The sequence below is a fragment of the Pinus tabuliformis genome, chromosome X (genome assembly GCF_031772625.1).
Source record: "Pinus tabuliformis cultivar Carrire ecotype Pingquan chromosome X, CPIR1, whole genome shotgun sequence".
Lineage (NCBI taxonomy): Eukaryota > Viridiplantae > Streptophyta > Pinopsida > Pinales > Pinaceae > Pinus > Pinus tabuliformis.
In genome coordinates this window covers 601,949,252-602,021,340 of record NC_142308.1, presented here as the reverse complement: position 1 = coordinate 602,021,340, position 72,089 = coordinate 601,949,252, and positions in this window count along the sequence as shown.

Here is a 72,089-nt window from a genome sequence, read left to right as displayed (position 1 = left end):
TATAAAATTATTCTTTATTGTAATAAAGCGATCGGAGATCGCATATCGCAATAAAAAAGGAAACACACACAAAAGCGAAAACCTCATCCAAATTCTCTGATCCGAAAAGGTAAGTGCAATTGGGAAATCAGAGGAATCGAAAGCAAAGCATAATAAAACAGAGCCCCTCAATTCCTTCGATGCGATAAAGCAAATTGCAATCGTCAAATCGACGGTGTCAATAATAAATGAACACATGAATAGGCCTGCTCAAAACCCCCGATGCGATAAAGCAAATCGCAATCGGCAATTGGTGAAAGTCGCATGACAAAGCAATAAAACTCAAGCCAAGTCCCGACTGCGATCTATTAATTAGGCGCGCATCTCAAAGAATAAAAATACATTTCAAAGATTTGCATGCATTATATCACCTTTCGGTAATTGGAGATTTTTATAGCAAGTGTTAAAGCCCTTCCCCTTGACACTCCCGATCGCCGATTTGCAATTTATCGCCGATCGCCGATCAATGAAATCTAAAGCACGCTTGAAATAATCATTCGGCATATGAGCGATGTGATGGGCATTTATGATGTTATTTACCATGATTGATAGGTTAAACGACTATTCAATAATGCAGTTAAGGGTAGATATTTTAATAATATTTTATCTGTGTAATCTTTAACTATATCTCATTTATCACATGCCAATTGACGTGTTTCTATCTCATTATCATATTGGCTTGCAGCAGCACTTCTTTGTATCATGGTTTGCAACTGTTTGTGTAGAATTCCTCCGAAAACCAAAAATCTGGAGAAGTGGGAAAGAAATCAAAGAAGCTTGCAACAGCAGCTCCTTTGGAAGCTGCAATCAATGGTTATGTGATTGATTGGGCAAATATTTTGTCCGATAAACTAGCCACAACAGTTCTAGAGTACAGAACAAATGCACATCAAACTACCAGGACCATTCCCCCATTCTATTACAGTGCATACATTATGGATACTATTTGTTTCAATTTTGAATTTCCATTACTCGGATGGAGATGGACTCCCCAAGACCCTAAACCAATCCATATTTATCATGATCTATTATGGAATTCTCATTACAAAAATCGTCTATATAAAATTTGCAACGGTTTTGTTTTACCTGTTTATTACTCTATTTTTAATAAGCCTGCTCCCAAGATATCCCAGGAAACAGAGACAGACTTGACAGCAGTAGGTAGTTGGTTCGAGGAGGAGAAATTTACTTATATAAGGCTTTTTGGTAGCCTTACTAAACCCCATGTCCTTCCCCTGTATGTGCCCGATAAACTGTTAACTCGGGAATTGGCTTATCAGATAATAGTAGAAGGGACATAAAAAACCCTTAGAAATTCTAAGAAACAGGTATGGCCTATATTCTCTTTATGATGTGGCGTTTTCACTCTTCATGATTACAAGCACGTAGAGAAGGAGACAGAAAATATACAAATGATGAAGATTGCTACAATTCCTAACAAGCAATATGATCCAAGAAAGGTTGCCTATAATGTTCTTGAACAAGCCAAACTTGCTAAACTTGATCATGAAGCAGATGACTTCGATGATCTATTTGCCTCAACTGAATCATTATCCAAGTTAAAGGATTGGCTAGAATCAGATATCAAGATGAAGGGATAGAAACGTTTAATAGGCTTAGAGAACAGAGGTTGGAAACTCTACCTTTAGACCTATTAGCAACAGTCCCTACAGTTCAACCATCCAGTCAAGCTGAACAAACAGTCACTGATAAAACTCCTGATGTGGAAAAGATCTCCGAGAATGAAAAAATGCCAAAACAGGGACAGGAACAGGGAAATGGTAGTGAACTCATGGATACAGACATTCACATTGATCCCAAACTACTCAAAGAATGGCAACAGTTTGACTCAATCATAAGCAATACTGATAGCTTACAGGGATTTAGCACGCCTGAAGTAACAACTACTCAAAAGACAACAACTAATATGATTCCGACTGAAGGAACCAGTAGTCCACCCATGACTCAAAAGGATATAGAGATGATTCTAGAAAACCCATCCGATGAAATTGTTCTACATGTAGAAGAAATACCACCTTTGGATGTCTTCTACAGCCTTAAGAATAGGGTTGTAGTAAAGAGGCAAAGGAAAAAGAGAAAGCTTGATCAATCTTCTCTTTTGCCTGCACAGATAGAAATAACTAATGTGGTATTGAGAGAGGAAGTCAATCCTTCCGAAGACCTTACTAAGCTCTCTCAGTATGCTGGGGCATACTCGGTAGCTACTATGGACAAAGCATCGGAAGTTAGCAATTTGCTTAAAGAAAAAGTTCAGACAACTTTTTCACTGGAGGCACAGGTATTTGAAAAGCAGTAGAGGATAGAGTAGTTAGAATAGCAGTTGGCAGCACAGCAGCAGTCAAACAACCAATTAAACGAGCAATTGCTCAAGGAGAAGTAGAGAATAGATCAAAATGGAGTTCATAAACAAAAGGAACTATCCCAAGCATTGGCCAAGCTGAAGACGATGAATGAACAATTGAGCAAAACAAAATATGAACAAATCACTCAACTGTCACTACAAATAGAAAGGTTCAAAGGCTTTCCTCAAGTAGGAGAGTTCAAATCAGAAGCTCTCTAGATTAATAAGGCACTATCTAATCAATTGAACTTGCTATGTCATAATATCTCTCTTGCTTTACCCTTATGTGAAATTTCTTCATTAATGATTGATAAATCAGTTAATGCAATACAGAAATTGGAGCAAGCCGATGAAACACTAACAAAGTTTCTCTCTTCGCAAGAAACCAAGGAAGGACAAGCTGCAAATCTGCCTCAAATTCTGGAATCACATAAGGAAATTTTGTTCCTAGAATGGCAATCTCAATTGATGAAAGCGGAGAGGGCGACTTCAAGATGCAGATCAGCGATTGGTAATCTGATTGAATTAATTACTGATACTCTTTATTTGTCCAATTTAATTTCAGAATTCACTCCAGGGAAACTGCCATCAGCCAAAGCATTGGAGCAGATATGCAAAAACGAATTGGAAAAGAGGAAGAGATTGATCACGGGCATTCAAATTTTAACATGGGACAACTTTTGGTTCTTCCTTGTTAAACCACATAGTCAAAAGGCAGCGATGAACTGTTTAATCGATGCAATCGGTTACATGATTCCTGAAATTATTGATGCCACATATTCTGCCCAACTACATTCATGTATGAGTCACCCTCCAGAACTGCAACTAATGCTCGCCATATGCCAGCTCAAGCTAAAGGATAGTCAACTGAAACAATGAATCTTACCGACTGCATGCATGTCTATTTCGGGGAGATTTTCATATTTTCATGATTTGGTTACACCAACTCACAGCATTTTTATTTCATAGTTAGTTAGTTTACAAAGTATTTATAGACCTTTTCATGTTTTTGGAAATGGTCCTCAATTCTTTTGTTAAGACTTGGATCGGGAGTTGCACTATTGTGCTTCTGATATATATTTTTTTATGAAGACTAGACCTGAATTCTGAATTTTAATGAAGAGTACTTTGATGAGATATGCACTATTGCTTTTTGTGAGAGTATTTCTAAGTTGAAAGACGAGATCTGAATGCAATTGATATCGGAGGGGATTCAAATTACATATGGTACTATTATCTATGTCTTTGCTTCATTCTTTTATATGAATCAGCGTTTATTCATTTTTGCTATCATTTGATATATGTATGTGTTTTCACAACAGTCCTTTAACTTATCACTATTGAATGTTTAAGGGTTGTTACTTTTTATTCATATTTATATCAATGGTATATAAAGAATAGTGTAATAATATTTTAATTATTACTTTGTTCAACTACTTGAACAAAGTAATTATCATATGAATGAATGTTCTTGTTTATAAGGGGAGTCATCTATATGCCTACTTGTTAATAAGAATTACTAAAAGTTGTACTAAAACAGAGATTTCCCGGGATATATTAGTTGTTTATATTTTTGCATTTTAGAATAAATCATCCACCATTACCATTAGATAATAAACAATCAATCACTTATCTATCCTATTTACAAATCATTGGGAAACTGGTCCCATTATATCCCGTTAGAGCCACCACACCAAATGGAAAAGGAGCTACCTTTAAGGTCCGGACTGGGTGGTTTTCCCCGATGTCGATGCAGTGATTTTCGAGGCATCAACATTTTTGGCAGTAGAAGGAGGGCATGAACTGTGAATGGCAAGCAAATACAAATCTACAATCCATTCTGAGAGTAAATCTCCCTCCACCTCAGCTCCAACTTCTCCTTTGCATGCTGGAACTCCAGTCTTCAAGCGAGAAGTAGAGTAGACTACTACCACCGCTCAACCCCAAAATATCCCAAATAAATTAAGTCTTAAATCTCCTGAAGTATAGTCTCTCATCCATAAACTTCAAGGATTCTCAATATCACCATAGAAATCTGAGGTATCTCAAGGCAGTGTGACTTTGCAATTCATTCCTTCTCACCCCCTCACTAGACTTTAGAGTGAAAAGCTTGGTATTGAACCTACTGAGTTACCTTTGCCTAAAAGGAAAAGGGAAAGGAAAAAAACTGAAGGATATGATAGTGAAACTTTCTCATCATCATCCTCCATTTCATCTTCTCCATTACAAAGTCAACCATCCACTCCTCCACTCTAAATTGTCGTTCAACAGGGAATTAGAACTTCAACATCGGCTTCTCAACTTTCTGGAACCTCAATATCTGCCCCTTCCCAACCATCTGGAACTTCATCGGCATTATCATATATTAGTAGCTTGACAATGGCACAAAACCCACGGAGAAGACCTGGTGCAATCACTATTCCTGCACCTTTGCACCCATTGCCAGCACATCCTGAAAAATGGTTGCCAAAATTTAATCTAGATGCAGGCATACCGGCAGATGAACACATTAACAACTTTATGTGTTAGTTAACTTGAAAGGAGTTACTGAGGAAGATGTTGTTGTTAGGATTTTCCCTTATACCCTACAAGGATCAACTGGGTCTTGGTACTTTTCTTTACCATCAGGATCCATTACCAATTGGAATATTTTTCAAAAACAGTTCTTGACTAAATACAATGATGACAGCTCTATAGCAACATTAATCAATGATCTTTCAAATCTTACGACAGAGTCCAAAGAACCTATAAAAGAATTTAATTCAAGGTTTAATAAACTCTTGAATAAGATCCCGACTGTCTCTAAGCCTAGTGAAAAAGTTATAAATGAATGGTATATAATAGCTTTACCTTCAAACATAGCTATCTTTGTAGATAGAGCTGGAAAACCTACTCTAGCAGAAAATATGAAAGAGGCAATTGCTGTGGAAAAATGTATCACCGCCTTAGAAAAGAAAGCTGCTCTTGAAGACAGAAAATATAAAAAAGTCTCTTTCAAAGATGATTCAAAGAAGAAAATGGCTAAAGATCCATATGATATGGAAGGTCTCCAAAAAGTTCTCAAGACTATGTCAAACGAAATGATAGAAATCAAGAAGTAAGTAGCTGAAACCTCAACAAAAAGGCCATTTAGAAACTTTAAGAAACTTGAATTAAAACCACCAAATGCTATATCCAATACAGACTCAGGCCCTGAAGAAGATGAAGAAGAAAAGATAGTATTATCATATGAAGAAACTGAAGAAGAGGTAACTGTAGAATGTCATGGGATGTGGGTCTTCATTCTACCTAATTCTGATACAAAAAATGAACATGAGGCTTTCCCTGTAACTACCAGGAGTAAAATTACTCCTGAACCTATTCAAGTAAATCAAAAGAAAAGGAACACAGGTACCGCTACAAAAGAGAAAACTCCCATAAAGAAGTCTGCACCCCCACCTTCTCAAAGTCAGCCATCAGCTTCAAATCCACCTTCAACAGCTAAAACATTAGTAGTTACAGACTCTATGGACTACAACATTATTGAAGACATGAAGAAAACAAAGGAAAATATCACTATGTTTGAATTTCGTAAACTCAAACATCAACAAAAGTTTCTGCTTAAGGAGTTAGATGTAGTACCTTCTTCTCCTCTTCCTAATGCTATATTGTCCAAAGCTGCTAATGAAACAGGTAAACCATCTCTTGGTAGAGTAGAAGCTACCGATGTTGTCCTAATCAGAGATAGATCAAACTCCCATACTCCTCCTTTTCTCTTGACCTACGAGATCTAAAATAGAAATCTACACAATTACTCGATTAACTCAGGGGCTTCCTCGAATATAATGCCAGCTTCAGTTTGTTCCAAATTGAACATAGAACCCCAAAAGTCTGTAATGCATATTGTCTAGTTGGATAGAACTAGGGTCCAGGTTTTAGGAGAAATCAACTCAGTTACCATTAGGTTATCAGCTGACCCTAGAGTGGTTCAGTGAATTGATATTTTAATCGCTGATATTCCTGAATTCTATGGTTTGATTTTGAGTAGAGACTGGTCTGAGAAACTTCATGGTTATATTTCCACCGATTGGTCTCATATGCGGCTACCTTATAAAGGAAAGCCAAATCAGATAAATATTGATTGGGAGAAACATATGACTCATACTGTGACTGAATTTGAACAATAAAAACAACCAATAGCATTCAACAAAAACATTTTGGGTAATTACTCATCTGAATCATTCTTTGGAAAATTTACTGCTCAATCATCACCCTTCTCAGTTAATAATTTCACATCTCAAATCAAAAATTTTTCTCAAACAGATACATCAATGTGTGTTAAAATTGCTGAGGAAACTGCAAATAAAACTGTAGATAAATCTTTGTTTTGGTCATTATATTTTGATGGGTCTAAATCTAATGAAAGTGCAGGAACAAGATGTATTTTAGTTAGTCTTGAGGGAGAAAAGACCATATTATCGTGAAGATTAGAATTTGAATGCACAAACAATACGGCTGAATATGAAGCCTTGATTCAAGGACTTTATAAAGTAATTGGTCTTAAAGTTCAATATTTGAAAGTGTTCGGTGACTCTGAAATTGTTATAAGACAAGTCAGAAATACCATAAATTTCCTTTCTAGTCACCTTAAACACTATCAATCCTTGGTACAAGACCTTATATCTCAATTTTTAGCATTCAATATTTCTCCCATCCCTAGATCCCAGAATGCAGTAGCAAATTTACTAGCCAATGTTGCTTCTAAGCTCCTTCAATCCGAAGATTACAGTCCAAATAGATTTTCAGTAGAGTTAATTTTTAGACCATCAATTCCTGATAATGTCACTAACTGGCGAGTTTTCAATCATGATGATGACATTTTAAATTTCTTAACTTCTGATAAGTCCTATGATGATCAAATTATTGGTGAAAGTGAACATGATCTTCAAATGAAAGAAAAGCTTGAAGAAAACTCAATAGCCAAACTAGTGGTCAAACTTGAAGATCTTTATGACTTCAAAGATAGATTTAAACAGGTTACTAATTCAAAGCTTCAAAGTTATACTTTGAAGTTTGAATTGATAAACCTTGGTACTAAGGAGAATCCACAAAACATCAATTTGGGATTAGGACTTTCTTCAGAAGAAAGAATTGCATTCATTAGATTATTGCATAGATATAAAAATGTCTTCGCTTGGAAATATGATGATTTTAAAACGTATGATACATCTATCATACAACACACAATTCCAATGCGTTCTGAGCAAAAACCAGTACAGCAGAAATTAAGAAAGATTCATCCTAACTTAGAGAATCAAATAAAAGCTTAATTAAACAAACTTTTGAAGGCTAAGATAATTTTTCCTGTTATACATTCAAATTGGGTGTCTAACATGGTGCCAGTAAGGAAAAAATGGTGACATTAGAATTTGTATTGATTTCAGAAATATTAATAAAGCAGGTCAAAAGGATAACTTTCCTCTACCAAAAATGGAGCAAACTCTCCATTCAGTAGCTAGTTCTGAACTAATGTCCTTCTTAAATGGTTTTTCAGAGTATAACCAAATTTTGGTGCACCCCGATGATAGACTTAAGACTACTTTCAGAACCAAGTGGGGAACTTATGCCTATCAAAAAACGCCTTTCAGGTTAATCAATGCTGAAGCTACGTTCCAAAGAGCGATGGACATAGCATTCAAAGGTCTAATCAATAAATCAGTAGTTTTCCATTTGGATGACATTATTGTTTTCTCTAAGAAAATATCAAGTCATTTGCATGATTTAAAACAAATCTTTGAACGCTGCAAAAGGTATGGCATTTCACTCAACCCTAAGAAATCCTTTTTCGCTCTTGAGCAAGGTAAACTATTGGGATTCATTGTTTCAAAGAATGGTATTTATATTGATCCAGATAGAATCAAAGAGATTTCTGATATTCCATTTTCACATAATAAAAAAACAATGCAATCATTTTTAGGTCAAATTAACTTTGTAAAAAGATTTGTTCCAGATTTTTCACAAATCATTTTACCATTACAAACCATGATCAAGAAAAATTCAGTGTTTAAATGGGGGCCTATAGAAAGAGAGGCATTTGATTCCATCAAACAATCAATCATAGATGCCCCTGCTTTAAATACTCCTAATTTTTTAAATCATTTCATTTTATATACCCTTGCATCTAATTCATCTTACGCAGCAGTGTTGACACAAATCAACAATCAAAACTTGGAAGCACTAATTTCATTTTATAGTTCAAACCTTCAAGGTGTTGAACTTAATTACTATAAAGTTGAAAAACAAGCCTTTGTTGTATACAAAGCCATTAAACACTACAAACCTTTTCTCTTAAAAGCTCACACAAAAGTTATAGTCCCTTTTTCAGCAGTAAGACAATTACTAGTTCAAAGGAAATTGGGAGAAAAAATGGCAAATTGGGTCACAGCATTACAAGAATATGACTTGGAAATTAAACTAGCAAATATTGTCAAAGGCCAAGGTTTTTGCAGGTTGTTGGCAGGAGCTTCTAATATTCATGATTATGAAGGTACAAACGATACTGAGGAAATCAATCAGATAAGTATCACTAATCCTGAATCTCAATATGCAGATTTGATATTCTATTTGAAAAATGGATATGCTCCTTCTAATCTTTCCTATAAAAACAAGTGTGCCATAAGACTGAAAGAAAAAAACTTCATGATTGTTGATGATGTGTTGTTTAGACGGAATTATGATTCAATTTTGTTAAGATGCTTAGAAAACCTGAAGCGCAAAAGGTCTTGTAGGAGCTACATGATGGTCTGGCAAGAGGACATTTTGGAGCTGATACAACAACCCACAAAATCATTCATGCTGGCTAATATTGGCCCACATTGTTTAGAGATACTCATGAATATGTAAGGAAATGCCACATATGTCAAACTACTAGTGGAAGACAAAGGAATCCAGTTTTCCCTTTGCAACCAGTCAACATTGAACAGCCCTTTGAACAATGGAGATTGGATATCATTGGAGAAATCACTCGACATTCATCCAAACAACATAGGTATATCCTTACAGCTACCGATTACTTTACTAAGTGGGTGGAAGCAATTCCTTTGAAGACAACAAACTCTGAGGCAATCATTGAATTCATAGATCAATTCATCATTACCAAGTTTGGTGTCCCAAACGCTCTTATTTTTTATAATTCATTTTACTTCTCTGGTAATTCTATACTTGAATTTTCTATCAAAAGAGGATTCAAATTGAAATATTCTGCAAACTACTACTGTCAGGGTAATGGTTTAGCAGAATCTACCAATAAAAATCTTATCAAAATCATTAAGAGAACTATTGAGAAGAATCATAAAAACTAGCATAAGACTTTGATATTTGCACTATGGGCTGACCGAATAACACAGAAGGCCTCAATAGGCACTTCTCCATTTAATTTAGTGTGTGGAAAGGAAGTTTTCATACCAGCAAACTTAGTACTTCCATCACTAGCCTTAGTGCAGTTTATTAAAGAAAATCCCTCATCTTCTATTCAATTGAGACATGATTGGATCGTGAAACTAGAGGAAGAAAGGGAAAAAGCCCGAATTACACATGCAAAACATCAACAGATTATTAAATCTTCCTTTGATACAACTTCAACCGGCTCAAAACATTTACAAGTTGGTGATCTAGTTTTGAAGTAGGACAAACCCCATGAGGATAAAGGAAAACACACTAAGTTTCAGAAAATGTGACTTGGACCATTCCAAATTAGCAAGAAGATAGGCCCTTCTACATTCATATTGCAAGATCTATCAGGAAAGATAAATTCTCTTCCTTTAAATTGCCTTATTCTGAAAAAATTCTTCAAATGAGGAGGTAACCTATTCTTCCTTTGTAAATATTCAATTTTCAGTTGGATTTGTGTGAATAATTAGTTATTTTTCTTAGGAAATAACTTTGTAAATAGCCTTCTATTGGTCTTTACTACATTAAAAAGTTACTCAAAAGAAAATAGTCTTAATATTTACTTTTGATAGATGGAAGCCTTTAAGGAAAAGGAAAATTCTAGGAAATTAGGTATAATTAGATTCTGAAAACCCCATTTTATTTTTGTGAAATCTTCTCAAAACTTAGAAATACTGTAAATCATTCTAAAGTTTTAGAAACCTAAAAATGGTTATCAATACAAAACAGAGACTGATTCAATCTTAGCATCTTCAACTCTTAAAAATTTCATCTATGTTCTCTTAAGGAGAAAATTGTTAATCCCATCCATTAAAGTTTATAATTTCTCTGAGTGTAATTCTAAAATATATTCGATATAAAAGATAAGAGGTCTTATTATAAGCCTGCTTACCATGATTATAGGGGAATAGTTCAACTGACATTACCAACACTGCATACCAAAACAGGGTAATGGGTTATAGTTATAAGACAAGGGGTCTCATCGTGAACTAGCTTGTTCAGTTAAATTACAACCAGTGAATGGCATTGTCCACAACTGGCCACCGAACCAGGACAATGGCTTTTTATCTTACAAAATAAAGTAATAAGGAAAAAAGAAAATGCAATACAAAAAATGTGGAAACATATCTTTTGGATTCATTCTTTTTAATTATACTCTAAAATGGATGGAACAATGAATGATCAAATGGTTAAAAGCTAACCCTGCCGAGACTATAGACGTTTGCTGGTAGCAACGGATCTACCTATGAAAAAGGAGTCATTATAAAAGCTAAGTTTGAAAAATATTTTGTTTTATCATTTTCAACCAATTAAAGTTTACTTAAAGCTTAGAATGTATTTAATTTTAGGATGAGAAAGAAATAACAAAAATAGTTATCATTATATTCAAGAAATAACAAAAATAGTTATCATTATATTCAGAATTTATGATTATCTATTTATATTAGATTTTCTCTATCACTTAAGGTTTTCAGATTAAGAGAGTTAAAGTATTATATTACTTTCTCAAAGATAATTGTTTCTCCCATTGAATCACCAATTGTTGTGATGTACAACAACCCCTCATTTCTAAAAATGTTTACATAGAATTTTTAATAAGAAATGGGTCCCTTCTAAAAATCAACTTAGTTAAGATTTGTGTGTCCACAACCAAAAAATTGGTATTAACCCATCATAAGAAAAAATCCTTATTAAAAGGCCCGATGAAAATGAAACATTTTATAAAAGCCTTTTAAATAAAAATAAAGTGTTCCTTTAGTAAATATTATAAAATTATTCTTTATTGCGATAAAGTGATCGGAGATCGCATATCGCAATAACAAAGGAAACACACACAAAAGCGAAAACCTCATCCAAATTCTCCGATCCGAAAAGGTAATCGCAATCGGGAAATCGGAGGAAGCGAATGCCAAGCATAATAAAACAGAGCCCCTCAATTCCTCTGATGCGATAAAGCAAATCGCAATTGGCAAATCGGTGGTGTCAATAATAAACGAACACATGAATAGGCCTGCTCAAAACCCCCGATGCGATAAAGCAAATCGCAATCAGCAATCGGTAAAAGTCGCATGACAAAGCAATAAAACTCAAGCCAAGTCCTGACTGCGATCTATTAATTAGGCGCGCATCTCGAAGAATAAAAATACATTTAAAAGGTTTGCATGCATTATATCACCTTTCGGTAATCGAAGATATTTACAGCAAGTGTTAAAGCCCTTCCCCTTGACACTCCCGATCTCTGATTTGCAATTTATCGCCGATCACTGATCAATGAAATCTAAAGCACACTTGAAATAATCATTCAGCATATGAGCGACATGATGGGCATTTATGATGTTATTTACCACGATTGACAGGTTAAACGGCTATTCAATAATGCAGTTAATGGTAGATATTTTAATAAGATTTTATCCATGGTAATCTTTAACTATATCTCATTTATCACATGCCAATTGACGTAATGCTATCCCATTATCATATTGGCTTGCAACTGTTTGTGTAGAATTCCTTCGAAAACCAGAAATCCCGAGAAATGGGAAAGAAATCAAAGAAGCCTGCAACAGTAGCTCCTCCAGTCAAAGATGCAATACCAAGCAAAAAAGGATTAATCTCAGATACGACGTGTCTTGGTCTGGGAAACACTAGCTGGGAGAGTATTTATAATCTGATTGAAGTAGAGGAGCCCGAAGAGTTATCAGAAGAAGCCACAGTCGATTCAACTAACAAGTCTGAAGGAACTCTTAAAGAATTGGCCTATTCCTATCTTCATAGGATAGCAGCACGAGCTAAAATCCTACCATATACTAACGTTGTATGATGGGTGGTAGAGAAAATTCCAGTTTCGGACAGAACCTTTTGCACAACTGATGGGAGGATATTCAGCTCGTTTCAGCCTAAGGATCTCAGGAAAATGTATCACTTACCAAAACCTGAGAAGCAATACAACAAGGCGTTCCTAGAAGCGTTCGCAAAGGAAAACGACTTAGAGTCAGCCCCAATAAAGCAGTGGAGGCATTTCCCCTAAAAGCACAAGCACGAGTCATCGGGTAAGTACTCTGTCGACTCATTGGTTTCCCCTTACTGTTATGCTGGAGCTATGATGTGTAGGATGTGGGGAATACATGATTCTATTAAATTAACTATAGAAATGGTCCCTCTAATAGAAGCTGCAATCAATGGTTATGTGATGGATCGGGTGAATATTTTGTCTGATAAACTAGCCACAACAATTCTAGAATACAGAACAAATGCACATCAAACTACCAGGACCATTCCTCCATTCTATTACAGTGCATACATTATGGATACTATTTTTTTCAATTCTGAATTTCCATTACTCGGATGGAGATGGACTCCCCAAGATCCTAAACCAATCCATATTTATCATGAGCAGTTATGGAAGGCTCATTACAAAAATCATCTATATAAAATTTGCAACGGTTTTATTTTATATGTTTATTACTCTATTTTTAATAAGTCTGCTCCCAAGATATCCCAGGAAGCAGAGACAGACTTGACAGCAGTAGGTAGTTGGTTCGGGGAGGAGAAATTTACTTATATAAGGCTTTTTGGTAGCCTTACTAAACCCCATGTCCTCCCCCTGTATGTGCCCGATAAACTGTTATCTCGGGAATTAGCTTATCAAATAACAGTGGAAGGGACATCAAAAACACTTAAAAATTCTAAGAAACAAGTATGGCCTATATTCCCTTTACGATGTGGCATTTTCAATCTTCATGATTACAAGCACGCAGAGAAGGAGACAGAAAATATACAAATTCTGAAGCTTGCCACAATTCCTAACAAGCAATATGATCCAAGAAAGGTTGCCTATAATGTTCTTGAACAAGCCAAACTTGCTAAATTTGATCATGAAGCAGATGACTTCGATGATCTATTTGCCTCAACTGAATCATTATTCCAAGTTAAAGGATTGGCTAGAATCAAATATCAAGATGAAGGGCTAGAAACGTTTAATAGGATTAGAGAACAGAGGTTGCAAACTCTGCTTTTAGACCTATTAGCAACAATCCCTACAGTTCAAGCATCCAGTTAAGCTGAACAAACAATCACTGATAAAACTCCTGATGTGGAAAAGATCTCCGAGAAAGAAAAAATGCCAAAACAGGAACAGGAACAGGGAAAAGGTAGTGAACTCATGGATACAGACATTCACATTGATCCCAAACTACTCAAAGAATGGCAACAGTTCGACTCAATCATAAGCAATACTGAGAGCTTACAGGGATTTAGCACGCCTGAAGTAACAACTACTCAAAAGACAGCAACTAATATGGTTCCGACTGAAGGAACCAACAGCCCACCCATGACTCAAAAGGATATAGAGATGATTCCAGAAAACCCATCCGATGAAATCGTTCTACATGTAGAAGAAATACCACCTTTGGATGTCTTCTACAGCCCTAAGAATAGGGCTGTAGTAAAGAAGCAAAGGAAAAAGAGAAAGTTTGATCAATCTTCTCTTTTGCCTGCACAGATGGAAATAACTAATGTGGTATGGAGAGAGGAAGTCAATCCTTCTGAAGACCTTACTAAACTCTCTTAGTATGTTGGGGCATACTCGACAGCTACTATGGACAAGGCATCGGAAGTCAGCAATTTGCTTAAAGAAAAAGATCAGACAATTGTTTCACTGGAGGCACAGGTATCTGAAAAGCAGTAGAGGATAGAGCAGTTAGAATAGTAGTTGGCAGCACAGCAGCAGTCAAACAACCAATTAAATGAGAAATTTCTCAAGGAGAAGCAGAGAATAGATCAAAATGCAGTTCAAAAACAAAAGGAACTATCCCAAGCATTGGCCAAGCTGAAGACAATGAATGAACAGTTGAGCAAAACAAAAGATGAACAAATCGCTCAACTGTCACTACAAATAGAAAGGTTCAAAGGATTTCCTCAAGTAGGAGAGTTCAAATCAGAAGCTCTCCAGATTAATAAGGCACTATCTAATCAATTGAACTTGCTATGTCATAATATCTCTCTTGCTTTACCCCTATGTGAAATTTCTTCATCAATGATTGATAAATCAGTTGATGCAAGACAGAAATTGGAGCAAGCCGATGAAACACTAACAGAGTTTCTCTCTTGGAAAGAAACCAAGGAAGGACAAGCTGCAAATCTGCCTCAAATTCTGGAATCACATAAGGAAATTTTGTTCCTAGAATGGCAATCTCAATTGATGAAAGCGGAGAGGGCGACTTCAAGATGCAGATCAGCGACTGGTAATATGATTGAATTAATTAATGATACTCTTTATTTGTCCAATTTAATTTCAGAATGCACTCCAAGGAAACTGCCATCAGCCAAAGCATTGGAGCAGACATGCAAACAGGAATTGGAAAAGAGGGAGAGATTGATCGCAGGCATTCAAAGTTTAACATGGGACACCTTTTGGTTCTTCCTTGTTAAACCACATAGTCAAAAGGCAACGATGAAATGTTTAACTGATGCAATCGGTTACATGATTCCTAAAATTATTGATGCCACATATTCTGCCCAACTACATTCACGTATGAGTCACCCTCCAGAACTGCAACCAATGTTCGCCATATTCCAGCTCAAGCCAAAGGATAGTCAACAAAAACAATGAATCATTCTAACTAACTACAAGCATGTCTATTTCAGGGAGATTTTCATATTTTCATGATTTGGTTACACTAGCTCACAACATTTTTATTTCATAGTTAGTTAGTTTCCAAAGTTTTATAGACCCTTTCATGTTTTTGTAAAGGGTCCTCAATTTTTGTATTAAGACTTGGATCGGGAGTTGCACTACTGTGCTTCCGATATATATTTTTTTATGAAGATTGGACCTGAATTCTAAATTTTAATTAAGAGTACTTTGATGAGATATGCACTATTGCTTTTTGTAAGAGTATTTCTAAGTTGAAAGAAGGGATCTGAATGTGATTGATATCGAAGGGGATTCAAATTACATATGGTACTATTATCTATGTCTTTGCTTCATTCTTTTATATGAATCAGTGTTTATTCATTTTTGCTATCATGTGATATATGTATGTGTTTTCACAACAGTCCTTTAACTTATCACTATTGAATGTTTAAGGGTTGTTACTTTTTATTCATATTTATATCAATGGTATATAAAGAATAGTGTAATAATGTTTTAATTATTACTTTGTTCAACTACTTGAACAAAGTAATTATCATATGAATGAATGTTCTTGTTTATAAGTGGAGTCATCTATGCGCCTACTTGTTAATAAAAATGACCAAAAGTTGCACTAAAACAAAGATTTCCCGGGATAGATTAGTTGTTTATATTTTTGCATTTTAGAATAAATCATCCACCATTACCATCAGATAATAAACAATCAATCACTTATCCATACTATTTACAAATCATTGGGAAACTGGTCCCATTATATCCAGTTGGAGCCACCACAGCAAACGGAAAAGGAGTTGCCTTTAAGGTTCGGACTGGGTGGTTTTCCCCGATCTCAATGCAGCGATTTTCGAGGCATCAACAGATTCTTATCCCTATTCAATTTTTCCATTATCTCTTTCATTGTTGCTTGATTCTTGGGTTCTTCTTCTTCTTCGGGTATCTTCATTGGGGAGATGTCTACGTGAAGTAGCAGACCCACACTTGACAAGAATCTTTTCCATGATATCTTCCTCTTCTCTAGGTCATGAAACACTAACAAATTAATCAAGGAAAAATGGAACAAACTGGGCATATGCTTGTCTCTCTTTGCCTGCACTATCTCAACCATTTTACCCAAACTTTTAAACAAATAGTATGGCCAATTAAGACTCTTCTTGGCAGTAAATTTCATGAGAATTCTGATATGATATTAGTATACCTTTCTAAACCTACCCTCGCAAGTAAAATACCTCTGGATGAATCTAAGAAACTAATTGTAATGGTTTACTAGGTAAGTTCTGGGAAATGTTGTATCATATTTGTCTTTAAACTAAGGCTTAACAAACTCCATGAAATAGGTTGCATCTAACTCCCGTGCCTTGAACTAGTTTCCCCTTGCACAGGAATGTATGTAGCATCTGGAACAGTCTTCTCTGTAATGACAAACTATAGATTACCTAACTTAACACTGTCTCCCTTGAAATTTAAGGCAAACATGATAGCTAGCAAGTGGTACATGGTGGCCATGAGACTGTATATTCTCACAAAAAGAAACACAACCACTGTCTTCAAAGGTCATTTTAATAGCTGGGTCAAAATTTACAAGGTCTAGGTTCCTGGGCTCAAAGCGCATTGCATCCCTCCTTTATTTTTGTTTCTGCTAGTAGTGGTAGCCATGTGTCTTTAAAAAGGTCTTAATGGAACTCGTGGCATGTTGATTGGATGGTGGTAGGACATCACTATACCTTTGTGGACATCGCAATGAAAATAACTAAGACTCAGCAGTCTTGTTTACAACACGCTGCACAATAATATGGAAAGGGAAAACTGAGGTAGGTGTAAGGACTATTTCATTAAAATACCTTTACAAACTTTTCACCCAACCCACTCAACTTTGACATCACTTACACAAACCCTAGCTCTACGGTTTGATCCCTAAGTTTGAACCAAAATGAAAAAGGGGCTTACGTAATGATTAGGTAGCAACGAACTCACCAAAATTTAATTGACCCAGGTTAATCTTTTAAAAATAGACTGTGATTAAGGGTAATGTATCCTACCTCAGACCTTAATGAGAACCAATTTTTGACTGCATGCATGCTTTGTAGGGTGTCAGGGAATGTTGCGCAACTATTGTGCAACAACTGTGCAACTTCCAGATAGGGTAGCGCTTGTGCAACGACCTTCTACAATTATGATCCACTCAATTTCTTAACAATGTGCTTGCTGGGTTCAATCCTCAAACTTGTGTACTAATTGTGTGTTCTCTAAATAAGCACAATTTTCATGAGTGAACAATGAGATGATATGAGTGTGGTAGGAAAAATTGAATTGCACCTTTAAATTCTACCTTTTTATGTAGCCATTAATTCAGTTGCCATGTCACTTGATTGATTTAACTTTGGCTCTTGCCTGAATTTTCGTGAATGTAGAGTTTATTTGAAATGATTAAGTTTAGGGGTATGATACATAAATAATCAGTTGCTATCAATATCCATTTGTGTTGTCCAAATGAAGCAAGATGAATTTCACCAATGAAATCAAGTCCCCACTATTGAAATGGTGACTCAACCACTATGGGTTTCAGGGGCAGTGGGAGAAATTTCTTCCTTCCTCTGAAGATTTGACATTCACAACAAATAGAAACTTTTTTATACACATCAGCAAACAAATTCAGCCAATAAAGCCCAGCCCGTAGAATTTTGTTTGCAGTGGTCTTCCAAACCAAATGTCCACCACAGTCCCCTTTATGAAACTCCTCTATGGTCTTCTATGCTTCATCTTCTACGCAACGATTAGGTAGAAACGAACTCACCAAAATTTAATTGACCACATTAATATTTTAAAAACAAACTATGATTAAGGGTAATGTATCCTACCTCTGTCCTTAATGAGAACCAAGTTTTGACTACATGCATGCTCTGCAAGGTGTCAGGGAATGCTGCGCAACTGTTGCACAACAACTGTGCAACTTCCAGATAGGGCAGTGCTTGCATAACGACCTTCTACAATTACGATCCAATCAATTTATTAATAATGTGCTTGCTTGGTTCAATCCTCGAACTTGTGTACTGATGTTGTGTTCTCTAAATAAGCACAATTTTCATGAGTGAACAATAAGATGAGATGAGGGTGGTAGGAAAATTTGAATTGCGCCTTTGAATTCTACATTTTTATGTAGTCATTAATTCGGTCACCTTATCACTTGATTGATTTAACTTTGGCTCTTGCCTGACTTATCGTGAATGTAGGGTTTATTCGAAATGATTAAGTTTAGGGGTATGATACATAAATAATGATTAGGCATAAGGGTGTGTAGTGATGGTAAGAGTGAATATGAGAATTTGGATAGTAATGTTTAGATGATAGGTTTGGAATGAAAGGTGAGAGGGGTATGTAAATATATATGGGAAGGGAATGAAGGGGTGTATATATGAAGGGAAGGGAAATAGGTATGGGATGGGAAAGTGAGGGGGTAAATAAAATAAGAATAAAAGTAACAGATATTCCCTTTTTGCAGCAACTCCTAGATTTTCTACTCGATCTCTTCATTTTCTAGAATGGAGTGATGATATATTGGCCTGTAAAGGTGCTCAGAAAGTAATATGGATCAAATGCTTGATCTGATAGTGCAAGAGTACCCCTATGGGTGAGCAGAAGATGTCCTTGTATTCTTCCACAAGCATATCCACCTACTTTTGCTGCATGGAGGAACCCTTCCCGGGGGCCATGGATGTGGCTATGATCTTCCCCTTACTTTGAGAGTGAATCAGAAAGAAAACAAATTTTCAATTTTGGGAGATGATCTTACTACATTGCTTAGAAGAGATGAAAGAGATGGCAGTAGGCGGGGCTACCTCTGGTATCCTGTATAACTTATTACCCAAAGAAATAATAACAGTGTGAGGCCTCTACTCATATACAACATGACGCTTCCACAAGTATGGTTGGTGTAATAATAGATCAAAAACTTGAAGAGGAGAAACATCACACAATACCTCATCCATGAAGGGCTTGATGTTGTATGGAAGGCAACACTGCAGGCTGACGCGAAGATATGATCCTTGGTGAAGCCACCTGATGGTGTACGACTGTGGGCGTGGTGTGGTCAGTAGGCCCAACCACTTCATGACCTTTGCTGAAATGAGGTTCTTTTAGCTCCCACTATCAACAAAAAATTACAATGGCAAACCCTTCACCCACATCTGTGAGTGGAAGAGACACTCCCCTTCCTCTGGATCTTCGGGCTTAATCTTTTGGATATTTGTGGTGGCAATAGTGGCATTGGGTTTTGCATGAATAATTTTCTTCCCTTTGTCATTCCCCTTGTCAGGTTCATACTTAGAGTTAGAACATGCATCTGATTCTAAAGCCTTCAACTCAGCCACTATTGACTGGTTGGCTCGACACTCACTTGGGTTGTGAGTGGGGCTCTTATGGAACTGACACCACTTCCCTATGTCCTTCTTCCTATTTATGGTGTTGTTATTTTCTTGTCTCTTTGACAAGTTATCCTAGGTCACTCTGCATTGGATTTGTCCTTTGTTCTGAGGTTTGGGGGTGCTTTTCCCTTGCTTTAGATTCACAGATCTAAAGTCTCGCTTCTTTTGTTTTAATTTTGCTCGATCTTAACAACATATCTGTATGCGACACCAAACGAGGACATGTATAGGAAATCCATCTTGTCTTGGATGTATTTGTGTAGACCATTGTGTTGCTTGAGTACCAGATGTCACTTAGAATCCTTGATACCCAACTTCGTGCAAAGGGTATGAAAAATATTTGTGAACTTCGACATGTCTTGGTCCCTTCCCTGCCGTAGTGTGGTCCACTTTATGTAGTTATCTTCATAGTTCCTGAAAGGGTAATACTTCTCCTTGATGGCATCTCATAAAGAGTTCCAAGTGCATGTGGTTGAAAACAGCTAGGGTTCCCTCCCGTCCTTCTGCTCATAGTAGGTTTCCAACTAGTCCTTGAAGTGGGGGGCGACTTTGAGGAGCTCAAAAGTAATATTTTCCCTACTGAAAAAAAAATTCATGAACTCAAAAATACCCTTTCAATAGATTTAATCATCTATCTATGAAGTTTGCATCTATCTGGCCTTCAAATATGGAAATATGAAAGTTGACTTGTACCTTGAGGGGAGTGGTGCCTCCAGAGTGGCTGCCCGATAAAGATGCATCTAATGTGGGCATTCGCCGAACAATCTGGGTAAATTTGTCCATAATGATGTTCGTTCATCTCTTGAGGGCTTCTTCAAGCAATATTTTGAAGGGATATCCTACTTCCTCATATTTATTTTCTTCCGTCATGGGAGGTCATTGGGGTTTGCAAGTTGGTCTTGAAAGGTTCAACCAGTTCAAGCCCTAATTCCTTATACCTTGACCTCGTTGGGTACATGCAAAGAAAAATAGAGAAAGAGAAAATCACTATGATACCATTGATTTGAAATTATGTAGGAACACAATAGAATATATATATAAACATAAAAATAGAGATGTAGTAGGAATAAAACTTCATTTCATTAATATCAAAGAACTGAAATATGCTTACATACAGAATGGAAATAAACTAGCTTGGGCAATGGTAGCTTATCTCTATGAAGAGATGTGGTGGCTACATGCCTTTGAACTGTGTTACAATGAGCCTCAAAGGCTTATTTATTATTTAGAAACAATGGAAAACCCTAAACATCCAAAAACCTAACCGTAGGAGATGAAGCGCCAAAACTATCGGCCCCATTTGGGTAAATTGGTACATCAACTTCCTAGGGTCCTAACTTTGGCAAACAATCTCTGTTTGATGCGCACAATACCTTGTTAGAAAGATCTATCCAAGGAATACAAGTTTTGAAAGAAAAAATGATTCAAAGAATCATGTTTTCCTATTTTTCCTTTCGTTTAGGGCCTCAAAATGACTCTAGAATTTCAGAACTCGAAAAAATGCCAAAAATAGTAAACTGTGCTACAATTAAGGAAAATGAAAAAATAAAAGAGATAGTGGTGGGGGTCCAAGTGGAATAGGTTGGTGGCCACCACTATCCACCTAGATCATTCCTCCCCCCCTTAGGAAGCAATGGTCCCCATTGCATTGAGTGCCACCATGAGATGGGGAAACTTATACTAAACTTGGTCCCTAGTGAGCCACTTGCCTTAGTGTGGGAGTTGGCTAGTTTTGACAACCAGATATAGTTGGATCTTTTTCTAGAGAGTGTTTTTGACCTGTGTGTCAATGATTTGATCAGTTGTGGCCCGTTCCATGCAATTTGGGTTTAACTCTGTTTGTGTGAGTTGTTCTACAATGTCTGATGTGTCCAGTAATGGTGGAAAGTATGGTCAAAGGAGGTCCACATTAAACACTAGGTGTAGGCCAAGGAATGGGGGAATGTTGAGCTCAAAATAATTTTCTACCACAACCTTGGTAATGGTGTAAAGCCTATATCGGAGTGTTCTAATCTTCCAACGGGATTTGGTAAGGCGTTCTTTCTACAAATGCAACCAAACTGTGTCCCCCACCTGAAACTTGTGATGTTGATCATGTCACTGCTTGTACATGGAATTTGAATTATCTAAGATGTCATGAACCTACTAGCAAATGTGTTGGATGATATGGTTACTTCATCAGCCTCAGAAAATACATGTGTGGATTCTGTCGGTGTAGTCACATGAGGAATGGAAACATCAATCAAACACAATGCTTAAAATCCTAGACCCACTTGAAAGGGACTACGACCAATTGAGATATGGAGAGCTCTATTATTCATGTGCGGCACATAGGGAAGAATCTCATCCTAGGATTGTGGATGCTTGGAGTTGTACATGTGGAGTATGTGGACTATCATCCTATTGACGACCTCTGTCTGGCCATCAGTATGGGGATGGAATGAAGTTGACTTGGCGAGCTTGGTGTCTAATAGTGTCCAAAGGATTGACCTGAATGTGCTTAGGAACCTGATATCCCAATTTGATATAAAGGTCTGAGGGATCCAAAAATGTACCCACACTCGTTCAAAGAAGAGTTTAACAATGTTCTCTACTGTGATACTCTTCTTTCATGCCACCAATATAACAATCTTAAAAAAAAAAATTCCATGACCACAAATACATAGTCATTACCATGCTTGTTAGAAGGGAGGCCAGACATATAGTCCATGGAGATGAATTCCCAAGGCTGGCTAGGAGTAGGCATAGGAGTGTACACGCCTTGCTTCTTAATGGTTGGCTTGGAAATGACGCAGAAAGTGTAGGATCTAATATATTTCCCAAAATCCAATCGAAGTTTTGGCTAATAAAAGTACTTTTGTAGTACAACCATAGTTTTCTCCACACCAAAGTGTCTGGCGACCCAACTGTAGTGCATTTCCCAAATCAGCTTGGCATGCTCACTTGAAGGAACACAAATGTGGCCCGGATAGCATACTAATGCATCCTAGAGGTGGAAATAATGAACTTTCTTGCCATCTACTAGCATATGGTATGTGGAGGCAAACTCTAGATCATTTTTGTATAGTTGCAGCCATCTAAAGCTCTCGTGGCCACAAGAGTTGAGAATAGTAGTCAGTGTTGTAGTTGGGGGCCGACTTAGGAAGTCTGCAACATGATTGGTGCTGCCCTTTTTGTATTTAATTTTAAAGTGGAATTGTTGCAGATATGTAGACCACTTCTGATGGTGATCGTTTTGAAACTTCCCTTGTGTCTGTATAAACTAAAGAGGTCAGTGATCAGTATGGATGACCATCTCCTTACCTAGAATGTAATACTTCCATTTCCCGCAAGCTTGCACGATGGAATACATCTCTTTATCATAGGTGGGCTACTTCCTAGGTATATTGGAAAGTGTCTCACTATGATAGGCCACTGGATGCCCATGATGGGTGAGGAATGCACCAATATCATAGTCATAGGCATCTGTCTCAATTTCGAATGGTTGTTGTAGGTCTGGCAATGTGAGTATCGATGCAAAGCAGAGGTGGTGCTCCAACTCAACGAATGCCTTCTGTTGGGACTCGGACCAGGAAAAATTTGCTTTCTCTCCACCCTTGGTAATCTGACTCAAAGAACAATTGATATGGGAGAATCCCAACATGAACCTCCGTTAAAAAATTGCAAGGCCCAAAAATCTACGAAGCTCTGTTAGAGTGGTCGTGGCTGGCCAATCCCGAATAACTTGGATCTTAGTTGGATCCACATGCACTCCACACTCATCTATGATGTAACCCAGATATTGGACATGGCTCATGCAAAGGTGCATTTATCCAAGTTGGCACATAGTTTGTGCTATCGAAGGGTTTGAAGAACCTGCTGAATGTGCTGCAAGTGTTCTTCCCAACTTTTGATGAAGATGAGGATGTCGTCCAGATTAAAAACCAGGAATGAGTTGGTGAAGGTCTGTAAAATGTCATCCATTAACCTATAAAAGTAGCAGGGGAATTTGTCAACCCAAAGGGCATAACCAACGATTCAAAAAGGAATTCCTTCGATTTGAAGGCAGTTTCCCATACATCTGTGGGATAAATTAGAACCTGGTGATAGCCAGACTTCAAATCGATCTTGTTGAAATAGTTGGCCCCCTTGAGTTGGTCCAGAAGGTCATCAATCCATGGGATTGGATACCTTTTCTTGACAGTGATTTTTTTAGTGCCCGATAATCAATGCAGAGCCTCCAAGTGCCATCCTTCTTCTGTACAAGTGCAATTAGGCTCCCACAAGGTGAGGAACCTAGTCAGATGTGCCCTTTCTGCAGCAACCCCTGGATTTGTCGATTGATCTCTTCATTTTCCAGAATGGAGTGGCGATATATTGACCTATTGGGTAGAGGTGCTCTGGGAGTCAGATCAATCAAATGCTTGACTTTCCATTGGAAGGATAGCCCTATGGATGAGAAGAAGATGTCCCTGTATTCTTGAATGACTGTATCCACCTGCTTTTGTTGTGTGGAGGAACCCTTCACAATGGTATGATGGATTTCAGGGCTTCCCATAACCTAATGCTGAACGTAATCATGGAGAGGCTTGGACTTGATATCACCAGACCATACAAATACCTGTACTCATTCGATTCTAACAAGGTGAAGTGCTTGGGACTGATAAAGGATCTAACAGTTTCTCTCACTCAGATTCCCTCCAAGAGCATGGTGATGGATATTGTTGTAGCATACATACCTCTTAAGTTTTGTATGCTTCTACCCGAGTAATGGATAGCAAATTCATAAGGTTTAATGTAGAACAACATGTCTTACATCACTATTTTAGTTTTTGGTGGCCAAACTAGGAGGTTGTATCAGGAACCATTAATGCAATACATGATCAACAGTAAGGAAAATCCCGCAAATCATCCTGTGTATGCAGTTCACTCTGATATAGACCCCTTTGTTATATTTAATGTTGGTTGTCTCGAAGAAGAAAAAACAAGTTTAGTACTTATAACAGAAATAAAGGAAGGAGAAAATTCAAAACAGGGCAACAAGGAAAGTGAGGAATAGGACAACAAAATAGTCAATGAGAAATCTGAAAATTTGAAGGCTAAAGCATGTGAAGAAGAAGGGAAAAAACAACACCTTTGGAGTATGCATTTTGACAATGCAGCAAGAAAAGAAGGTGTTGGTGCAAGTGTGTGGATAATCAGTCCTGAAGTCAGAAAGACCAAGCTCTGCTCATATAAACTAGCTTTTGATTGCACCAACAATGTGGTAGAGTATGAGGCACTCCTCTTGGTTTTGCAATTTTTGAAGAAGTCGAGAGCTAAAAGGATAGTTGCCTATCGAGACTCAGAATTAGTCATCAAACAGATTAAAGGTTAGTACCAAACAAAACATCCTCAAATGCATGCTTATCAGAATGTTCTCCTAGATTGTTTGCAAAACTTTTCCTAGTATAATTTTTTAGTGGTTCCTAGAAGACAAAATGTTGTTGTTGATGCCTTAGCTACATCAGCCCGTGATTTTTGATTTCCTAGAAGAACGAAAGGAAAATACATAGTTGAGGTCAAATATAGGCTCGTTGTCCCAGATAACATGAAGTATTGGCAGGTTTTTAAAATGACAAGAAGTTGGAAAATTTTCTGTTGATGAAAGAAGAATTTTCCAAGATGAGGCTTGAGAATGACTGTAGATGGGAAGAATATGAAAAGGATAACTTTATAAATCAGATCAAAGAAGAATTGGACAGGCATGGGACATAATTGAAGGGGTTGCAATTGAAAGATAATTTCATTCTGAAAGGGTTGGTACCATTGGAGGAAGTGTTTGATCAAAATGACGTGGCTAAAAGGCCAAAGTTGATGCCTACTTAAGTCGAGATAGAGGAGTGTAATATAGGTACAACATATAAGCCCAATATGTTCAAACTTTCTACGACTCTAATTCCGTAAATGAAGCAGAATTATTTAGATTTGCTGAAGGAATTTTCTGATATTTTTTCTTGGGGATACGAGGATCTAAAGGTATATGACAAGAGCATCATTCAGCACACAATATTAATCAAAGAGGATCAAAAACCATTCAAACAAAAGTTGTGAAGGACAAATCCTATTCTATTGCCTTTGATCAAAAAGGAGGTAAGGAAATTATTTGATGTTGGCATCATAGTACCTCTTAGATTTCCTAAATGGTTATCTAACTTAGTGCCAGTTGGGAAGAAGACAGGAGAAATCAGATTATGTGTGGATTTCAGGAATTTAAACAGGGTTTCTCTTAAGGAAAACTACCCATTGCCCAAATTGGATTATATCCTTTAGAAAGTGGTGGGTACCCAGAGAGTTTCATTGTTGGATGGGTTTTCGGGATATAACTAGATTTTGGTTCACCCAAAAGATCAAGACAAGATTGCGTTTACTACACCGTGGGTACCTTCAAATATGCTAAAATTCCTTTTGGTTTGATGAACGCGGGAGTGAATTTTCAGTGAGCTATCGATATATCTTTTGCAGATGAAAAGGAAAAAAAATTAGCGCTATATCTTGATGATATCACTATCTATTCACAGTCCGACGAAGATCATTTACAACACTTGAGGGCACTTTTTGAAAAGTGCATAAAATATGGCATCTCACTGAATACCAAGAAGTCTTTGTTTGGGTTGGAATAAGGCAAACTATTAGGACATATAATTTCCAAAGATGGTATTAGAATTGATCCTAGCAGAATTGAGGCCATTCAGAAATTGGACATCACCAGAAGCAAGAAGGAAATTCAGTCCTTTATTGGCAAGATAAACTTCTTAAGGAGATTTATTCCCAACTTGGCCGAAATTTTAAGGGAGGTTACAAATATGTTGAAAAAAGGTAGCAAGGTTAAATGGAATGAAGAAACCAGAAAATCCTTCAATGAGGTAAAATTTTCACTTTCTCGTGCCCCTATACTTTTCAATCTGAATTACACCTGATATTTTGTCATCTTTTGTTTTTCTTCGGAGCATAGTATAGTAGTTGTTTTGATGCAGAAAAATCAGCAAGGGCTAGAGAAGCCAATAGCATTTTTTAGTAGGACTCTCAAAGATGATGCCCTCAAATACAACATCATGGAAAAGTAGGCCTTTGCTCTAGTAAAAGCTTTGAAGGATTTCTAGGTGTATATTTTGCATTCACATATTGTTTCTTATGTACTGAGTGTTGTTGTAAAGGATATTCTTACTCAGAATGATCTGGAAGGTAAGAGAGGTAAATGGGTTTCCTTCATACTCGAGTATGACATAGAGATTAAGCCCACGAAGCTTATTAAAGGATAAGGACTGGTAAGAATTATGGTGGACATTTACTGCTAGAAGATGAAGCATAGAAGACCATAGAGGAGTTTCATAAAGGGGACTGTGGTGGACATTTGGTTTGGAAGACCACTGCAAACAAAATTCTACATGCTGGGCTTTATTGGTTGACTTTGTTTGCTAATGTGTATAAGAAAGTTGCTAGTTGTCGTGAATGTCAAATCTTCAGAGGAAGGAAGAAATTTCTCCCACTGCCCCTAAAACCCATAGTGGTTGAGTGACCATTTCAACAGTGGGGACTTGATTTCATTGGTGAAATTCATCTTGCTTCATTTGGACAACACAAATGGATATTGACAGCAACTGATTATTTATGTATCATACCCCTAAACTTAATCATTTTGAATAAACCCTACATTCACGACAAGTCAGGCAAGAGCCAAAGTTAAATCAATCAAGTGACAAGGTGACCAAATTAATGACTACATAAAAAGGCAGAATTCAAAGGCGCAATTCAATTTTTCCTACCACACTCATCTCATCTCATTGTTCACTCATGAAAATTGTGCTTATTCAGAGAACACACCATCAGTACACAAGTTCGAGGATTGAACCCAGCAAGCACATTGTTAAGAAATTGAGTGGATCATAATTGTAGAAGGTCGTTGCGCAAGCGCTACCCTGTCTGGAAGTTGCACAGTTGTTGTGCAACAGTTGCACAACATTCCCCAGCACCCTGTGGAGCACACATGCAGTAAAAAATTGGTTCTCATTAAGGTTTGAGGTAGGATACATTACCCTTAATCATAGTTTGTTTTTAAAATATTAATGTGGTCAATTAAATTTTGGTGAGTTCGTTGCTACCTGATCATTGCGTAAGCCCTTTTTTCATTTTGGTTCAAACTTAGGGATCAAACTGTAGGGCTAGGGTTTGTGTAAGTGATGTAAAAGTTGAGTGGGTTGGGTGAAAATTTTGTAAAGGTATTTTAATGAAATAGTCCTTGCACCTACCTCAGTTTTCCCTTTCCATATTATTGTGCAGCATGTTGTAAACAGGACTGTTGAGTCTTAGTTATTTTTATTGCGATGTCCACATAGGTATAGTGATGTCCTACCACCATCCAACCAGTGTGCCACGAGTTTCATTAATACCTTTTTAAAGACACATGGCTACCACTACTGTCAGAAAGAAAAATAAAGGAGGGATGCAGTGCGCTTTGAGCCTGGGAACCTAGACCTTGTAAATTTTGACCCAGCTATTAAAGTGGCCTTTGAAAACAGTGGTTGTGTTTCTTTTTGTGAGAAGATACAGTCTCATGGCCACCATGTACCACTTGCTAGCTAGCATGTTTGCCTTAAAGTTGAAGGGAGACAAAGTTAAGTTAGGTAATCTAGAGTTTGTCATTACAAATAAGTTTGTTTCAGATGCTACATACATTCCTTTGCAATGGGAAAACTATTTTAAGGCGCGGGAGTTAGGTGAAACCTATTTCAAGGAGTTTTTTAAGCCTCAGTTTAAAGACAAATATGATACAACATTTCCCAGAACTTACCTACTACACCATTACAATTAGTTTCTTAGAGTCATCCAGAGGTATTTTACTTGTGAGGGTAGGTTTAGTCAGGTATACCAATATCATATCAGACTTCTCATGCAATTTACTACCAAGAAGAGTATAATTAATTTCCCATACTATTTGTTTAAGAGTTTGGGTAAAATGGTTGAGAGAGTACAAGCAAAGAGAGACAAGCATATGCCCAGTTTGGTCCATTTTTCCTTGATTAAGTTGTTAGTGTTGCATGACCTAGAGAAGAGGAAGATATCATGGAAAAGCTTCTTGTCATGTGTGGGTCTGCTACTTCATGAAAACATCTCCCCAATGAAGATACTTGAAGAAGAAGAAGAACCCAAGAATGAAGCAACAATGAAAGAGATAATGGAAAAATTGATTAGGGATAACAAGGCAACCAGAAAATGGAAAGAAAAGGTGCCAACAAAAGAGGAAACACAATTTGTGTTTAGACCAAGAACAAGATTTGGAACCAAGCAAGTCACTGAGGGATCAACTCCTCAACAAATTTTTACTATTCCAGAAGATATGCTAGAGAAAGGCACTCGTGAAGCACAGAATGTTCAAATGGAAGAAGACAAAGACAGTGAAATTGCAAAACTGCAGGATGATCTTGTTAAAGCACATATTCAAATTACCAATTTGCAAAACGAGAATAGGGAACTCAGGCATACATCCTCACATGCATCTCAACAAGTAGAGGGTGACACATCTAAAGGACCTTCTAAACCTACTGCACAAGGGAAAGGCAAGCAAGTTATAGATGTTGAAGACATGGAAGAACCTAAAATGAAACTAAGGAAACTTGTGACTAGAGAAGCAAGGACTACAGCTGGGTGGAAAGAGAAAATGGAAGAAACCTTTCAAGCAGAAGAGAAACCAACATTTTATGAGTGGAAAGAGTATCATAGGTTGTTTGAAGAAATTGAAATTTGTGAAATGAAAGTTGACCAGATAGGAGAGGACAATGAAAGATATAAGGAAGAAATCAATGAGACCATCAAAGAAGTTGATACTCAAATTGCAGAAGCCTTGGATGCATTTGATGGAGCCAAATAGTTCATGAGATAGACTCTTCCCCTGCACAGAAATTTAAAAAATATATTACATGAGGAATTCGATTTTAGGGAAGAGGTTTAGGCTAATGAAAAAAAAAATCAAGAGCTAAGAGACTGTTAAAAAAAATATAAACAAGTTGGAGTATCTGGAAGTGTGCCAAAGCCACAACCATAATCATAGTTAATCAAAGAAACTGAGACCCCTTTCAAGGATACCAAAGCATCATCTACTAAACCCCCAGCTAGTAAGAAAACAAGGAGGTGATGTATTTGAAACATATCTTGTTAGCTATTGGAGGTTTCTTTTTCTATTTGTTGGAGTTTTTCATCATTGTGCAACAGGACTCTTTTTGCAGTTTTGTGGAGACATCATAGATACATTTTGTAGTTTTGGATGTTGTTGGGATAACATAGAGTTTCAGGTGATTGGTTGTCGATTTTGGTTTTGTTTGGAGCGGGAAAACATGGCTCAACCATAGGTTTAAATTTTGTTGCACATGTGCTGTAAAAAAATGGAATTGAGATGTTTAGAGCATGTACGTGCAAAGGAACGTGTAGGATGGGTACCTATCCACCTCATCCACCTAGTCATCACCCTTCATATACCAGTTGTTTTCCAGTGCTACAAGTGTGCATGCCTAGCTGGAGCTGACTGCATAACCCTCCAATGCTGCGCAACTCAAGATGATTTTGTTGTTTCTATTTTTATTTTGGATCCAAAACTATGTTGTCATGATCGAGAAGGATAACTTTTAAACTTAATGGATAAATTCATTATCTAGATAGGGTTAGCTAAATAAGATAAAGTGTTTTATGTTTTTTTAGAGATAAATGTTGTAGTTTTTATGGTTAGCTTTATTTATTTATTTTTGTTTGTTCAAAAAATATTATGTTGTTAAAATTGATCTGATTCGATCCACTGAATGGATAAGTCATGTGATGTATCTAATCATAAGATATTTTAATTTTGAAAATGCATTTAAGACCACCAAAAGCTATGAAGAAGGGTTGATCAACAAATACAAGAGATAGAGTTTAGTGTATGTTGTGATGATTATTCAGTGATTAATGAAGAAGACCAGAGTTATTTTTTTCAAGGATTCCTACATCAACATATTTTGGTGGTGTGTTTTCCTATGTTCTTATGTGTCCTTTTGCTTTTAGTTATTCATATTCCATTTCTTTCAATTATTCATGAATCTACTATATTTATTATTTGAAGAATGCAGATCTCATCTAAGATAGGTGATCTGTTTTCCTTTCAAATAATCTTCATGTCTTTCATCTAAAGCTAAGTATAAAATTCATCCCAATATGCTTTATTCTTAGTGGATTGTAATGTTATTTTCCTCCACCATATACTACCACTGATTTTAAGAATCCAAAGTGTTGGATATCTTGCCCTTAATAGAGAAATTCTCACTATCCCATTTTAATCACTGATATTTTCTAAACAAGGATGCCCACTGCATGTCTCTATCACTTTTTCATTAAAGTTTTAAAAACTTAAAACAAATTCAATTCTCTTGTCCTTAAGAGCTAGCCTAAAATCTAAAATATTATGTTGTTTAATTGACTGAAAGGCCCTATAGAGAGAGCCCTCTCTAGACCAAAAGGGCTAGATTCTGGTCCAAAAGAGGTTTTTGGTTACCTTTGTAGTCACTTCTCAGCCTAAATGAATTTACGAAGTGATAACATCTTGGAGCTATTGTTGGGGATCGAAAGTTAAATTTTCCCTAGGAAGATGTAATGTTTTAGAGCTATATCCTAGCCTTATGGGTGACAGGTTGCTAGGCATTCATAGGTTGAAAGTCAAATTGACCTATGTTGTGATCGGTTGCATGCAAAGTTGTGTGATAAAATCTCGCTTCCAAGAGGCATACTAGGCAAAATCTTGATCCAAATCCACCCGAGATCATAAACAATCCTGAAAGGTTGCTTAGGAAAAAGAGAGAATTCAAGGAGAGTCAAGGGAGTAATATCCCTCTTGATAGGTCCTGCTCTTTGCCTGAAACTTCGAGCATAGTTAATAAATCCCATTTATATTTTCATCACCCTCTGTCCAGAACTAGATATGAGTCTTGCATTTCCGGAGCTATTGTGGATCAATCTACTATTAGTCCTTACATCCCACTTCCAAATACCAAGTTTGGAAGAAATATATTGCATCATTTCATAAAACTTAGAGGTCTAGTTAGTAAAGTACAGTAGACTGCCGAAAAAGCAATTTTTCTCCAAAAAACAATTCATTCACCAACCATATCTCCTCCTTCATTTATTGTCCCTACATCTAATTTTTCTTCTTTCACAGTTCCTCCAAGTCTATCTTTTAGTGTAGTTCATACATTGTTTTTTGTTGATGAATCATCTACTATAGGCACCACTCAACAAATTGTTTTGATGTCTTCCCTTTCATTCACACCAATTTCCACCACAACAAGCTCATCAACTATTCAAACAGTAGTTATGGCAGCAAGGTATGCCCCTTTCGCTTTACCTCCTAAGTTACACGATTTACCGTAGAATTATGGCCAAAGACTCCCTCAATATGATGGCACTGGTGAAACTACTTCCAAACAACATGTAGATAAAGTCAATGACTTTTTGGACCTTGAAAAAGTAGGTCATGAGGATGTAAATGTAGAAAAACCCACCTGTAGATCACCTGATAATACAATATACTAAAGCAAAATACTTGATCTACTTCTACAACCAATTTAGCGGAAGCTTAATCGAACATGAGAAACATCAATAAGAACACATATAATTGATATGGAGAAATCAAACACACATAACATAGAAGATATAACCGGGGAAAGCACCAGCATAAAACCCAATCTCTATATTATGATATAAGTGGAAAGATAATCAGTATTACAAAAAGAATCAGCTCAAAAGCTATCCTGCTCTCTGTGCAGTACCTCTGCTGCTCATAGACAGTCAAAGGTCTCTATCTAACCTCTGGTTTGCCCTCCAAGCCTCCTATTTCTTTGGGCAATTCTGATTGGGGTCCAGTGCACCCACTTGTGTGAATTGGCCTCTTCACACACTCACTAACCTTTGATCCAACTATGCAGTCCTGAAGGAGATAAATCCTCATCATGGATGAGCTTCCTTTATAGGAAAAATATTCATCCAATTGATAGTATAGTGTCCCTTTGATCTCAACTAGGTCTCTATCTGAACTGACATGCATGGGTTATTCATGAGAGAATCTTCAGTTATCTGAAGTACAGCAGTGATATGCAAGCATGCATTAACTAACTGAACTCACATTAATTTAAGCAAACTATTTAAGTCAAATATAATTCGACTTGACTCAGTTAACTGAGCCAACTAATTACTACTCAAATTAGAACTCATCCTTATCTCTTTAACTGATGGATAAATTCCTCAATTAATAGATAAATTGTTGCATGTCCTCACATAGACTTCATGTTTCATTTTTCACAACTAATTAACTCATGGAGAATTAATTAATTTATTTTCAAACAGATGTTAATATCAAATTCGAATTTTACTTCCTATTTTAGTCCAGGGACTGACTAAAATAGGAATCCATCATGAACTGCTAAAAATAGCAATTCTATTTTTAGCATTTCCATTTTTCATTCCCTGTTGCCCAATCTAGCACTGGTACCCAAACTTCTATTTTTAGCACTTTTATTTTTAGCATTTCTTGTTTCCATTTTTCAACACTCCCTCTCAACAAGAAAGGCATTCAACTCGAACCCGATCCTGTACCTCTGGAATGTTCTGCATGCAACACTTCTACCAAGTGTGGTTGCTCCAGCAACTCTCAGAACAAAAAAAAACTCCCATTGACCTCTCTGTTGGGCTAGAAACATAATTTGATGTTGAAGCTCTACATGTTGCTAACAAGTGCTCCCTCTTTGACCTCTGAGCTGCTGCAACACTCCATGCATCTCGCACCATTGCACACCTCTTTGTGTCATCCTGCACTGGTGCAACACTCCTATGCCTCTCGCATCGTTGCATCCTACTAGCTCTACACAGTCCTGGGACTCCTACACTGTAGCTCTCTCTGCTGCTCCATTTGCATCTGTCTCTACCCAATTAGTTAGTCCTACTACTCTTCGTCGGGGCTCCCATAGCAAAGTTGAATCAAATAGGTTGGGTACCTCAAGGATCCTACCCCTCTTTCAGCCTTCTTGGGACTATCACGTCTCTTCGCCCCACATCCCACCTAGAGGTATGGCTGCATGTGATACCTCTACCCACTTCACTTGAAATTTCTCCCTACTGGAGGTCTCTGCATGAGTGGATGCTTCCACTCTGTCTCCTCTCGACTTCCCCAGTTGTGGCTGCTCCACAACCTCCTTAAGCTACTTCACCAGTTGTGGCTCCTCCACAATTTTCTGAGACTTCTTCTGGTGTTGCATGTTGAGAGGTAATTTACTCTCCCTCTCAACCACCAAGTATCTAACCTTTGCCTTGCTCCTCAAGGCTTTGCATGCATCTTGTACCTCAAATGCATACAAGTTCTTGGCTAGCACGCCAATCTCTTTCATATTTCCCACCATCACGAAATTTTCTGGGAAAAGAGGTGATTTTAAATCAGCGATATCTCCCTCATCCAAACTCCGATTCAGCCAATTTTTTTTTTTTGAATTTAGGTATTTTTCCGCAAGGAATACAGATCTACTATTTGTTTCTGAAAATTTTGCACAAAAAATTTCAGATCTGCTCTGAGAACTCGCGGCCCAAAACTTTGAAATCTCCTCTAGTATATTGTTCTCCACTTTGATCACCTTTGCTCTGATACCATGTAGAAAAACCCACATGCAGATCACCTGATAATGCAATATACTAAAGAAAAATACTTGATCTACTTCTACAACCAATTTAGCGGAAGCTTAATCAAACATGAGCAACGTCAATAAGAACAAATATAACTGATATGGAGAAATAAAACACACAAAACACAGAAGATATAATCGGGGAAAGCATCAGCCTAAAACCCCATCTCTGTATTATCATACAAGTGGAAATATAACCAGTAATACAAAAAGAATAAGCTCAAAAGCTATTGTGCTCTCTCTACAATACCTCTACTGCTCGTAGACAATCAAAGGCCTCTATCTAACCTCTGGTTTGCCCTCCAAGCCTCCTATTTCTTTGGGCAATTCTGATTGGGGTCCAGTGCAGCCACTTGTGTGAATTGGCCTCTTCATACACTCACTAACCTCTGATCCAACTACGCAGTCCTGAAGGAGATAAATCCTCATCATGGATGAGCTTCCTTTATAGGAAAAATATTCATCCAACTGATAGTACACTATCCCTTCTTTGATCTCAACTAGGTCTTTGTCTGAACTAACATGCATGGGTTATTCATGAGAGAATCTTCAGTTATCTGAAGTACAACAGTTATATGCAAGCATGCATTAACTAACTGAACTCACATTAATTTAAACAAACTGTTTAAATCAAATATTATTGGACTTGACTCAGTTAACTGAGCTAACTAATTACTACTCAAATTAGAACTCATCCATATCTCTTTAACTGATGGATAAATTACTAAATTAATAGATAAATTGTTGCATGTCCTCACATAGACTTCATGTTTGATTTTTCACAACTAATTAACTCATGGAGAATTAAATAATTTATTTTCAAACAGCTGTTAATATAAATTCGAATTTTACTTCCTATTTTAATCCAGGAACTGACTAAAATCAGAATCCATCATGAACTGCTAAAAATAGCAATTCTATTTTTAGCACTTCCATTTTTCATTTCATGTTGCCCAATCCAGCACTGGTACCCAAACTGCTATTTTTAGCAGTGCTATTTTTAGCACTTCTACTTTTAGCATTTCTTGTTTCCATTTTTCAACACTCCCTCTCAACAAGAAAGGTATTCAACTCGAACCTGATCTTGTACCTCTGGAATGTTCTGCATGCAACACTTCTACTAAGTGTGGTTGCTCCAGCAAGTCACAGAACAAAAAAAAAAATCCCATTGACCTCTCTATTGGGCTAGAAACATACTTTGATGCTGAAGCTCTACCTGTTGCTAACAAGTGCTCCCTCTTTGACCTCTGAGCTGCTACAACACTCCATGCATCTCACACCGTTGAACACCTCTCTGTGTCATCTTGCACTGGTGCAACACTCTTGTGCCTCTCGCATCGTTGCATCCTACTAGCTCTACATAGTCTTTGGACTCCTACACTATAGCTCTCTCTGCCACTCCATCCGCATCTGTCTCTACTCAATCAGTCAGTCCTGCTACTCTTCGTCGGGGCTCCCGTAGCAAAGTCAAATAAAAAAGGTTGGGTACCTCAAGGATCGTGCCCCTCTTTTAGCCTTCTTGGGACTAGCACATCACATCGCCCCACCTCCCACCTAGAGGTATGGCTGCATGTGATCCCTTTGCCCACTTGGCTTGAAATTTCCCCCTACTGGAGGCCTCTGCATGAGCGGATGCCTCCACTCTGTCTCCTCTCGGCTTCCCCAATTGTGGCTACTCCACAACCTCTTGAAGTTGCTTCACCAATTATGGCTCCTCCACAATTGTCTAAGACTTCTTCTGGCACTGCATGTTGAGAGGTAATTTACTCTCCCTCTCAACCACTAAGTATCTAACCTTTTCCTTGCTCCTCAAGGCTTTGCATGCATCTTATACCTCAAGTGCATACAAGTTCTTGGCTAGCACACCAATTTGTTTCATATTTCCCGTCGTCACGAAATTTTCTGGGAAAAGAGTTGATTTTAAATCAGCAATATCTCCCTCATCTGAACTCCGATTCAGTCAATTTTTTTTTGAATTTAGGTATTTTTCCACAGGGAATCCAAATTTGCTATTTGTTTCTGAAAATTTTGCACAAAAATTTTTAGATGTGCTCTGAAAACTCGTGGCCCAAAAATCAAAACTTCAAAATCTCCTCTAGTATATTGTTCTCCACTTTTATCACCTTTGCTCTGATACCATGTAGAAAAACCCACCTGTAGATCACCTGATAATGCAATATACTAAAGCAAAATACTTGATCTACTTCTACAACCAATTTAGCGGAAGCTTAATCAAACATGAGCAACATTAATAAGAACACATATAACTGATATGGAGAAATCAAACACACATAACATAGAAGATATAACTGGGGAAAGCACCAGCCTAAAACCCCATCTTTGTATTATCATACAAGTAGAAATATAACCAGTATTACAAAAAGAATCAGCTCAAAAGCTATCATGCTCTCTCTACAATACCTCTGCTACTCATAGATAGTTAAAGGCCTCTATCTAACCTCTGGTCTACCCTCCAAGCCTCCTATTTCTTTGCACAATTCTGATTGGAGTCCAGTGCAGCCACTTGTGTGAATTAGCCTCTTCACACACTCACTAACCTCTAATCCAACTACACAGTCCTACAGGAGATAAATCCTCATCATGGATGAGCTTCCTTTATAGGAAAAATATTCATCCAAATGATAGTACATTGTCCCTTCTTTGATCTCAACTGGGTCTCTGTCTGAACTGACATGCATGGGTTGTTCATGAGAGAATCTTCGGTTATCTGAAGTACAACAGTTATATGCAAGCATGCATTAACTAACTGAACTCACATTAATTTAAACAAAATGTTTAAATCAAATATTACTAGACTTGACTCAGTTAACTGAGCCAACTAATTACTACTCAAATTAGAACTCATCCTTATCTCTTTAACTGATGGATAAATTCCTCAATTAATAGATAAACTGTTGCATGTCCTCACATAGACTTCATGTTTAATTTTTCACAACTAATTAACTCATGGAGAATTAATTAATTTATTTTCAAACTGCTGTTAATATCAAATTCAAATTTTACTTCCTATTTTAGTCCAGGGACTAACTAAAATAGGAATCCATCCTGAACTGCTATTTTGTTATTTTTAGCACTTCCATTTTTCATTCCTTGTTGCCCAATCTATCACTAGTACCCAAACTGTTATTTTTAGCAATGTTATTTTTAGCACTTCTATTTTTAACATTTCTTGTTGCCATTTTTCAACAGTAAAGATGAGATTCTTTGCACAGAGTTTCTCCAGAGAGGTTAAAAGGTGGTTTAGAAGTGTTAGAGCCAAAAAAATTTCTACCTATCAAGAATTGGAGGATGCCTTCATTTCAAGATGGGGCGAGAAAAATAGCCCTTTACAGATCCTTGTTGAATATGATAACTTGAAAAGACATCCTAGTGAAACAGTTGAGCATTTTTCAACACGATTCAACAAAGTATACAATTCCATCCCAGCAAATATAAAACCCCCTCCCAAACTAGCTTTACTCCATTACCCCGATGGTTTTGATCCCAATATGGCATACCAACTCAAGGAAAGAAATCCAACAACACTATATGTAGAGTAATTCAGTCAACGGGGAGAAAAAATTGTTGGTGAAGAAATCTAAAATGAAATAAAAAAGAAGAGTAATCATAAAAGAAGAACCTATCACTTTCTCTGATGAAAAGTAAGACACCCTGATCAAGGCTATGGAGAAAATGATGGAGAAAATCAAATCAACTGATCGGGTTGCTACAAGAGAGCGTCAAATAGGTCCACAGATCTGAAACCCCAATTTTAGAAGGCAGCCATAGGTTCAAATTAAACAAAGAGAGTAGAAAGGTACAGAACAACCACAACAACAAGTGAGACTACCATTCCAGTGGAATTATGCATAAGACCAAGATGAGGAAGATGAACAGGAACCTAAGGATCAAATTCATTTTTCTGGTGATAGGCGGAAAATTGTATGTTTCACCAAATAAGACCAAGAGCAAGAACAATTCAAAAATTTTATGACAGAGGAGGAACAATTGTTGTTTTCTCAGTCCCAAGATGATATGATGATGGTTGAGTTTGAAGAGTACAAAAAGGGTTAAGAAAATTCCATCATGCAGGTCCAAAGGAAGTATAATTTAAGGAGCAGAAATGTGGGAAACAATTCAGCAAATAATGTAGCAGCCAGTAGCGCAAAGAAATATGTGCCAAGTAGCAGCAATTAAATGAAAGATCCACCAATCAACATTTTTCATAGGAAAGATGATTCTTCTAAGGATAATGTAGATAAGAAAGATTCAGTCCCTAAGGAGGCAGATAGGACACATAATCCTTTTAATTTCGAGACTGAACTTGCTAAGCTCAAAATTTCTATTCCTCTAGGTGAACTACTGAAGAATGATCAGTATAGGACTCAAATTTTAAAGGCTTTGAGGATTGACAAGACTTCTGATACTTTCAACATAATTGATGATCATCCTGCTATCATTTTCGAGCCAAAAATTGATGACAGGGGTCAGGATGGTGAAGTGACCCCTTTCTATGTGAGTTTAAATGTGCATGATCAAATTCTTCACAATGCTATGCTGGATTTCGAGGCTTCCCATAACCTGATGCTGAAGGTAATCATGGAGAGGCTTGGACTTGATATCACTAGACCATACAAGTACCTATACTCATTCGATTCTAGCAAGGTGAAGAGCTTGGGACTGATAAAGGATCTAGAAGTTTCTCTCACTCAGATTCCCTCCAAGAGCAAGGTGATGGATAATGTTGTAGCATACATACCTCTTAAGTTTTTTATGCTTCTATCCCAATCATGGATATCAAAATCGCAAGGTTTAATGCAGACCAACATGTCTAACATCATTGTTTCAGTTTTTGGTGGCCAAACTAGGAGGTTATATCGGGAACCATTAATGCAATACATGATCAGCAATAAGGAAAAGCCCGCAAATCACCCTGTGTATGAATTTCACTCTGATATAGACCCCTTTCTTCTATTTAATGTTGGTTGTCTCGAAGAAGAAAAAACAAGTTCAGTACTTTTAACAGAAATAAACGAAGAAGAAAAATCAAAACAGGGCAACAAGGAAAGTGAGGAACAAGATAGCAAAATAGTCAATGAGAAATCTGAAAATTTGAAGGCTAAAGGACGTGAAGAAGAAGGGAAAAAAAAACACCTTTGGAGTATTCATTTTGAAAATGCAGCAAGAAAAGAAGGTGTTGGTGCAAGTTTGTGGATAATCGGTCCTGAAGTCAAAAAGACCAAGCTCTACTCATATAAACTAGCTTTTGATTGCACCAACAATGTGGCGGAGTATGAGGCACTCCCCTTGGTTTTACAATTTTTGAAGAAGTCAGGAGCTAAAAGGATAGTTGCCTATCAAGACTTAGAATTAATCATCAAACATATTAAAGGTTAGTACCAAACAAAACATCCTCAAATGGGTGCTTACCAGAATGTTCTCCTAGATTGTTAGAAAAACCTTTCCTAGTATGGCTTTTCAGTGGTTCCTAGAAGACAAAATGTTGTTGTTGATGCCTTAGCTACATCAGCCTATGATTTTGAAATTCCTAGCAGAACGAAAGGAAAATACATAGTTGAGGTCAAATACAGGCTCATTATCCCAGATAACATGAAGTATTGGCAAGTTTTTTAAAATGACAAGCAGTTGGAAAATTTTCTGTTGATGAAAGAAGAATTTGGTAAGATGAGACTTGACAATGATCGTAGATGGGAAGAAGATGAAAAGGATAAATTTATAAATCAGATCAAAGAAGAATTGGACAAGCATGGGAAAGAATTGAAGGTGTTGCAATTGAAAGATAATTTCATTTCGAGAGGGTTGGTACCATTGGAGGAATTGTTTGATCAAAATGATGTGGCTAAAAGGCCAAAGTTGATGCCTACTGAAGTCAAGATAGAGGAGTGTAATATAGGTACAACAGATAAGCCCAATATGTTCAAACTTTCTAGGACTCTAATTCCGGAGATGAAGCAGAAGTATTTAGATTTGCTGAAGGAATTTTTTGATATTTTTGCCTGGGGATACGAGGATCTAAAGGTATATGACAAGAGCATCATTTAGCACACAATATTGATCAAAGAGGTTCAATATCCATTCAAAAATAAATAAAATTGCAAAGGACAAATCTTGTTCTATCGCCTTTGATCGAAAAGGAGGTAAGGAAATTATTTGATGTTGGCATCATAGTACCTCTTAGATTTCCTAAATGGTTATCTAACTTAGTGCCAGTTGGGAAGAAGACAGTAGAAATCATATTATGTTTGGATTTCAAGAATTTAAATAGGGTGTCTCTTAAGGGCAACTACCCATTTCCCAAAATGGATTATATTCTTCAGAAAGTGGTGGGTGCAAGGAGAATGTCATTGTTGGATGGGTTTTCGGGATTGTTATGCTCCTATACCAATAGGTGTCATATTTCATGATTGACTGATGAAATGCCAAATATGTTCATCTTTTCCATGCTGCAAAGGTTTCATATTTTGAAAAAATCAAAAAATTAAAAGAGGGTATGCCCTAAAAGAAAGATCAAAGGGCAAAAAGAATAAATGGTCAAAAAAGAAATAAAATGAACCCCAAAGAAAGGACCAGGAAAGTGTGCTAGTCCAAAATGCCACTACTATTCTATTTTTGCAAAGAAATTTCATCATGTGCACTTAGGTGACTTCTGTCACAGTTGATGGATGGCCAAACAGCTTAATCTTGGCCAGTCCATGTTTAAATTTCTTGTTTTAGAACTAGAGAATAAGATCTGTCCAAACAGTTCAAGCTTGGCAGATAAGTAGTTAGGTAAAGAAGCAAAGGAGCGGAATAGCTAAATCTGAGCCCCTGGAAGAAATAAGGACAGACTAAGATAGGATGGCAGATAAAAGAAAGGAAGAGATTAAGGGTTTGCTAGTTTAAATGCACCCAAGGAAAAGGAAGAAAAAATGTTAGGTGTAATAGGCTGGGTAGGCAGTTTTGATGTTGCAGAAGCAGGTTTATAAGAAATTTTGTCTTTTGAAGATAATTCATCTCATGGAAATCATAAGTATCATGGCAACTATGTGGTCACAAAACAGATGAAGCATGACTAACTTCCCTCCTCATTTCTCCAAAAAACAATTACTAACCTCCCCACAAGGACATTGAGATCTGCTTAGTGCTCCTAGTTCACTTCATTTCATGAAAAAGACTAAGTGAAACTCTGTTTTTACTTAGGATAACAAAGCCACATTTCTTGTGTAAAAATGCCTTTCTTCCATTTTGCTAGGTTTTCCAAATTCATAGCTTGGATCCCTTTCATTCCCCTAAGCCTAAGTTTTCACTTTTCAACTTAGTGCTTTTGTTTGAATATATTTCTCATTTTAACATATTAACTTTATTATATAGTTCCTACATAAAACTCCCCCCCCCGTATTATATAAAATGCATAAAAACCCCAAAAAGTGTAAATATCCCGACCCTCGGCTAAATATAGCCATATATCAATGTTTATGGGATTAATGGCTCATCCGGGGCCATTAACAACCCTGCGCGCACAACCATGGAGTTTATTTAACCTTTGGTTAAATAAATAACCAGACCCACATATTTAACCAAAGGTAATACCCAACCCATATTAAAAAACGTCGATTTAATGGTGGACCCCACGCCATAGCCCTCTGCCATATCCCAATCACCGCCCGCCATTAGATCATGGTCCCCCGATTGGACGGCTCACATCCGTATCACGACCCTCTCTGTGTTCGATGATTATCGCCCGGGGGATGGTGGTATTGCCGCCGTACCTTGGGATGGGTGGCAGTCTCCCGCGGTGCTCGCTGCGCTACCCTCCGATATCACCATTGCCCAAAAGCGGTGCAGGGGCCAAACCGCTTACCGCCCCCACTGCCTCCCGGCTAACATCACCATCGCATTATTCGCTGACGTCACAACCACATCAGCACTACGTCAGCGCCATGTCACCCTGCTACACGACAAAATACCGCATCATGCTGATGTCATCTAACTAAAAAGTGCCAAAAGCCCATCAAAATCAATTTTTTGTTAAAAAGGCGTGAAAACGTCATTTTCACTCATTTCTGCTTGTTTTCTTTGTGCGACCTATGCATGCCGATTTACGTTCCGAAGCAGCATTTAACTACACAGTCTGCTACCAAGCTAAATCAACCCCGCAGTTCAGTCTTCCAGCTCGTCTCGCGACCTGCATTCCACACAGTCCACTGTTAAAATAGGTATTTACCTCAATTTCACCTCCAAACCTTGTTTTTCTTAGCTCTCCTCTGCAAATTATCCAAAGACGCTCAAATTTGAGTTCAATTCATCAAATTGCCTTAAACAAGTGCACCAGAACCACTTTTTTTGCCCATTTTTACCAAAGAACCCCGCGGACTTCGTTTTCCTCTGCAATTTTCACCCACTGAGCTAAATACAAGTCGACTTCAGTCTGTAACTGCTGGAAAAGAGCCTGAGAGTTGTCATTTTACCTATTTTGTTGCAAAAACCCAAATTCCAAGTTGAAAATCACAGGAAATTAAGCAATGGAAGCTCCAGTGGCCCTGAACATTGCTCCCCTCAATGCACCTCATAAGGACTTGGAATGATTGCCCTTAGCTGATAGGGATTTTCAAATACAGGACTTAACTGGTGGCAAAAACCACCTCCAAGAATTCTTTGAAATCAGGAACAATCACCTAAACAAAACGGATCTCTATGGGATATGGGAATCCAATCTTCCTAGATACTATCTCCCCTCAGTAAATGTATTCCCAGATGTCATCCGCCTGTGCTGTGCCAATTATGAACCTACTGAGAGAGCAGTCATGTCTCCAACTGGAACTGTCCTTTTTCATATAACTCCTGAGTCAATCAATGAAATGATGCACTTCAAACCTACTCAGCCTTTGGCTCCTCTTTCCATGGGACATTTGGTGGATGAAGGCTCTAAATTATCCACTGCAGAAATAGGTCGGATTGCCAAGTTATTTATGAGACCAGATTGCCAGCCCAGAGAGCCACCTCCTTTTCACCATGTCTGGTTCAATGAAGCTGGAAGATTCATTATTGATATGATATCCTATGTCCTGGGATTTAAAACAAGTGAGTATGTTGATGAGACCATTTTAGCTCTGATGTCCATGTTTGTTCCAGGACATCCTCCTGCTGTCAAATTTGACTTTGCCACTTTCATTACCAACAAAATCCATGAACAATTCATGAGTCTAGACAGAGAAGGAGTCTTCAAGTACACATCATATATATATCATCTGTTTTTGTACTATCAAATAGACAGTTTTCAGTTTCCTATCAGAAAATTGGATACTAAAGGAGAAAGAAGGTATGTGATATTTTGGACCTCAGTCTTCCATCAAGTCCATAACTCTCCTTACACTTATTGTGAATTCATTGATCTATTTATACATCCAGTCTCCTCTCTGTTGATGAGAACTCCTCCTCCCAGACTCTCTGGTGACATGCAGAAAATTTTATAGCTCTCCAAAAGCTACAAAATAGGTGACTGGTACTTTTACCAAAATCACACTGAAATCAGGATATATGGCTGTGAGCTGTGCCCCTATAAACTGCCAAAATATGTGCCTATGAGACTGTTTGCTCTTGAATACTTCAGGAAATTTATCAGCTCAGATTTGACTCATTTTTATGCTGCCAAGAAAAAGGCTCAGCTGAAATTAAGAAACCAGTTAGGCCCCTTCATCATTAACAAAAAGGAAGGATGGAAAGATGCTGAAAAGATATTGGGTGAACAACTCAAATTAAAAAGGAGCTTTTGGTGGGTACCCTATGACCCAAGTGGATTCATCTATGATAGAAAGGTAAAAAATAGGCTATCAGCCTATAATCATTGTAGGATCCCTGAAATAGAGCAGTATGCCAATCAAGATGAGTGGGTAGAGGGCACATTGATAGAAGAGCTTACTGAGGAAGAAAAAATGGAACAAGCAATGAAAAATCTTGAAAATACTCTTGACCTGGACTCTTTTGGACAGGTATCTTTCAAAATACCTCATCAAACTGGAGTGGGCACATCAACTGCTGCAACTTCACAGCAACCTGCCCAAGAAAGCACTACACCAGTGGCAAGGACACCTAAGGGCAAAGAAGTGCTGGATTCAGAGCAGAACATAATGATAGATCAGCCAGCATCATCAAAACAACAAGGTCAAGGGAAAATTCCTCCTTCCTAGAACAAAGCACCAGAGGTACCAGCATTGCAGACTCCTCTAAATGAGCAAAAGGGCAGAAAAAGGGACCGAGAAGAGACCACACCTGTAAGTGGGCCAGCAGAGCAACCAGGGGCGAAGAGGCAGAGGGTGGATCCTCTACCTGAAGAAGAAATTATAGAGGAGATCATAGAAATTCCAAGAAGTGAGAGGGCAACTAACCCACAGACATCTCTAGTGGTAGAGACATCCACCAGTTCTCATAGGCAAGAATTGGAGAAACAGCATAGTGTGGAAATTTCCTTAGCAAGGCCACAAAGCAAGCAAGGTTCTGATATTAAGAGAACATTCACGAACATCAAAGCCCAGAATGAGCCAATAAGACTACAACTTTATGATCAATTTCTCAAGATGACCCCTGCCAAACAGCAAAGGTTAATGTCTGCATATGACATTAAAGAAGGAAAGATGATCTTGAGTCACTTTAAGCCTCAAGTGCAGTAGCCACAATCAGCAGCTGATTATATTAGAACAAATCTGGAGGCTCTTGCCAAAGACATTCATCCTATGGACCAGATTGAGTTGCACAAGCAAACTGGAGAGATGGTCTACTCCACATTGGCAGACAAAGCAATGTTAGCTCAACAATTGCAGAATTCATTGAACAACACATCTGCCCAACTAGATTTGGAAAAGGCATCTTCTTTGGCCAAGGAAAACAGGATAAAGTCCTTGGAAGAAATTATCATTGAGCTGGGACATGATCCCAAGGATGCCAAGGGAATAAAAGCATTAATGAAGAAAAAGGAGGATGACATAGCTGCCCTCAAGAAACAATTGAAGCTGCCAATTACTATGCATCCACAAACCACAGAGGTTGTGCAAGAAAAAGCAGAAGAAGACATGATGGATTTGCTAATGAAAATGAATCAAAGGCTAAATGAGACAGAGCAGGAATTGGAGAAGGCATTACAGGAAAAGTAGGGAGTGTCGACCTCCCAGCCATCTCAAACAGCTCCAACAGTTACAACTGCTCCTACCACAGTTACAACAGCAGTCCCTCCCACTGTCCCGGCATCAACAACACCAAGTACTTCAACAACAACAGCAGCAGGCAGCAGCACTACCATGACCACTGAGGAATTAATAAAGGCTATGGAGGATTTAAAACTCCAAGTATCAGAATTAAAAGAGGCTAAAGAGAAATTGGCCAAGTTGGAAATAAGTTATGACAAATCTAAAATGACTGTGGCAGAAAAAACAAGAGAGGTGAAGGCATTAGAGAATAAAGTAAAGGCATTGGAAAAGGACCTCTCTTTAGATAAACCTCTGGGAGAAATCAAGGGCATTTTGTGGGCTAACATCAGTGAATCCATTAGCAATATCTGGAGATCCATTCAAATTATATATGAGCAGATTGACTTGATAGCAGCAACCCAGGTGGAAATTCAAAGGGCCAGAAATTTATTGGGACATAAACCCGAACAGGCCAACAGGCTAATCCATTTTTTGAACACTAAAACCAAGGAAGAACTAGCAACATTGGACATCAGAGACAGGACAGGCACCATCCTAACAATCAAAAGAGTCCTGACCATGAGAACCCTGATGCAGAATTTGGAGAGGAAGAGCCAAGACATGCAAGTAGAGGTAAATTCTTTTGTAGAAAAATTTGCAGTTTTGCAGGAAAGGGGCTTGCCCAGCCTGGTGGGAAGTAATCAACGCCTGCTGAGACAAGCTGAGTACCAGCTCAGGTTGAATAGACATGTTGCTGATCAACAAAATGCATCATCATCAAGTACTCCAGCAGAGAAAACTCTTCCATCTGGCCAAACTCTTTACAGCAACTTGGAAAATCTGTTTTATATTGAGCATGAAGTACAACATCTTTTTACAGTCCAGCCTAACTTCTACAAGTACACAGACGCTGATGAGACTTTGATAAAGCTGCAAAGACATCAGTTTCCAGAAGAACAGTGGTGGCAAAGCATGTTGGAAATCTTGTAGGCGGGTTTCAAACTCTTGTTTTTTCCCAGAACACAACAGATATCATAAAGTGGAGAAAAGGAGCGGATAAGAATCACGCTGGGCAGCGGTCTATTAAAGCAAAATTAAAAGCACCTGAGAAAGCAAAGCCAGCCGCGCGGAATATCAGTGAAGCATCCACCGACCGACTCACCAAGTAAACGGTCAACGCATCTCACCAACTGAACAGCCAGCACAGCAGCATTCACCTCTGCATTTATTTCTTCTTGTTCCCAAGATCATTTACTTCCCCTGTAGAGTAGGTAGAAGAAGTTATTGCTAGATATTATCTCATTGAGATATTTTGTAAACATTTTTGTACAAATACCTCCCCAAGCAAAGTATTAGGGGTTGGTGATACATTCCTGGGACTGCGCTGTAACTTTGAAAACTCTTCTGAATAAAAGGTTGCTGGAATGCGTTGTTGCTAAACTCTTTGGTTATGGAATTGATGGCAGAGGACTATGTTGCAGAATTCTCAAATTATTTCATGGATCAATAAGTCTTTTTTAACTCATGTTTTACATTTTTTGTTTTTTTATATATCATCTATGTTCATGATCTGAATAACAGGGAAAAATAATAACCCAGAACTTGCTTAACTGTACTCTGTGTTCAATCTCTATTATTGTTTATGTTTTCTTCAGAATTAGCATAAGCAGGAATTCTTAACTGCTCTTGTTTCCCCTGGTTCTTACATCTTGAATATAGCTAAGGAATTCTTAACTGCTCCCTGGCAATATTCATCCACTTTCCCTCTGTCAGCATGATGAAGGATTCTTAGTTGCCCTTCACCCCCTGACCCCATCTCACCTGATTCCAGCTTAGAATTTGTTTCATGGTTGATTACCTTGCTCTGTAGTACCTCCCTCTGTCAAAGAAACCATATCCAGCAGTTCATCTTCATAGACTCCATTAACCCAATGGACTGAACTTCTCATATTTACACCCCTGTTCTATTGAATGTCACCATCCAAAAATCAAACAAACCCCTGTACTTCATAACTAGCCTAATATACCTTAAAAACAAAGCTAAATTATAAAGAGAGAGCCCTCTCTGGATGCAGATTGGCTAGAACCTGCATCTAAAAGATTGGTCTGTGGTTACCTCAGCCGTATTCCCTTTTCTTACAACTTTTGGGGAACAACCTGAGTGATAACAGGGATATAACCAGATTTTGATTTACCTAGAAGATCAAGACAAGACTGCATTTACTACACCGTGGGGTACCTTTAAGTATGCTAAAATGCCTTTTGGTTTGATGAACGCGGGAGTGAATTTTCAGTGATCTTTGATGACATCACTACCTATTCACAGTCAAACGAAGATCATTTATTGCACTTGAGGGCACTTTTTGAAAAGTGTAGAAAATATGGTTTCTCGCTGAATCCCAAGAAGTCTTTGTTTGAGTTGGAAGAAGGAAAATTGTTAGGACATATGATTTCCAAATATGGTATTAGAATTGACCCTAGAAGAATTGAGGCCATTCAGAAACTGGACATCCCCTAAAGCAAGAAGGAAATTCAGTCCTTTATTGGAAAGATAAACTTCTTAAGGAGATTTATTCTCAACTTGGCCGAAATTTTAAGGGAAATTACAGATATGTTGAAAAAAGACAGCAAGGTTAAATGGAATGAAGAAACCAGAAAATCCTTCAATGAGGTAAAATTTTCACTTTCTCGTGCCGCTATACTTGTCAGTCTGATTTACACCTAATATTTTGTCATCTTTTGTTTTTCTTCGGAGCATAGTATAGTAGTATAGTAGTTATTTTCATTGCGATGTCCATGTTATCACCCCAAGAAACTCACCTAGGTTGTATATCAGTGATGCTCGGGAACATTACAAACTCAACAAAATGTTGGAAAAATAGGTGGATGAATGAAAGAAATGTTGCATATTCAAGCCAGATAACCACTTCTACTATGATTGACCCCAGACATGGGTGAACACCCCCAGGCTACAAGGCTTTTAACCACCAATTACTCACAGTTTTGTGATGATGGAGAACACTGATCACACCAGCAGATGCACAGGACCCTGTGATGGCCAGCTGCAACCAGTTAAAAGGTCTGTAAATCTGTTTTCTAATACACAGATAGGATGACAGCTCTCTGGCATTAAAACAACAGAAACCTGCAAGAAAATTCAATGATACATGCTAAATCCTAACACAGAGGTGGGATGACAGCCCCTCTAATGCTAAACATTAACAGCACATGAACAACTGCCAAACAGGCACAGCCTAGAACAAGAAGAAGTGGAAAGTGAGCAATTAACAACAAAAGAATCTTGTATTAGCTGGAATGCAGACTAGAAGCTACAAGTTACAAAGCAGTTACAGTCTCCAGAAGTTGAAGCTTGCAACAGATAAACACTCATCAAACTAATTCGATTGTTTTTCTTGGTATATATGGAATTTGTTTACAAAAAACCTTTGCAGCCTCATGCGTGGAGGGGTCATAACTGACCACCAACCACATTTACAGTTAAATATGGGTCTCTGATACATCCTGACTATTTTAATTAACAAATTTGACATTCTCTGATACTTTGGTGTACTCCTTGAACAGGTGGAATGTTTCCTGCATAAATGTTCATAACTGCTGAATGAATTGAACTGCTCGAGGTAGTACTTTCTCATCCTTGACCATGTTGTTCTTGAATGCAGGTAGCTGAGGGTTTGAATGCGCAGGTCGCTGGATTGATCTCTTCCTTCTTCGTGCACACAAAACAGGCTCAAATCATGAAAAATGCCCGAAAATGAATGATAACCTGCGAATGAATATTGACCGTTGAATATCTCAGATGGACGACCAAGATCACTTGGCGAGCAGCATTGGGAGCAAACAGGGGCGCGATTAAATTTTAGCCATGGATCCAACAAATCGGATGGCGGAGATCGGCATATGGAAACCATCGAGAGCAAACAGAAATGGAGGAACGAGGGCCGCCCGATCACAAGTTTGATGATCGTACGGTTGACGGGCGACAAAGATGGTCAGCAATTAACGCGCGGGGAACCAGGTACGGCGGCGGGAAGCGGTTTCCCCGCACAGCTTTTGGGCAATGGCGGTAATTGTACAGGGCAGTGCGATGCAGTGGAATGGTAAGATAGGTTGGCGGAGAAAATCACTTTCTCGGGGGCTAACGCACGAGCGGGTTGATGGAGCGGGGGAAGCGTCGCTCGTTGGATCTGCGGGAAAATGATCGGACGGTAAAGGATCAACGCGTGTTTCAGATGATGCGATAGATGATGTGACCGGTAAGGGGCCCGCCGATAGGTTATGTATTCTATTATATCCACGCATTATAAAGGGCTCGGGCTATAGTGCCGGGGTCAAACAAAAATAGGTTAATATGGGATTTATATGGTTAACGGGGGTTTATAACATTAAAACACAAGATGCCCAAAAGCCTTTTAAATAAAGTTTATGCGGTTAAAACAACATATTCCCGGGGTTGGTAAAGAAAAGGTTTAGGCAGGGATTTGTAACCAAAACAAGGATAAAGGGGTTTAAAGAGAATGAGGATGATTTAAGGGGAAGGGAGCTATAAGGGAATAATGTAAATGAAGGGGAAGGATTGATTGAACTGCTGCTAGCCCCTCCTTCTCAGAAAACACCACAGCCAAGCTGTCCTAGACCCTAAAAAATACTCAAACATGTAGCAGTGCTAACAGTCCACATAGGTATAGTGATGTCCTACCACCATCCAACCAGTGTGCCACGAGTTCCATTACAACCTTTTTAAAGACACACGGCTACCACTACTGGAAGAAACAAAAATAAAGGAGGGATGCAATGCGCTTTGAGCTCGGGAACCTAGACCTTGTAAATTTTGACCCAACTATTAAAGTGGCCTTTGAAAACAGTGGTTGTGTTTCCTTTTGTGAGAAGATACAGTCTCATGGCCACCATGTACCACTTACTAGCTAGCATGTTTGCCTTAAATTTCAAGGGAGACAGATTTAAGTTAGGTAATATAGAGTTTTTCATTACAGAGAACATTGTTTCGGATGCTACATACATTCCTTTGCAAAGGTAAAACTAGTTTCAGGCATGGGAGTTAGATGCAACCTAATTCAAGGAGTTTGTTAAGCCTCAATTTAAAGACAAATACGATACAACATTTCCTAGAACTTACCTACTAAACCATGAAAATTAGTTTCTTAGAGTCATCCAGAGGTATTTTACTTGTGAGGGTAGGTTTAGTAAGGTATACCAATATCATATCAGACTTCTCATGAAATTTACTGCCAAGAAGATTCTTAATTGGCCATACTATTTGTTTAAAAGTTTGGGTAAAATGGTTGAGAGAGTGCAGGAAAAGAGAGACAAGCATATGCCTAGTTTGTTCCATTTTTCCTTGATTAAGTTGTTAGTGTTGCATGGCCTAGAAGAAAGGAAGATATCATGGGAAAGCTTCTTGTCAAGTGTGGGTCTGCTACTTCATGCAAACATCTCCCCAATGAAGATACCTGAAGAAGAAGAAGAACCCAAGAATGAAGCAACAATGAAAGAGATAATGGAAAAATTGATTAGGGATAACAAGGAAACCAGAAAAGGGAAAGAAAAGGTGCCAACAAAAGAGGAAACACAATTTCTGTTTAGACCAAGAACAAGATTTGGAACCAAGAAAGTCACTAAGGGATCAACTCCTTAACAAATTTTTACTATTCTAGAAGATATGCTAGAGAAAGACACTCGTGAAGCACAAAATGTTCAAATGGAAGAAGACAAAGACAGTGAAATTGCAAAACTGCAGGATGATCTTGCTAAAGCACACATTCAGATTACCAATTTGCAAAAAGAGAATAGGGAACTCAGGCATACATCCTCACATGCATCTCAACAAGTAGAGGGTGACACATCTAAAGGACCTTCTAAACCTATTGCACAAGGGAAAGGCAAGCAATTTATAGATGTTGAAGACATGGAAGAACCTATCAGGCAACAGAGAAACCAACATTTGATAAGTGGAAAGAGTCTCAAAGGTTGTTTGAAGAAATTGAAATTTGTGAAATGCAAGATGACCAGATAGCAGAGGACAATGAAATATATAAGGAACAAATCAGTGAGACTATCAAAGAAGTTGATACTCAAATTGCAAAAGCCTTGGATGCAGATGATGGAGCCAAACAGTTCATAAATTGGACGCTTCCCCTGCGCAAAAATTTAAAAAATATATTACATGGGGAATCTTATTTTAGGGAAGAGGTGTAGGCTAATGAAACAAAAATTATCAAGATTTAGGAGACTGTTAAAAAAAATATAAACAAGCAGTTGGAACATCTAGAAGTGTGCCAAAGCCACAACTACAATCACAGTTAATCAAAGAAACTGAGACCCCTTGCAAGGATACCAAAGCATCATCTAGTAAGCCCTCAGCTAGTAAGAAAAGGAGGTGATGTATTTGAAACATATCTTGTTAGCTATTTGAGGTTTCTTTTTCTATTTGTTGGAGTTTTCCATCATTGTGCAGCAGGACTCTTTTTGCAGTTTTGTGGAGACATCATAGATACATTTTGTAATTTTGGATGTTTTTGGGATAACATATAAGTTCAGGTGATTGGTTGTCGATTTTGGTTTTGTTTGGAGCACGAAAACATGGCTCAACCATAGGTTTAAATTTTGTTGCACATGTGCTGTAAAAAAATGGAATTGAGATGTTTGGAGCATGTACATGCAAAGGAACATGTAGGATGGGTACCTATCCACCTCATCCACCTAGTCATCATCCTTCATCAACTAGTTGTTCACCAGTGCTACAAGTGTGCATGCCTAGCTGGAGTTGACTGCACAACCCTCCACTATTGCACAACTCAAGATGATTTTGTTGTTTCTATTTTTCTTTTGGATCCAAAACTATGTTGTCATGATCGAGAAGGATAACTTGTAAACTTAATGGATAAATTCATTATCTAGATAGGGTTAGCTAAATAAGATAAAGTGTTTTATGTTTTTTTAGAGATAAATGTTGTAGTTTTTATGGTTAGCTTTATTTAGTTTTTTTTGTTTGTTCAAAAATATTATGTTGTTAAAATTGACCTGACTCGATCCACTGAATGGATAAGTCATGTGATGTATCTAATCATATGAGATTATAATGTTGAAAATGTATTTAAGACCACCAAAATCTATGAAGAAGGGTTGATCGGAAAATACAAGAGCTAGAGTTTAATGTATGTTGTGATGATTATTTAGTGATTAATGAAGAAGACCAGAGTTATTTTTTGAAGGATTCCTACGTCAACATATTTTGGTGATGTGTTCTCCTATGTTCTTATGTGTCCTTTTGCTTTCAGTTATTCATATTCCATTTCTTTCAATTATTCATGAATCTACTATCTTTATTATTTGAATGAAGATAACGAATGCAGATCTCATCTAAGATAGGTGATCTGTTTTCCTTTCAAATAATCTTCATGTCTTTCATCTGAAGCTGAGTATAAAATTCATCCCAAGATGATTTATTCTTAGTGGATTGTAATATTATTTTCATCCACCATATACTACAACTTATTTTAAGGATCCAAAGTGTTGGATATCTTTCCCTTAGTAGAGAACTGCTCACTATCCCATTTTAATTGCTGATATTTTCTAAACAAGGATGCCCACTGCATGTCTCTATCACTTTTTCATTAAAGTTTTAAAAACTTAAAACAAATTCATTCCTCTTGTCCTTAAGAGATAGCCTAAAATCTAATATATTATGTTGTTTAATTTACTGAAAGGCATTATAGAGAGAGCCCTCTCTAGACCAAAAGGGCTAGATTCTGGTCCAAAAGTTGTTTTTGGTTACCTTTGTAGTCGTTTCTCAGCCTAAATGAATTTATGAAGTGCCAGCATCTTGGAGCTATTGTTGGGGATCAAAAGTTAAGTTTTCCCTGGGAAGATGTATTGCTTTTAGAGCTATATCCTAGCCTTATGGGTGACAGGTTGCTAGGCATTCATAGGTTGAAAGTCACCTTGACCTATGTTGTGATCAGTTGCATGCAAAGTTGTGTGACAAAATCTGGCTTCCAAGAGGCATACTAGGCAAAATCTTGATCCAAATCCACCCAAGATTGTAAAAAATCCTGAAAGGTTGCTTAGGAAAAAGAGAGAATTCAAGGAGATTCAAGGGAGTAATATCCCTCTTGAAAGGTCCTGCTCTTTTCCTGAAACTTTGAGCATAGTTAATAAATCCCATTTATATTTTCATCACCCTCTGTCCAGAACTAGATTTGATCTTGCATTTCCGAAGCTATTGTGGATCAATATACTATTAGTCCTTACATCCCACTTCCAAATACCAAGTTTGGAAGAAATATATTGCATTATTTCATAAAACTTAGAGGTCTAGTTATCAAAGTACAGTAGACTACTGAAAAAGCAGTTTTTCTCCAAAAAACAGTTCATTCACCAACCATAGCTCCTACTTCATTTGTTGTCCCTACATCTAATTTTTCTTCTTTTATAGTTCCTCCAAGTCTATCTTTTAGTGCAGTCCCTACATTGTATGTTGTTCATGCATCATCTACTATAGGCACCACTCAACAAATTGTTTTGATGTCTTTCCTTTCATTCACACCAATTGCCACCACAACAAGCTCATTAGCTATTCAAACAGTAGCTATGAAAGCAAGGTATTCCCCTTTCACTTTACCTCTTAAGTTACACAATTTACCATAGAATTATGGCCAAAGACTCCCTTAGTATGATGGCACTGGTAAAACTACTGCCAAACAACATGTAGATAAAGTCAATGACTTTGTGGACCTTGAAGATGTAGATCATGAGGATGTAAAGGTGATATTCTTTGCACAAATTTTCTCCAGAGAGATTAGAAGGTGGTTTAGAAGTGTTAGAGCCAGAAAATTTGCTACCTATCATGAACTAGAGGATGCCTTCATTGCAAGATGGGGTGAGAAACATAACCCTTTACAGATCCTTGTTGAATATGATATGAAAAGACATCCTAGTGAAACAGTGGAGGATTTTTAAACATGATTCAACAAATTACACAACTCCATCCCAGCAGATATAAAACCCCCTCCCAAACTAGCTTTACTCCATTACCCTAATGGTTTTGATCCCAATATGGAATACCAGCTCAAGGAAAGAAATCCATCAACACTTGAAGATATGCAGAGTAATTCAATCAGCGTGGAGGAAAATTTGTTGGTGAAGAAATATAAAATGAAAAAAAGAAGAAGAGTAACCATAAAATAAGAATCTATCACTTCCTCTGATGCAAAGTTAGACACCCTGATCAAGACTATAGAGAAAATGATGGAAAAAATCACATCAACTAATCGGGTTGCTGGAAGAGAGCCTCAAGCAGGTCCACAAATCCGAAACCCCAATTTTAGAAGGAAGCCAAATGTTCAAATTAAAAAAAGAGAGTAGATAGGTCCAGAACAACCACAATAGCAAGTGAGACAACCATTCTAGCAGAATTATGCATAAGACCAAGATGAGGAAGATCAGCAAGAACCTAAGGATCAAATTTATTTTTTCAGTGATAGGCAGAAAACTGTATATTTCACCAAAGAATACCAAGACCAAGAACAGTTAAAAAAAGTTATGACGGAGGAGGAAGAATTGTTGTTTTCTCAGTCCCAAGATGATATGATGATGGTCGAGTCTGAAGAGTACAAAAAGGGTTATCAAAATTCCATCATGCAAGTCCAAAGGAAGTATAATTTAAGGAGCAGAAATGTGGGAAACAGTTCAACAAATAATGTAGCAGCCAGCAGCGCAAAGAAATATGTGCCAAGTAGAAGCGATTAAATGAAATATCCACCAATCGAAATTTTGCATAGGAAAGATGATTCTTCTAAGGATAATGCAGATAAGAAAGATCTAGTCCCTAAGGAGGCAGATAGGACACAAAATCCTTTTAATTTCGAGACTAAACTTGCTAAGCTCAAAATTTCTATTCCTCTAGGTGAACTGTTGAAGAATGATCAATATAGGACTCAAATTTTAAAGGCTTTGAGGATTGACAAAATTTCTGATACTTTCAACATAATTGATGATCATCCTACTACCATTTTCGAGCCAAAAATTGATGACAAGGGTCAGGATGGTGAAGTGACCCCTTTCTATGTGACTGTATCCGCCTGCTTTTGATGTGATGGATGTGGCTTTGATCTTCCCCTTACTTTGAAAGTGAATAATAAATAAAACAAATTTTTGATTCTGGGAGATTATATTACTCCATTTCTTAGCAGAGATCAAAGAGATGGTGGTAGGCGGGGCTACCTTTGGTATCCTGTATAACTTATTACCCAAAGCAATAATAATAGTGCGAGGCCTCGAATCATATACAACATGACACTTCCACAACTATGGTTAGCCTAATAATACATCACAAACTTCAAGAGGAGAAACATCACACAATACCTCATCCATGAAGGGCTTAATGTTGTATTGAAGGCAACACTATTGGCTAATGCAAAAATCTCATCCTTAGTGAAGCCACCTCATGGTGTGCGACTGTCAACAATGAATTGCAGCGTCGAACCCTTCACCCACATATGTAAGTGGAAGAAACGATCCCCCTCCTCTGGATCTTCGGGATTAACCTTTTGGATCTTGGCGGTGGCAACAATAGTGCTAGGCTCTGCATCAATAATCTTATTCCCTTTATCATTCCCCTTGTCGGGTTCTGACTCAGACTCGGAACATGCATCTAATTCTGAATCCTTCCAATCGACCACTAATGACTGCCTAGCTCGACACTCACTTTTGTTGTGAGTGGGGCTCTTATGGAACTCACAGCACTTCCCTGTGTCCTTTTTCGTCTTCGTGGTGTTTTTCTTTGCTTGCATCTTCAACAAGTTGTCATGGGTCACCCTACCTTGGTTCTATGGTTTGGGGGTGCCTTTCCCTTGCTTTAGATTCAAAGATCCAAAGTCTTGCTTCTTCAGTTTTAATTCCTGCTCGATCTTAACAACATATTTGTAGGCGAAGCCAAGAGAGGATATGTCTAGGAACTCCATCTCATCTTGTATGTATTTGTGTAGATAACTGCAGTACTTGAGTTTCAGATTGCACTCGGAATCCTTGATACCAACCTTCATGCGAAGGGTATGAAAAATATTTTTGAATTCTGGAACATCTTGGTCCCTATCCTGTCGTAGTGTGATCCACTTTATGTACTTATCTTCATAGCTCATGATAGTGTAATACTACTCCTTGATGGCATCTCATAAATATTTCCAAGTGCATGCGGCTCAAAATAGTGAGGGTTCCCTCTCTTCCTTCTGCTCAAAGTAGGTTTCCCACGAGTCTATGACTTGGGGGGCGACTTTGAGGAGTGAAAAAGTAATATTTTCCCTATTGGAAAAATCATGAACTAAAAAATACCCTTCCAATAGATTTAACCATCTATCTATGACATTTGCATCTATATGTCCTTCAAATATGGGAATACCAAAGTTCACTTGTACCTTGAAGGCAGTGGTGCCTCCAGAGTGGTTGTCAGATGAAGATGCATCGCATGTGGGCATTCGCCGAAGGATCTGGGCAAAGTAGTCCATCATCGGATTCCTCTGTCTCTTGAGGGATTCTTTAAGCAATATTTTGAAGGGATATCCTATTCCCTCATCTTTCTTTTCTTCCACCATGGGATTTCGTTGGGGTTTGCGAGGTTGGTCTTGAAAAGGTTCAACCAATTCAAGCCCTAACTCCTTATACCCTGACCTCGTTGGGGACATGCAAAGAAAAACAGAGAAAGAGTAGACTGCTCTGATACCACTGATCCAAACTTATGTAGGAACACAAAAAAATATAGATATAAACATAAACACAAAGATGCAAAAGGAATAAAACTGCATTTCATTAATATCAAAGAATTGAAATATGCTTACATACAGAATGGAAATAAACTAGCTCGAATGATGGTAGCTTAACTCTAATAAGAGATGTGGAGGCTTCATGCCTCTGACCTGTGTTAAAATGAGGCTCGAAGGCCTAATTATTATTTAGAAATAATGGAAAACCCTAAACATCCAAAAACATAACCCTAGGAGATGAAGCGCCAAAACTATGGGCTCTGTTTGGGTAAATTGGTACATCTACTTCCCAGGGTCGTAACTTAGGCATACACTATTTGTTTGGCATGCATAATACCTTGTTAGAAAGATCTATCCAAGGAATAAAACTTTCAAAAAACATCGATTAGGGCCTCAGAACATCTCTGAAAGTTTAGGACTTGAAAATTTTCCAAAAATAGTAAATTGTCCTACAATTAAGGAAAATGAACAACTGAAAGAGACAATGGTGGGGGTCCAAGTGGAATAGGTGGGTGGCAACCAATATACACTTGGATTAGGTGTATTCCAAAGGTACATACCTTTAGATTGATGATAGTGTGGGAAAGGTGGCAGGCTGGAGTCATTGGCCAATATATTCGCCTTAGCATTATGCCTATAAATAACCTCCCAAGAGTTGTCTAATTTACCAACCTTGTCATATGACAATTGAAGAGTATTCTACATACATTAGTTATCTGTGGGGACATCCTCAAGAGTAGGCATCCGAGGATCTAAAGTAGCCTTCGATGGGCCCTGATCTTAGATATAGGCATTAGGAGCTTAATTCGTGAAAGAGGTTTGTCTATTCTTCCTTGGGTAATCCCAACCAAAGCGAAGGGGGGATTTTGCAACCAAATGTCTAATTTAATGACATCCCAAACATATAAATTGGATTCCCTAGTAGTTCACTTATTTATTGATAGAATAAGTACCCCAGTATATGTCAAGAGCTGTCAGTAGACCCCCTGTGAAATCAACTTCAATCAAGAACCAAACCACCCTTTTATCCAACATACTAGCAAATCCTTCATCCACATAATAGAATTTACCAATATTGTTGGAAATCTCCATAATTGCCTTTTTGGACCATAGTTATAGGGGAAGGCTAGGTAATTTTACCCATATGAAATTTTGTTTGGGGACTTCTTGTCTTGGGTCAAATCCAACGGTCCACTTATGTAGGCATAAAAATCCTTTTCCACTCACCCATGGCATGGAACCAATTTTGTCTGCATCCTCATCAATCATGATTTGAAATCCAAACCATCCATTGAGCAAAACACTGACCTTTGGTCGATATACAATGATGGAAGAACAACATTTTTCAATCTACTCCTTCATCTAACCTCCAATCATTCTTAATAAATCCCATCGACCAACGAGGGCTCTCTATTTTAGCCTAACAACATCATCCCAGTATACATAAACTCCCATAATAAGCTTATGAATTTCTTCTTGTGCCCCGATCAATTTCTTTTTCCTCCCTCTAGAATTCTTATTTGAATCATTATTTTCATACTACTCCTTGTAGTCCTCTTTGTTTCTTTCCACTTGTAGGGGAGTAACCTGTGTTTTGACAAGGTATGTGTAGTATGGGATGACCGCGTCATTCAATACTCTCAATTTCAGCTGCAATAATGACATCAATGAGATTTTCCATGTCCACTATGTCGTCAATCAACAAGGTTTGACCTTCCATTTTAGATAAGGTCTTAGCTTCCACCAATATCAGTATAATATTGTGACTTGGTAGATAGATATTCAAGTCAATTGGTGGTAGGTAAATTTGAAAATATGGGTGCATCAGGTAAGATAAAAAGGCCCACACCAGATATTAACCACCATGTACTACTTAGACCCGTAGGGAACAAATCAAACAAGCAATTTAATTTTTTCAATGCCGACCTACCAAGCATCCAATCATGTAAATGAAAACTATGTAATCTGGCACCAAAGTAGAGATTTCAATCCATTGGCAGGCATCAAATCTAGATGATAGAGTATAATCATGGAATATATACTCAAGGCATATTTGATAGGGTGGAAATGTAATTGTATTGGTATTATCTAGACTTTCAGTGGCACAAGAGGAATATTTTATAGATCGAACAACAATATCAACTTCTTTATATGGTATTGATGGCGCTCAAATGTTGTAAGGATACCTTAAATCTATCAGAGTTTGTCTATAGATTTATTCCTCATAGATTTATTACTTGATATTTATCCTAGTATCAATAAATAGATCAAATTCAAATCTTGATTTGGTGACATACCATAACAATTTCATTAATTGTCATAATTCTAGCATGAATCCAACACTAATGGACCAAATCCAGGCTTAAGATAATAGGGATCAATTCCAAACTGTTACAAAGAATTTTGTCACTATCCTTGTACTCCCTGTCCACGATCCTAGAGGACCTCTACAGTGAACCCTACATGCTTTCCCATCATGAAGAAACTCCCAGTATATCCCTCTTCATGAGAAGAATAATTCCCCTTTGCATCATTTCCCAAGAATATTCCTTTTACACCAGTTTACAAGACCGACGCTACTGATCATTTTCCTCCTCATGCTGATTTGCAAAGATTAAAAATAGCACTAGCATCATACGGAGCAACTGAGCCCTTTTCCAGTCGCACCGATCCTCTTTTGGCAATTTTTTTAAATATAGAGTCTAAGTTTCCAGGTCTAGAAGCTTCGTAACAAAATTCTGGTAGATGGTTGGGCTGGATGGAGCTGAAGAAGTCACTTTGGGCTCCTTTCCCCTATTAGGATGGAGCAAACTCAAGAGATAATACCTTCTCCCATGAGGAGAGGAACCATCTCCCATCCATCCAAGCTATATAAATCTCTATTTTCCCAAGCTAAACTAGTTTTGGAGTGAGTTTGAATGATCAGAAAGACTTCTGTAGCTTGTAGCTTTCTAGTGTATGTTTGAGGGAGAATAGTGTGTTTTTGTTTGGTTTGAGACTAAAGGGAAGAGGCCTTAAAAATTCCATTGTTGGGGCCATCCATGAGATGCTAGAAGAACCATGGGAACCCAGATACGTCGGAGGAGACCAGCAACGTTAAGGCATTGGTTGTAATCTCTTTCTGATTTATATGAATACAATTATTGATTGATTTCCTACATGAAGTGTTATCTTACATCTTTATGGCTTAATGTTCCTTGACCTGTTAAGTAGGCTGAATACAATATTGTATGCTATCACGTTTGTTGTTGTTGTTTGTTTGCTTGTTTCAGGTATTCGAAGGAAGGAAATGAAAAATAGTTGGAGTAAGGAAGTAGGATCATCACCAAGAGGAATAATGTTCTAAGAGGTAGGCCCTCTTATTTGATTCTAGCTTAAGGATATTTTCCATATATTGTTTGTTTGTGGCTAGACCCGCTCTCTCGGGCTAGAGGAATTGTTTGTGTCCACACTGAGAATTTACCTGCACCACAAATTGGTGACCATATTGGGGAGCCAATCCTTTTGTTTGATTGATTGTCATGTTATGGTTTTGTGTGAACTTTTCTAGTATCACCATTCCCGTTTAGTGTTCTTTTCTTTTCTTGGTTTACTGATCTGATCCTGAAATTTATAGTGGCAAGTCTAGTTTTAGCCTTCGAAAAAAAAAAATTCCTTGAATCCTTAGTCATCGCATTTATTTTTCTGGCAGTCACGTCGATCAACACGAGTTTTTCAAAAACAGTCGCGTTGAACCCCTTCTGGAACTTATTGTCAGTTACGCAGTCGCGCCAATTCCTGTAGGTGAAGATCAGAGTTTCCCCTAGATCATAACCAGTGTGTCTTGCCCTTTTGATTTCTGTCTCTTAGCTTGTTTTGACTTTGTTCTCCCTGGCTAGAAAGATATTTTAGCTTAGTTTATATGCTTGTTTGATTTTCATTTTATTCACTTGGTTTCTTGAGTTCTTGGATGGATTATAACCCTAGGGCATCTAGGTCATCATCCATTCACCTGTTTGTGTGCTCAGCAAGTCAAGTCGATAGTCAAGTTGCTCCTTGCATTTCGTTTGTTAGTCCTTTTGTTGCTTTGATTTCCATTTAACAAGTTTGAAAAGTTTTGTTTGTTGTTTGAGCGTCTCTTTTCGGGTATAGATCACATTGCTCATCTTGTTTTTGGTTGAGTATTTGCATCATTAGTTGGAAAGGAATTCTCTTTTGTGCTTTGCATTTGCTTAAGGCTGGTTGTATTGTAAATGTTTCATTGAAGTGTTTGTGAAAGATTTGTTTTCTCATTTCATTGAAGAATACATAATTCTAGTTTTCTAAATCAATATGTTACATTAGTTAGCATCATTGAAGACTAGAGTTGCATCATCATTTGCATTGGAAAAGAAATGAATTCTCTTTACTAGCGAAAGGACTACTTGAAGTGCATTTGATAGGAAAGATAGGAATTGGAAAGAGTTTTTCATCATTTTGTTTTCAAAAAGCGAAATAGTGACAAGGTCATTTTTCTTTCAATTGCTTGTTTGTTGCATTGAGTGTGTTTTCTACTCTTATTAATGTAAACAATTCATCGAATTGAAAGGGTCTTGTCTTATTTAGCTACATATAGGAGTTTTTTTAGTCACATCGATAAGGCCTGAAAACCGAGACATAATTTCAAGATAAACTCTAAAATGTATTCAATTAACCTAAGGCACATTTGAAACCTAACAATCACATTTAGAAGGTCTAGGCTAGAGACGTGTTCCGACGTCTTTAAACCTAGCATTTGTCGTTCGCTTCGGCACTAGACAACGCTAGTACATACTTGTTCTCCTCATACCGTCACGTATATAAAGGGAGATCCCACTAGGTTGCAATCCTTTATCCATATAAGTTGAGTCTGTTGCCTTGTAAACATGATACACCGAACACAACATTTGGGGAGACTGTCTATTCATACTTCTTGGTTCGTCAAGAGGTATTATGCAGTTCATGGTTACCTGGTAATCCCTTTTGCCTAGATCATCCTTAGTATTCATTTTGATCTTTTTGACTCCCTAAATACAAAAGATCATTTGAGCGCTTGTCCTTTCAATCTCGTTTCAAACCGAAAGTGATAGAGTCACCTTTGCTTCTTTCTTGACTCTTAAAACATGAAAGAGCACCAGTTTGTTTTTTCTTCTTAAAAAATTGTCACCCATGATCATATAACATTCCTATTAGTATTTTTCTAGACTACATCATGAGTATACCTTTAAATACATTTTAAAGACTTGGAATCAATCTCTCTTCTGGTTATTTGAGACAAAATCATCGTGGTTGAACCAGCCGGTTCACCTAGTTCCTCTTCCTCTCCTCTGTCTAAAAGATTGTCTGAGGAGCCTTTTCTTGAATTGTTGCAGACGCTTGGGGACCAAGGTGTTGAACTTGGAATTGTTCTGGGCATTCAACCTTTGTCATATCTTCCTCCCCCTCCTTCAAATACTGGGTCACCTTCTGACATTGGCCCAAAATCTCCGGGTAATACTATCCAGACTCCTGAGAGTCTGCCGACTTCTGAAGGTCAACTTGGACTGGTTTTTTATCCTTTGAATCCTTTGTAGGATCCTGTTGTGATATCACCGCAATGTTCGTACAGTCCGTACGATCAGTTGGGTAATCCTTTGGAATTATCCCCTCAAACATCTTTGGCAGTCCGTCGTCACTTGTTTCAACCCATGGAATTAGAAGGCGATATCCCAGTGTCCTCTCTAGGTCACTCAGAGGTTTCCACTCCATGCATAGTCGAGGAGTAGTAATATCCTTTCCCTCCTGAAAGTTTCCCCTACACGGGAAGCATTCCGACCAGTGTTCATCCTGAGTTACCGCATAATTACATGAATTTAGCTCAAATGGTTTCGGGCACACTTACTACCTCATCACTATATCACAACCCTATTTGGGCATCTGGCGTTATGCCTATCTCAAGTCCATTCATTCAGAACCCATCCTCCCAGCCGATGGTTCATTCTGTAGTTACTTCAGTCCTAGTGAAACCCACCATTCCGAATCCTCTTGTTTTGTCGATCCAAGTAACCCATCCAGTTCAACCGACGGTCTCGGGTCATGTCTCTGTCAGTGCTTCAATCCCTCTAGTAAGTGGATAGGTTGTGCCACCGCCTAGGGGGAAAAGTCCAAATGTTTCTATTATGTCTAGTACAGCCAATGTGAGTGGCTCACAAGCTCACATGGTTGGAATGAACTAGCCCTCTTCGGGTGTGATTCTAAACCATGTTGGTCCTGCTAGATCAAGTATTGTCCAGTACCAACAGTCGAACCTTGTTAGTCCATCTAGGTCAAGTAACATCCAGTACCATTAACCTAATATGGCTCAAGTTCAATACCAACCTCCTTATGTCCCATATGGTTCACAAGTGATGGTTAATCCAACCTACATCACTAAGCCTAGATCTTATGTCCAACCTGGTCTGTCCACCACGCCTGGTGGATATGGCTAGATACAATTTAGAAACTTTCATGGGGTCATTTCAAGAACTGTTCAAACACCCTTACAACAAAAAGGACAAATTCTACAGCGGCAAGGGAAACCTTTGTTGCAACAAGGGCCATACATGCAGCACCAAGGCCATTTGGTGCCACAACAAGGACAACTGCAACAACCGCAGGGGCAACCCTCCCAACCGTTGCAGCAAATCATGCAGCCGCAAGTGTATTATATGCCACAATCCTCCCAGCCTATGCCTTCGCAAGGTCAACCTCTGCAGTTGTAGGGACATTATTTACAGCCACAAGGTCATCCCTTGAAGCAACAAGGTCAACCCGGGCACCAACAACCCTTATACTCGTATTAGCAAGGTCAACCTTTGTAAGGGCAAGGTCAGGGTCAAGTCTTGCAATAGGCGCAAAATCCTTATGTCCAAGGGCTATAGGTTCAACATCCTTTTTTCCAAGGGCAGCAGGTCCAAAATCCTTTTGTCCAAGGGCAGCAAGTGAAAAATCCTTACATCCAAGGGCAGTGGGTCCAAAACCCTTTTGTCCAAGGGAAACAAGGTCAAAACCCTTACGCTCAGGGGCATCAGGTGCAAAATCCGTATGTCTAAGGCCAGCACACTCAACAACCTTTTAACCCATATGTTACTTATCAACAGCCTATGGTCGGACAGTTTCAAGGCTTTCAATGTCAGAATCCTCCCTATGGGAAAGGTAACCTATAGTGGGGGGAAAATCAAATACCATATGGAAAAAATCCTTACCAACAGGATGGGTCCTGCCAGTTGGGCCCCCTTATGGACTTCAAATGCCTTTCAATACCCAATTTCCATTCTTGGCTACACTGGAATTACCAGATGTGTCTAGACTCACAAATGACTTGATTCTTCATTTGCCATACTGGCCTCTAGCTCCATCCAAGATCCCGAGCTATTGTTCGAAGTTTGAAGGAAAAGTGAAAGAAGATCCACAAGCCCACATGATGACATAGCACCTCCGGTGCTCCTTGAATTCCTACATTGATGATTCCATTCATCTTCGGCTTTTCCAACGAACTCTTACAGGTGTTGTAGCTAAGTGGTATATCAAGCTACCTCAAGATACCTACCATGAATTTAACACTCTTGCCATGACCTTTCTCACACATTTCCAGTTGTCGGTTCGCTATGAAACTGACACCCATCTACTAACGTCGCTCAAGAAGAACACTGTGACCCACATCTCTGATCACATCCATGAATGGAGACGTAGCCGCCACCTGATTTAGTTTGAGATTGTTGATCAGTTGTTGACCGAGTGGTTCACGAAATCATTCGTCAAAATTTTTTTTGAGGACATTGTTATGGGTGGATGCATCATTAAGGAACAAGCCATCGCGTGTGCCCAGTATCTAGACCTTGTCTATTCACAATCCGGAAGGTTATATGATGTGTTACCCAATGCGCCCAAACCATCATCTGATCTGATGACAACTAAGTCCCTGACTACACCTCATGTCGATGGAGTAATTGGTTCGGTGACTCAGACCCCTACAAAATCTTCTTCCAAATAGAAGTCAGTCTCCAACACTGCTCCCAATGATTACTCTTGCAATTCATCAAGATTTGGTACAACCTCAAAGGTTCACACTGTCCAGTCTACTGTGGAGGACAAATCCTCTAAAGGTAAGAAGAAAGGAAAAGGAAAAGGTAAAGCCGATGCCCCGAAACAGGGCACTCCTAAGTCATCTGATGGTGATACTTCCCAAAGGAAGCCCAAATATCCATGCCTCATATGTGAGGAGGATCATTATACTAAGGATTGTCCTAGACAATTTGAAGTTAGTCGTTTTCTCAAAGGGACCCTAGCTGTCCTGAAAGATCCCTTTCCATCCCAGTAGACCCAAATGGTAGACCAGCCTCAGTCATCCACTTCCATAGGTTCACAAGTGTTCATGATGAGTACACTGATTAACATGGCTACCAGGTCAAAATATTATCAAACTCCTACCCCAGCAGCAAGGAAAGAGAAATAAGGTACCCCTTCTTCTTCTGCCCCATCCATTTCTGGTCCTCTCCATATAGAGCTACCTAATCTTGATTCCGCCATTCGACTACCTTCTCGAGGTGTGCTACGAAAGTCCTCGTATAATACCAACGCTCGAAACGCTCAACATTATAACATTGTTGAAGATTTGTCTCAAGTGCCATCAGCAATGTCTGCTCTCGAGGTCCTTCAAAGTTGTCCTTCTTAGCAGAAATCATTACTATCGGCTATTGGGGGTATTGATCCAACTAACTCTAATCTCATTTGTTTTGACATGGAAAATCACATTCCGCGTTTACCTCATCAGATTGTCTTTCTCATTCAAGTGATCATAAATGGGAAAACCATTCATAGGACCATCATCGATGAAGGTGCTTCCACCTGCATCATTTCATTCGCTTGTTGGAAGGCAATTGGTTCTCCTACTCTAAATCAATCCCCTAACACTTTGGAAGCTTTTGACGGACGTGATTCGCAACCATTTAGTTTCCTTCCCAACCTTGCCATCGCTTTGGAGGGCAAGACAGTACACGTCGAAGTAGAGATTGTTGACTCTAATCTTAACTACAATCTTCTACTCGAACGAAGTTGGACCCATGCCATGCATGCTGTAGCCTCCTCCCTTTTCCGTGTGATTCATTTTCCCCATCAAGGGAAGATAGTCACATTTGACCATCTGTCCTTATTTGCCTCTTCCTCTTCAGATGGAAATGTTCCGTATGTAAAGCACACATGTGCTCCTTATGAGAGCGTGGCGGCAGGACTCTTTAAAGATCAACATGATTGCGGTCAAGTTTGATCCTTGGGTCATTCCTTCACTAGATCTTATTGATACGTGGGGCAAGTTTATACCGTTAAGTCCCGCCAAAATTAATTATGCGGAAATTATTTTAGCTTCACCTTCAGTATCCTCTGATCATCCTGTTTCAAGAACATCTCTCAATCCCTTAGCCGAGACTTTTCTTTCTAACGAAAGTATCATGGAAGTTTTGTTTCTGGAGGAAGTGCCTTGGAATGACACTCATCATCGTTCCTCGTTCTTGCCTAGCCCAGCGGTCATGTCTATGTGTCTTGAGAAGTTCTCTTCTCTGCGGCCTATGGACATGCTAGTTTCTCCTGACATTGTCAAGATCTTTCAACTGGGGGCACCTTTATCTCTTCATATATTCAAGTTTTTTCTCCCTCCCTGAGTTTTTACTGATTTCCCATTATTGCAATGGGGTTGTCATCTTATGACTCGTAACCCTCCCTTGCCCAGGGGGCATGGGGGCACAGCCTTATATGAGTTCTACTCTATTATTTGGCCAAGTCAATGCTTACTCGTCATGTCAACAATAAAACTCTAGTTTTCATCTGTGTTGATTGATTCCCTGAGTCTAAGCATGGACTCCCTCAAAAAGTACTATGCCTAGGTCATCTTGCATGGCTACTTTTGTACAATAGTGTGTTATTCATTTTTGTACAGTGTGGTTTGGTGTGTTGTTTTGCAAGCAGCTTTCCTTCTTATTATGTTTCTACCTGCTTTGCAGATGTCGGTGTCTCCTCACATCGGTTTCACTGATGGTGCTTGCCGTAGTACCCGGAATCTATCATCCGCGGCATGGGCCATTTATGACCCCCATGGTGAGTTGATTGATCTTCAAGGTATTTTTCTAGGTCGAACAACTAATAACATCGCTGAGTATAGAGTAGTTATTGAATTGTTCTCAAAAGCTATCGTTCTTGGCATCCGAGAATTGGTTGTCAACCTTGATTCACAACTTGTTGTTCTCCAACTCAATGAGAAATATTCGTCAAAAACCCTCAGATATTGAGAATGTATCTACGTATTCGTCTATTGGAGAGAAATTTTGATTACATTACATATCATCATATTCCTAGACACATGAATACATTAACAGATGCATTAGCTAATTATGTGTTGGATAGACATTTGCAAAACATGTGAAAATAAAAAACAAAACATTTGTATCATAGTAAGCAAGGAAATATATATATATATATATATATATGTCGATAATGTTTGTCATACATCAAAACCCCAAAAAATAATATGTGTGTTCAAATACATCCGTGGCTCGTAGGCCTTATACATCCATGGCTTACAGGCCTAAAAAATGTGGAATGCTAGACCTATGAACTAATTAGCATGATGCTCATGGTAGCATCTAACTTCTTGTACTACACGAGTCAGCAGTCGGTGGCTCCGATCTGATTCCCCCACTATGTGCCTCTAATATTGGCATGGGACGTCACCCATTCGGGCATACTCTGGGATATTGTGGGTCAATCCCTCGAGGTTTCACACGATGTCCTCCTCATTATCGCTTCCTTCCTGATAAGGAGCAACATCGAACTACTGAGCAACGCACCTGGCAATCAGGGACATCCTGGCAGGGCGCTTTGGTCCAACATCTGCATTTATAAAATTGAAATGTCATGGACACATATATTTCAAAAACAATAAAAAAATCAAAAATCAAAATTGTTTGTTTTTACCTCCATCATCATAATTCTCCCCCTCTAGGGGCGGCATATCCGGATCACCGCGGAAGTCGGTACCGCTGTAGGGCCAATCCTCTACTATGATCAACTGTTGTTGTAGCCATGAGAAGAAGGTGGGCTTATAGGACATATGTTGGCCCCTGGTAATCCTAGGCAACAATGCACTCCAACGGACCATACGTGGGTCTTGTGGCAATGGCAATTCCACCTTAGCAAGCTGGTAGTGAAAAAATGGAACTCGCTCCAGAAAGAAGGTTACTAGAACGAACCCATAGCAAAATTGCTTAAGGTTTCCTGGCTTGGCTTTAGATAGCTGGCGCTCCATGTTTACCTTCATGGCTTCTGCCCAGTTGAAGATAGTCGACGTCATACAGTCAATATCATACTAAAACTTTGACTTATTGGTTTCATGTTGTTCTTGAGCGCTAGCCACTCTGTTTATGGTCAACAACAGCACTCTCAGCACAAGATCCCAAACAATCATGATCTTTATCTTGCCGCTTTTTTATTTGAGTGCTTACGGGAAATGTTCTGCAAGTAACATGTCACACTTGCCCCAATAGGCCTTGACCCATACAGATTGACTGGTTCCCCTCTTCGAGACAGTCTTGTGATGAAATAATTTTCAGAAGTTTCCAACTCCAGTTCGTGGTCACGGATCATGAAAACTTCCCGATTGATATCTCAGAGACTGATCAGATATCGTAGCAATTTGGGTTGAGCCCACAGACCTGGTGTGAGGAAGAATGTTAGGTCCCTATACTACTAGTTTAATCTCTTATTTTTATTAGTACAACCCCCCTATTATATTTTTTTTCCCATGTAGTCCCCATATTGTTATTATTGTGCCCCATAGAAGCCCACTATTGTTATTATTATGCCCTTACATTACTATTGTTATGTCGACTCTAATTATATTATGACCCCTTAGACTCCTATATATAGAAAGGAGGCCTTGTCATTTGTATCATCAAATAATTGTTCATTTTTGTAATGTAAAGGAGGTTTCCCCCTCGAAGAGGCTTATTTCTAAGGTGTTTATCTCTCTTTTCTATCTTTTCGTGAGCTAGTTTCATAACATTTGGTATCAGAGTTTTGGATTCTAGGGTTTTGCTGCTCCAAACAGGTCATCGTGGTCTTTTCGCTACAAAGTTCCAGAAGCTAAAAAAAACCCATTTGAGAAGAAATTGATCTGAACCTCGGGTCTAAATTTCAAACCTTGTCTCACTATAGTTTCGGATATATGATCTGAGGAAGTTAGGGTTTTTTGCAAGCTCCATAATTTCATCTCAAACAGGCCATTGTGGAATTTTCGCTATACGTTTCTTTATACGAAGGCTCAAACTTTGAAATTAAAACCCATTTGATTTGAAAACTTGATGAAGCTTGGGTCCAAATTTCAGATCTTGTGTCACTATATTTTCGGAGATATAATCTGAGGAAGTTAGGGTTTTTGCAGAATCCTGAATTACATTCTAAACAAGTGACCTGGGGAAAATCATCATAACTGTCTCTCTGAGAATCAGATTGAAATTTCCTAAGAGGTTAGAAAAACAGGACGGACTGTAGTTTTCTGTGTATCTTTTTCAGATCCGAAAGTCGAAACAGTGACACATGGCACTTCATACAAGTTAGCTCTTCTGAAAAGGTATATAATCAAGTCATCTTGGGAGATTGTACATAACTCTTTCTTGAAGAATCCAATTTCGATCAGACTGGTGGCATTTAAAAGAGGACATAGAGGGCTACTACAGATCGCGATTTCAAAACTGGTAGATCTAAAATTACAAAGTTACAGTCGTTTCAAGATCGAGCTCCTAAAATCAAGAAAAGGCGATATGAGGAAGTTTGATGGAAAGGATCCAATAAATTGGATACTACATATGGAGCAATATTTTGATCTACATGAGGTGAAACTGTTACAAAAGGTACATATTGCATATTCATATTTAGAACCAGATCAATTTTTATGGTATAAAGGGATTTGTTCTAGTAAACCACTTGTTACGTGGTCAATTTTCATGGAGGAAATGATAGCACATTATGAGGATACAAAGAGCAACACCTTATTCAGCCAATTGATAAATCTCAAACAAAAGTGTTCAATGACAGAGCACATTGAGGACTTTCAAAAATTGAATATAAGGGAAAATGATATTCCAGAGAAGAAGAGGATTGATGTCTCCATAGGGACTTTAAAGGATAACATTCAACATGAGGTTCGTCTTTGGGAACCTGATTCATTGGAGAAGGCATTCAGGTTGGAAAGAAAAGTGGAAAGCACAATTATGGCAACAAGGAAGTCTACCCCTCACAACTATAAATATGGAAGTGTTGTTTCTCCTAGTCTTCCACAACCCACAAGGTTGAAACCACAACAATTGGAAGAAAAAAGAGCAAAAGGGCTTTGTTACAATTGTGATAACAAATACATTAAAGGTCATAAGTGTGCTGAGAAGAAATTATTTTACATTGATTGTGAAGAGGAGGAAGAAAAGGATCAAGAAATGTCAAAAGAAGAGGATATACACCAGGAACCAACCCCAGAGAAAGAAGAAATGAATCCGACCATATTGGCAAGAATTACCACTCCTTAAACTCTCAAGATAGAAGGACATATCAAGAAGAAAAATGTTCAAGAAGTGAAAGATCACATCGAGAAAGAAGAAATGAATCTGACCATATCTTGTAATGCATTGGACAAAATTACCACTCCTCAAACTATCAAGATAGAAGGACATATCAAGAAGAAAAATGTTCAAGAAGTGAAAGATCACATCGAGCATCAAGAAATGAATCTAACCATATATTGTAATGCATTGGAAGAAATTACCACTCCTCAAACTCTCAAGATAGAAGGACATATCAAGAAGAAAAAGATTCAAGCAGTGAAATATCACATCAAGCATCAACAACAAGTTCTTCAACTTTTAAAGGATAACGCCACTTTGGTGCAGAATTAAATGAAACAACAGGCAAATCAACATCGCAATGAAAGAAGTTTTGATGTAGGCGATTGGGTATTTTTATGGCTACATATCAAGCAAGCTATTTATGAGAAGGAAAGGTTAGCAATACTACATGCACTTAAGAAATAGGGACCTTACCTAATGGGAAGACACTTCAAGGTAAAAATGGATCATGATAGTCTTAAATACTTTTTAGAACAAAGATTATCTTTAGAAGAGCAGAAAAAATGGGTCATAAATATGTTGGGTTGTGACTTTTAAATCATCTACAAAAAAGGGAAGAAAAATGTTGTTGCAGATGCACTCTCAAGAAAGGATGAGGATGTGGAAGCATTGTTTTGTGTTATTTATATTATCCAACCAAATTGGATAAACAAAGCAAGGGATGAATGGAAGAAGGATGAAGAAGTGTGGCCACTCATTCAAAAGTTGCAGAAGATCCCAGTTCAAACAATATTGCCAGAACTTGACGAGGAAGGAAAAATAATATTGGAACCTAAAGAAGTCATAGAAATAAGAACTCAACAGCTATGAAATCGATCAATTTCAGAGTATCT